Genomic DNA, 65,000 nt, shown 5'->3' with positions numbered 1-65,000 from the left:
ACACATAACCTGTCCACGTATTTTTTTGTTCGTATATCGTGATGTGAATGTATTTAGCTCAGTGTATATTACTTCACCACACATACGTAAACATATACCCACACAACTAACATATATGATTCAACTCTTCCTCTCCCCTTTTTAATTTTCATCTCTTTGCTTACATTCTCGTTCTTTATTCTCTCTCCTTTTCATGTTTCCTATCCTCCCGCTTCCCTCCATTTTTCCTCTTTTCTCCACGTCTGTTGTTTTCCGTTTGTTTCGTCAAAAGAGAGACAAGAAAAATCCTCCATAGCTTTGTTTTTCATTCTCAGTAAAAGGTTGACGCTATTTCTTGCTGACAAAGAGAGAGAGAGAGAGAGAGAGAGAGAGAGAACAGATGTACAGGTAAGAAAAAAAAAAGAATCGATTGCGTTTTCATTATCTTTTCAGAAATCTTCGCTGCAGGTGTTTGAGCATTCCCTCTGTCAAGGTGTGTGTGTGTGTGTGTGTGTGTGTGTGTGTGTGTGTGTGTGTGTGTGTGTGTGTACGTGGAGGTGAAGTTTAACACATGCAAGAGTGTTTTACGTATTAGTTGTGTATGTTCTCCCCCCCCCCCCCTTCTGTGTGTGTGTGTGTGTGTGTGTGTGTGTGTGTGTGTGGAGGGAATGAAGGCCACTCTCCTTCAGTTTGACATTTTGCTCCCCTTTTCTCCCTCTTTTTTCCCCTCCTCCTCCTCCTCTTCCTCCCCTCTCTCTCTTGTCCTTTCTTCCTATACCTTCGTCTCCCATTCCCTCTTCCTTGCCTTCTCTCCTCCATTTCTTCTTCCATTTTGATTATTTACCTTCCTACCCCTTCCTCCCTCTTCCCTCTCCCATCCTCTCTTTCCTCTTTCCTCCAACTCCCCTTCCATTTCGATTTTCCATCCTCTTCCCCTCTTCCCTCCCCTTTCTTTCCCCTGGACTCTATTGTCTCCTCCATTATCTCTTCCCTTCCTTTCTACTTTCTCTTCTACGTTTTCTCTCTCCTTTCTGTTCTTTCCTCCACCCTTCTCCTCTCTTTATATCTTGCTACTCCACTTCTCCACATTTTTCTCTCCCTCTTTCCTTTAATTTTCCTCCCTCCACCTTTCTCTCTTTCCCCACCTCCACTCCCTTCTCTCTCTCCACTCCCTTCTCTTTTTCCCCTTCTCCACCCTCTTCTCCCCCTTTCTCTCCCTTCACTCCCTGTCTTTCTCTCCGCTTCCCCTTCCTTTACCCTCTCCCCCTTCCCCCATCACCCTATCCCCTTCGGTACGAGCTTGAAGGGGGGAGGGGAGAGAGGGGAAAGGGGGGAGTGGGGAGGGGGGAGGGAGAGGTGCTCGTCATAGGTGGAGGGAAACCGATCGATTTCAGCATTATCCTCTCACACACACACACACATACACACACACACACACACACACACACACACACACACACACACACACACACACACACACACACACACACACACACACACACACACACATCGCCATTCAGTGCATTATGGATTTGCCACGTAGCACACACCAGTTGTTTAATAGTAGTAGTAGTAGTAGTAGTAGTAGTAGTAGTAGTAGTAGTAGTAGGTATTATTGTATTAGTAGTCTCATTTATTGTCGAAGTAATAGTAATAATGATAATAATAACGATACTAATAATTAATATAAGGAGTAATAGTAGTAGTCTCTCTCTCTCTCTCTCTCTATCTCTCTCTAACTCCCCCTCCCCGGCGTGCGTGTGTGCGTGTGTACCGTTCTTTTATCGCCCCCTTCATAATCCTCGTGACCGACGCCGATGTGACGAGACGCCGCGACGCCACGCCGAGAGATGCCCGCGTGTGTGTGTGTGTGTGTGTGTGTGTGTGTGTGTGTGATTATGATGCCACTTACCGTTTTTCCTTGTGTGTGTGTTTGAGTGTTTTTTTTTTTTATTTCTGTTTGTGTTGTTTTGTTTTGTGTCATGCTGAATATTTGTTGACCTTTTTGTGTTTTTATGTTTTATTGTTTACTGGTTTGTGATGCTTTGCTGTTGTTGTTTTTTACAGAAAAGGAGACGCACAAGGGCACAAAAAAAGGAAACAACAATATAAAAAAGGCCCGCTACTCGCTGCTCCTGTTGTGTTGAGCGTTTCTGCGTTGCGTTATGCTGGATATTGAGCGGTTTTATGCTGTCATGCCTTGTATTCAGCTTTGGTGTTGTCATGCAGTCCTCTCTAGTTCTTCCCTACCCTTCATTCTCCTTCTTTTCCTTTTCTTTTAATTTTTCCTCCTCATCTCATTCCGCTATCCTTCTTTCCCTTCCTTCCATTGCCATTCCTTTCCTTAATTTTCCGTCTCTTATCAATACGTTCTTCTCTTTTGTACCTTTATTTCTACCTCCCTTTCCCTTTCCTTCATCGCTTATCGCTTCCTCTTGTAATTTCTCTCCTTTTTTTCCCCTCCTCACACTTCTCATGATTCCTTTCCCCTTTCCATCTCCTGTACCTTTCCTTCTGCCTCACTTTCCCTTTCCTTCTTCATTTATCGCTTCCTTTTACAATTTCTCTCCTTTTTCTCCTCTTCACACTTCTCATGATTCCTCTTCTACCATCTCTTGACTTTCTTATCCATTATTTTCCTTCACTTCCTCCTCCTCTTCCTCCTCCTCATCATCTAACCTCTCCTCTTCCACGCCATCCCATCTATCGCAATTTCCTTCCACCCTATCATAGTTTCCCCTTCTCACTCCCGACCCTCTTTCTCACACCGTAAAATCATCATTAGTTTCGCTCTTATGGATGTTGTTCTTCTCTCCCACGTCCAGTCTGGGTGTTGCTTCCCTTCGTTTACCGCTTTGGCTTACTTATATATGGTTGAAATTCTTAGACGTATCCACCTTCATGTCAACTACTTCCAGAGGCCGAAAAGAATGATCAGTCGGGTTCTAATAAGTGTTTTTGTAGGTTCATGGCACAGAGAAAGGGTCAAACCACCACCAGGGTCATTAAACTATCCCTGGAAATGTTCAAAACTCTTACCAACGAAAACCTTGTCAAATATGTGTGCTTGTGCGCCGATATGTTTGATAATACGGCTCTGTTTACTCTTTACCTTGTCTGAACTTGTCTAAACATGTCTTAACGTGTTAGACTTATACTCTTGATTTGCTTCCATTTTCTGAGCCTACTTGTATCTTTTTTTCCGATTTGATTAAAGGGAAAAATATATGTTTGGCTCCTTTACGAAATAGTTAAGAGTATGGCGTTGCTTACTTTATGATCTCAACGATTAGTATGTTTAGGGGTTTTAACACACACACACACACACACACACACACAAGGCATACGTACACACTTTTTTCTGTTGTTGCACATGTTATTTATCACATTGCGGCATATCTCTCTCTCTCTCTCTCTCTCTCTCTCTCTCTCTCTCTCTCTCTCTCTCTCTCTCTCTCTCTCTCTCTCTCTCTCAATACATCACCAAACCCACTTAATTGATTTCCATACTCTTCCTTATCTCACGTCTTCCTTCACTCCACCCAAGCCAATAACAGAGCATAAACATCTTTCTAGTATCCTGTATTATCACTTTCATCCCTTTACTAAACCCACCTGGCACGTATTACCTTCCTTCCTTGCTTCCTTCCTTGCTTCACCCTAACCTCATTAACGCCAGGTAGCAATCAAGGTGCGGACAGGTGAGTGAGCAGTAATAAAGGTGGCGGAATTAAGCAGTCAGTCGGTAAGTCGAGGGAAGAGAGAGATGATTAAGTGAATGGGAAGGAGAGAAAATACCTTAAGAGAGAGAGACAGAGAGAGAGAGAGAGGAACACGTGAGGGACAGATGGTGGTGGTGGTGATGCTGGTGGTGCTGGTGGTGGTGGTGGTGGTGGTTGAATAAGGGCTGCGTGCGGGCCCCTTCATGGAATCCGCTGTAATTGATTCGCATAAAGGGAATTAAATGCAACAAAGAGAGGGATCGGAACCCATTTGGAGTCATAATTTTGTGTTACACTTTTTTTTCTCGTAGTGAGTGAGTAAGTAGAGAGAGTGAGCGAGTGAGAGTGAGAGTGTGTCTGTGTGTTGCCTTTATGATGAGTCTTGTCGCCGAGGAGGAGGAGGAGGAGGGGAAAGAGGGAGAGGAATGGGTGGCATGTGGAGTGCGTGTGTGTGTGCGAGAGAGAGAGAGGGAGAGAGAGAGAGAGAGAGAGAGAGAGAGAGAGAGAGAGAGAGAGAGAGAGAGAGAGAGAGAGAGAGAGAGAGAGAGAGAGAGAGAGAGAGAGAGAGAGAGAGAGAGAGAGAGAGAGAGAGAGAGAGAGAGAGAGAGAGAGAGAGAGAGCACAAAGGTTACAGGATGCAGATGGGTGAGTGAGAGAGAGAGAGAGAGAGAGAGAGAGAGAGAGAGAGAGAGAGAGAGAGAGAGAGAGAGAGAGAGAGAGAGAGAGAGAATATATATATATGAAAGCCACTCCTTCCAAAATAAGTGAGATATTTGTCACGCGTGGAGCGAGGATGAAGGATGAAGAGGCTGCGAGATCAAGGAGGCGAGATGAAGAGACTGAAGATAAGTGGCGTTAAGAGATACAGAGAGAGATATAGACAAGGAGGAGGAGGAGGAGGAGGAGGAGGAGGAGGAGGCAAGAAGAGTAAGAGATGAGAGGCAAGCAGGAGAGAAGTGGAAAGGGACGGAGGCAATAAGAGGCGAGAGAGGGTTAGTGAAGAGGTGTTAGTGTAGACAAAACAAGGGAGGAGGAAGCTTAGTAGTGTTCAGGGCGAGGGAGAAAAAAACCTTATTGATGGAGAGAAGAATAGGCTGGAGGAAGGAAAAAGGGTGGATAAGGGAGAGAAACAGGGAGGGAAGGGACAAGCAGGGAGGGAGAAGGGAGAAAAAAGCTTACTGATAGAGGGAAGAATATGCTAGAGGAAGGAGAAAGGGTGGATAAGGGAGGGAAACAAGAGGAGGAAGAGGGAGGGGACAGGTAGGAAACGGGAGAGAGAAAAAAGCTTACTGATGGATGATAAGATAGTTGGATAAAGAAGAAGGGCTGGATGAGGAAGGAGGGATAAGTGAGGGAGAAGAAGGAAGGGATGAATGAGGGAGGGAAACAGACGAAGGGAACAGGAGGGAGGGAACAGGTAATGAAGGGGAGGGGGGAAAGGACATGTAGGTAGGTAGGTATAAGGGGGAGGGGTAAAGGTGAGCGCCCTCAGGTGAGTTGGCAACGTTTCCCGCGGTAGCCCTGCCAGGTAACCCTCCCTCAGACCCTTAACTTCCGGCTTCTGGGAGAGGGGAGAGGCGAGGCACCGGAAGAGAGGCGGCGCGGGCTGGCTGGAGAGAGGGAGAGAGAAGGAGGGTGAGGGATGGTATGGGAGGGGAGGTGGATGGTGTAAGGAAGTGGAAGGGGCAGGGTAAAGCGTATAGCGGCGCCCTTAGACAGCTGTGGTGGTGGTGGTGATAGTGGTGGTGATAGTGGTGGTGGTGTTGGTGGTGGTGCCGCCCGTATTATTGGTGCTGGAAGGTCATATCGATTAGATTACGCAAGAGTGTTTCGTGATGAGGTATTTTTAGCGGTGCTCATAACGCCGCCGAAGTGTATATATAGTGTATGTGTGTGTGTTTGTGTGTGAGAGGGAGTGGATAGGTAATGGGTGTGGGAGTGGGTGTGGGTGGGTGTGGATGCCTGTAAAGGGGAAGGGGTGTGTGGGGGTACGTGGGGAGGGATGGGAGGAATGTCTGTGTGTGTGGGGTGTATAGAGGGGGACTGGTGTGGGTGGGTGTGGATGCCTGTAAGGGGAATGGGTATGTGGGGGTATGTGGGGAGGGATGGGAGGAATGTCTGTGTGTGTGTGGGGTGTATAGAAGGGGACTGGTGTGGTTGGGTGTTGATGCCTGTAAGGGGAATGGGTATGTGGGGGTATGTGGGGAGGGATGGGAGGAATGTCTGTGTGTGTGTGGGGTGTATAGAGGGGGACTGGTTAGGTGGGTGGGTGACTATGGTTGCAGTTTTTTTTTTTTATTAATCTACACTTACCGACCATTAGAATTAATCCGACAATGTCATCAGTATTTCAATATTTTTATCTTAATTGCCAACAAACAAACAAGCAAACAAACAAATCCACATTCCACTAAACATAAGCCATTTTTACCGCGGATATTTTACCACACCACAACAGATTCTTTCACTTAGACATTTATCTCGCTTCTATTTATTTATTCGTTTAATTTTCTCGCGCAGATAAAACACCAAACAAAATACCATCGGAGAATCTCATTATAATATTTTCGCCGACTCGGAAAACTCTCGCTCACTCTTTTACGCCAATGTTTCTTTCGCTAATGATCGCAAAATGTTCCCTAACGATTTGAACGCCGCTGTAATTACTCAGGGGGGAGGAGGCAGGGGGGAGGGGGAAAGGGGAGAGCGGAGCAAGGTAAAGGCCTCGGTGTGTGTGTGTGTGTGTGTGTGTGTGTGTGTGTGTGTGTGTGTAGTGGTCCGGAGTGTGTGTGTGTGTGTGTGTGTGTGTGTGTGTGTGTGTGTGTGTGTGTGTGTGTGTGTGTACATATGGGAAGGGGGGAATCGAAGTGGCGTGTAGGGTAAAGAAGGGAGAGAAGAGATATGATAAATGAGAGAAGATAGGGAGAAGGGAGGCAGGGGGGAGACAAAAAAAGAGAGAGAAGAGGAACAGAGAGCCAGGCAGGGAGGGAGGGAGACAAAGGGAGCAAGAAGGAGGGTGGGTGAGGGAGGGAGGGAGGGAGGTGGGAGGAGGAAGGGAGAGAGAGGAGGGTACAACCTACTACTATACTCTCTCAGACAAAGGAAATCAATATTGTGATGTACATTCCCTATGAGGAGAGCAAGAGGGGAAAAATATCGACACTCAGGAACGGAAAGTAAACTGGGGGAGGATGACCCGGGGCCCGAGGGAGAGCTAAATGGCCAAAGGAACTATATATTGAAAGGACATTGGGGGGGGAGGGGGAGGAGGTTAGAAGGGAGAGAGGACATGGAGAGAAGATTATTAAGAGAGGAAATGTGTGGAAATTGACAACCTTGATATAGAGGGCAAGATTGACATAGACAGAGGAACTATATATTGAAAGGTCACTGAGGGGGGAGGGGGAGGAGGTTAGAAGGGAGAGTGGACATGGAGAGAAGATTATTAACAGAGGAAATGTGTGACAGTTGACAAGATTGATATAGAGGGCAAGATTGGCATAGGCAGAGGAACTATATATTGAAAGGTCACTGAGGGGGAGGGGGAGGAGGTTAAAAGGGAAAGCGGACATGGAGAGATTATTAAGAGAGGAAATGTGTGGAAATTAACAACCTTGATATGGAGGGCAAGATTGACATAGACAGAGGAACTATATATTGAAAGGTCATTGGGGGGGGAGGGGGAGGAGGTTAGAAGGGAGAGTGGACATGGAGTGAAGATTATTAAGAGAGGAAATGTGTGGCAATTGACAACCTTGATATGGAGGGCAAGATTGACATAGGCAGAGGAACTATATATTGAAAGGTCACTGAGGGGGGAGGGGGAGGAGGTTAAAAGGGGAAGAGGACATGGAGAGATTATTAAGAGAGGAAATGTGTGGAAATTGACAAGCTTGATATAGAGGGCAAGATTGACATAGACAGAGGAACTATATATTGAAGGGTCATTGGGGGGGGAGGGGGAGGAGGTTAGAAGGGAGAGTGGACATGGAGTGAAAATTATTAAGAGAGGAAATGTGTGGCAATTGACAAGCTTCATATAGAGGACAAGATTGACATAGGCAGAGGAACTATATATTGAAAGGTCACTGAGGGGGGAGGGGGAGGAGGTTAGAAGGGAGAGTGAACATGGAGTGAAGATTATTAAGAGAGGAAATGTGTGGAAATTGACAACCTTGATATGGAGGGCAAGATTGACATAGACAGAGGAACTATATATTGAAAGGTCACTGAGGGGGGAGGGGGAGGAGGTTAAAAGGGAGAATGGACATGGAGAGAAGATTATTAAGAGAGGAAATGTGTGGAAATTGACAACCTTGATATGGAGGGCAAGATTGACATAGACAGAGGAACTATATATTGAAAAGGCACTGAACTGGAGGTAGAGGGGAGAGTGGACATGTAGAGAAGGTTATTAAGAAAGGAAATAAATGGCAATAGACTTGAGCAATATACTGAAGGGCATAAAAAGTGTATACTGAAAACACACACACACACACACACACACACACACACACACACATACGGGTAATCGATAAAGGAACACCTGGGGAAACCTGGGAAAAGGTGAGCTGGCGATAACCTTTTTTTTCTGCCACTCACGCTCGGTCGGCGCCGCGTCCCGAAGAGAGAGAGAGAGAGAGAGAGAGAGAGAGAGAGAGAGAGAGAGAGAGAGAGAGAGAGAGAGAGAGAGAGAGAGAGAGAGAGAGAGAGAGAGAGAGAGAGAGAGAGAGAGAGAGAGAGAGAGAGAGAGAGAGAGAGAGGAAAAAATGTTCATCAGTGTTCTTCGGATTGTTCTTGCTTCGGCTCAGTTTATGAAGAGATCAGTTTCATGGGAGGGTAGAACTTTAATCTCATAGTTACACCAAGGCTTTTTAAGAGTGGGGAATGGCATGGCTGTATTTTTTTGTCCGTATATGTGGTGGTTTATGTAAAAGAATCCACCCTTCCTTTCCCTCTTTTTCCTTGCCCTCCCCACTGTATGGTTCTTCCTCCTCTTCCTGCTCCTGCTATTAATTCTTCTTCCTCCTCTTCCTGCTCCTGCTATTAATTCTTCTTCCTCCTTCGGTTATTCAAAAGACTTCCTCGACTTCCTTACCCTCCCGCAAGCACCGATCATCATACAGGTTATTCTCCCCAACACACCTTTCCCTCTCCCCGCCTCGGTTCTCCCCCTCTTCCTGCTCCTACTTCTCTTCTTCCTCCTCCTTTTCCTTCAGTTGTACGTAAGACTTCCTCACCCTCCCGCAAGCACCCTTCATTACACAGGTTATCCCCCACACCTTTCCCTCCCCTCGCCTCATTCTTTCTCTTCCTGCTCCCACTCCTTCTTTAATTGTACATAAGACCTCCTCACCCTCCCGCATGCACACTGCCGACCCCTCCCACCTTCCCCTCCCGCCTGCCCGGTTCCCACAGGTTCACCCCGTGGCACAGGTTGGTCCCTCATTAAGTGGGTCATTGTGTTGTGGCGGTGCGTGGCGTCACACCTCATGGGGCCGGCGCGCTCGTGGGAGTCTGTTGGCTCTTCCTATATACTGGTCTTGTTCCTTCCTCTTCCGGCTGTCTCTTCCTATATTGCGTGCTTCCGCTTCCTAGTCTTATTGCGGTTGATCTTCTTCCTCCTCTTCCTCTTCTTCCTCCTCCTCTTGGCTTCTGTGTTTTGGTAGGTATACATGGGTCTTCTTTCTTTCTTCCCAATTGTTTTTATATTTGTTTGTTTTTTGTTTTACTTTTGTGGTTACTGTTGTGTTTTTATCATCTTGTTTTTCTTTTTCATCTTGTCCTTGTTCCTATTCTTTTTTTTGGTTCTTACTCTTCTTTTACTTTTGTTCTTCATGTTCTAGTTCTTGTTCTTAGTCATTTCTTCTTGTTTTTCTTCTTGCTCTTGTTGTTGGTCTTCTTTATCATTATCATCTTTTTTCTCCTATCTCCCTGTGTATTATATCAGTCTTAACATCCCACTATCCTCTCCTCCTCCACCTCCTGGGCCGCCTCATCGTGCCTCCGCGGGCTGGGTGGGTCTCGTTTTTACGGGGTCGCGTGCCGGACTTCCGTGAGAACCTGGGAGGGTAAACACCGCGAGCCGGATACACGCCGCCGGAAGCCTATGGACCCCCCTGCCCCCCCTCTGCCCCTCCCCCTCTACCATCACCATAACCACCACCATCACTACCAGCATCACGGGACTGTAAGCATCTGAGAGAGAGAGAGAGAGAGAGAGAGAGAGAGAGAGAGAGAGAGAGAGAGAGAGAGCTGGATGCTGCTGCTGCTGCTGATGATGATGATTATGATGGTGATGATGGCGATGGTGCCGTGCTAATGGTTGGGGTGATCTTATATATATAGACACCATCACCACCACCAACAACTCCATCATCATCATCATCCATCCATCAAAATCACCACCATTACCACCACCACCACCATCATCAGCACCAGCAGCACAACCACCACCACCACCATCACCACCACGAGCAGCTGATCAAACTATACCCACTGAACCTTATCGCTTGTGTCTACGCCCCCTCCCCCTCCAACTTCCCCTGTCAGCCAAGGTAGTTAGTCATGCGTGTAAAGAACAGATACTCTTAATTAATGGTTCCCAGGTCATCCATTACATCCTCCCTTAGCCTCCCTTATTTCGCTCTCCCTTTATGCTCCCTTTAGCTTCCCTTTACTTGTAGTCTCCCTTTATTCTCTTTTTTTCATTCTCCCTTCGTCTTCCCTTCACTCTCCCTTCAGTTTCACTTCATCCTCCCTTTATGCTCCCTTCAACTTCCCTTTAGTCTCCCTTCACCCTCCGTTAACTCTCCTTTCACCCTTACGTTACCTCCCTTTACTGTGTCTTCATCCTCTCTTCATCCTCCCTTTTTTATATTTTTTCCTCTCACCCTCCCTTAAATCTACCTTCCCTTTTCCTTTTTTTCCCTTTAGTTTCCCTTCATTCTCCTCTTATCCTCCCTTCATCTTCCCTTCACCTTCCCTAAACTTTTCCCTTACCTCCCTTCACTGTGTCTTCAACCTCCCTTCCTACTCCCTTCATCTCTTTTTCCTCTCACCTTCTCTTAAGTTTCCCTTCCCTTTTCCTTTCAGACTCCCTTCATCTTCCTATAATCTCCTTTTCCTCTCACCCTCCCTTAAATTCACCTTCCCTTTTCCTTTCAGACTCTCTTCATCTTCCTATAATCTCTTTTTCCTCTCACCCTCCCTTAAATTCACCTTCCCTTTTCCTTTCAGACTCTCTTCATCTTCCTATAATCTCTTTTTCCTCTCACCCTCCCTTAAATTCACCTTCCCTTTTCCTTTCAGACTCTCTTCATCTTCCTATAATCTCTTTTTCCTCTCACCCTCCCTTAAATTCACCTTCCCTTATCCTTTTTTCCTTTGGTGGCTTTTAAATGAGTCGTGAGGGTATGCTGTCTTAAAATCCAACAGGGAATCGGTAAGGAGAATCGAAGAGCATTTAATTATTTGATCGTCCCTTTAGATAAATCCCTTGCATGTGTTTAGTCCCAGTAGCCCCTTGCGAGGCCTCACCCATACCTGTCCCTTCCCACAGAACCCAACCAGGTGTGGCGCGTGTGTGGGGGGGAGAGGCGTTAGGGGACAGGAGGGTAGTTGGTTGACTGGTTGTGGCTGACTGGTTGATGGCTGGCCGCGTCCCACCACCACCACACAAATTACCTGATCATCTCACTCCCTCATCTCCCTCTCCCACGCTCATCCTCGTTTCTCATTACTCTATTCACTCACTCCACTCACTCCTCCTCCTCCTCCTCCTTCCCTGATCATTCCCTTTCTTCTCATAACTTCTCCCCTCACTCTGAACACCCATAAACTAAGCCTTCAACTTCCCCACTCCCTGACTCTCCCGCCCACTCCCCCACTCCCCCACTCCTACGCCCTCCCCCTCCCTCTCTCTCATTACCCTTCACTCACTCACTCATTCACCTCTCACTCTTCCTTCCCTTACACCGACCACCCGTAGACTGACCCCCTTACTCACTCACTCTCATTCTCCCTCTCTCACGCCACTCCCTCTCTCTCTCTCTCATCACATTTCACTCACTCACTCACTCACTCTCACTCCCTCTTCCCTTACGCCAGCCATCCATAGACTAACCGTCCCATTTCCCCTCTCTCACTCTCTAACTCTCACTTACTCCCCCTCTCATCACTACTCACTCACTCACTCACTCACTCACCTCTCACGCCTTCCCTTGACTCGGCTACCCGCATGGACTCACTCTCCCATGCACTCACTCACTCTCCCATGACCTTGCTCCTCTCCCCAGTTACCTGCCCACTCATCCCTCTCCCCCTCACTCTCCCAGTCTCCCACGCCTACGTATACCCACCCCCCCTGTCCTCCTCTCCCCCTGTCCCCCTCCTCCCATGTTCGTCCCCCCTTGTTTTAGATAACGCATGAAACTTAAGGTCCCGCCACGACCCTCCCGAACACTCCCGGACCCTCCCGCCAGTCCTCTCGGGTTACCTGGAGACATCTGTGATTAATCGGAAGGGAGGAAGGGAGGGAGAATGGGAGAGAGTGAGGGTTTGTGATTGGGGGAGGAAATGGGGGATGGTATGGGAAAAGATGGGAGACAGGGAGAAGGGGAGAGGATTAAGGAAGATATGTGTTTTGGGGGAGGTGAGGAAGAAGGGAAGAAGGGAAGGAGACGAGAGCTGTATGGGAGAGGAGAAAGGGAGGCTAGAGAAGGGAGAAAGGGAGGAAATCAAGGTCTGTGTTTTAAGGGAGGAGATATAGGAGAGAAGAGAACATAAGAACATAAGAACATAAGAACGCAGGAGTCTGCAAGAGGCCGGTAGGCCTGTACGAGGCAGCTCCTTTGACCCTAAGCTCCCGTGTATCTAACCCCACCTAATATCGCTGTCCATGAATTTATCTAGTCTATTTTTGAATGTAACAATTGTATTGGCACTCACCACATGACTGCTAAGCCTATTCCACTCATCCACCACCCTGTTAGTAAACCAATTTTTGCCTATGTCCCTGTTGAATCTGAATTTAATTTAAGAGGGAAGAGATAAGAGTGCTGGGGAGGTAGAGATGGGGAGGAAAGACAGAGACAAGGGGAGGATGGAAGAGTTTATGGATGGGAGAGGATGGAAGATGAGGAGGGGAGAAGGAGAGTGGAGAGGAGAGGAAAGAGGAAACGGAGACGAAATAAGGAGAAGGAGAGAAATGTCGATAGGAAGGGAAGAAAACTATAAAGGAGGAAATATATAAGAAGTCAAGGGAGAGAGAGAAGAGGAAAGACTGGAGTGCAAACGAAGAGATAGGGAGAGAGAATGGAGGGGAGTGCAAGGGAGAGGAAGTGAAGAAGAAGAAAGGAGAAGAAGACAAGGAAAACGGAAGGGGAAGGGAGAGGGGAGATGAAACTGCCGGGGGGAAGGGGGGGAACCGAAGGGAGATAAGTAACATAGGGAGAAAGGGAGATAAAAGGAGACATGGGGAGGAGAAAAAAAGGGGAGAGAAAGAAAGAAAGGAAAGAAAGCTGTATAGAGAGGAGAAATGGGAGAAAAATTAAGAGAAAGGAGGGGAGAAGGAGGGAATGAGAAGAAAGGGAAGAGAAAGGAGACATGGGTAAAAGAAATCGAGGAGACAAAAAGGAGAGAGAGAAAGGAAGAAAAGTTGTAAAAGGAGCAATGTGAAAAAAAAGGGAGAGAGAGGAGGGGAGAAGGAAGGAATGAGGGGAGAGGGGAGAAGAGAAAGTGTGGGATTACGAAGGGGAGGAAAACGGGGAGGGGAAAAAATGTTCCTTTGGAGGAAATTAATGAGGAGAGGTTTACCTTGTCTTACCTGAGAGAGAGAGAGAGAGAGAGAGAGAGAGAGAGAGAGCGAGAGCGAGAGAGAGAGAGAGCGCGCAAGGTTATAATTATGTAGTGAAAGATAAAGAGCTTCACCGCTTAAGGGGAAACATTGATGAGGATTCTAAGGTGGGAAGCAATTACTGAAGAGAATAAGTAAGAGATGCCGACGAAGAAGGAGGAGGAGGAGGAGGAGGAGGAGGAGGAGGAGGAGGAGGAGGAAGAGGAGGAGGAGGAAGAAGAAAAAAAAAGCTAAAGAAGAAAGAGAAAAAGAAGAAAGAAAAAACGAAAAAGAAAAAGAAACAAAAGGAAAGGAAGAAGAACAAGAACAAGAAATACAAGAACAAAACGAAAAAGCAACAAGAAGGAAAATAAGTAAACGGCAGAATAAGTAAACAAACAAATTCAAGAGGACAACTTTTAGGAAGGAAATAAAATAAAATGGGACTCCAGAATATATAATTAAACACGCCATTGAGTAGAAAGAAACCAGCCAAGAAGGAGAAAGAGGAGGAAAAGAATTAAGAAGAAAGGGGAGGAGAAGGAGAAGAAGAAGGAGGAGAAGGAGGAGGAGGAAACGGCAAAGAGCGACAGGAGAGATCTAACTACCACTCAACCCAAATGCCTCCCTTTCTGTCTCCTATCTTTGCTATATACCTCTCTTCCCCTTCTTCTTTTCCACTTCTAATCACTCACATCTTTTTCCTTACCCTCCTTTTCGTCACCTCCCAAATCTCCCCTCCCCCCCAGTTCCTTCATCATTCCTTTCTCTCTCTCTCTCTCTTATTTCCCTTCATTCCTTCATCCCTTGCTATTTTACTCCCTTTTCCTCTCTCAAGTCTTTTTCCTTCAATTTCTTCATCATTCCATCTCCTCCGTCTCTGTTATTTCCCTTCATTCCTTCATTCTTTGCTAACTTCTCTTCCTTTCTTTTCCTCTCTCAATTCCTCTTCTCCCATTCCCTCATCCTTCCCTCCCTCCCTGGCATTGTTATTTCTCTCCTTTCATTCTTTCATCCCTTGCTATACCTTCTCTTCCGTTCTCTTCCCTTCTCTTCCTTTCTCAACTCTGCTTCCCCCATTCCTTCTTGTCGCTGTTATTTTCCTCCCTTCATTCCTTCATCCCTTGCTATATACCTTCTCTTCACTTTTCTTCCCTTCTCTTCCTCTCTCAAGTGAATAAGTTGTTGAGAGCTCAGAGCCTCCACAACAACACCCTCTAGCGGTAAAAGGAGGAGTGAATATACGTGTCAGAGATGGGACGTAATTACCGTAGACAGTTTTATTTTCGCCGCTTTAAGTCAAGGAATTACCTGTTGTCTTCTCTGGGTCTTAGTCGCTTCTTTAAACCGGCCGTGCAAACATATTTTCTTGGGGGTACTGTAATATATGTTCTAAGCCTCACTTCTTACTAAGCTTGTTGTTATTACTCTAAGCGGCAAAGGGAGATGGGTGTTTTTTAATTTTTTTTTTGTGTGTGTGTGTCTTTGATTGAGTCTTAGGCCTGTGTGTTTGTGTGTTTGTTGGTTACCTGTTTTGTCCGTGTCTTGTTTGTTTCTTGGATTTTCTGTTCTGTTTCTTACTTTTTTTTCTTGTGTTATGTGTTTGTTTGTTACCTGCTCCGTGGTCTACCTGTTCCGTGGTCTATCTGTTCCGTGGTCTACCTGTTCCGTGGTCTACCTGTTCCGTGTCTTTCCTTTTCCGTGTGAATTACTTGTTTCTTGTCTTATTGTTTCGTTGTTACTTTTTCCTTGTTTTACCTGTTCCTTGTCTTACTTTTTTCTTATCGTACGTGTTCTGTGTGCTACTTGTCTTCCTTGTCTTCCCTGTTTCTTATCTTCTTCAAATATTCCGTATACACTACAGATAAAATTTGGCGCGCTTTGGCCCACTCAAATTGACTTCACAGCTGAGTGGGACTATACTAGATACTTGAAATACATACCATCTACTACTTCGATTCCTTAAAGATGGCGGCGAGCGTGCGAAGTGAGTCTGGGACGAGCGTAAGAAGCGTCGGGGCGGCCATCACCGTCTTCAAGGAGCCGTCGTGTGGAGGAATGCGGCCCCGAGTATTGGCTGGGCCGCGCGCCGCTCACCCCGCCGATTGGTCCGCCGCCGCATTCCTCCACACTCCTTCCGCCAATACGCGTGCGGGGGCGGGTCTCGGCGTAAGGAGGGACCCGAGAATCATTAAGACAGTTTTACAAGACGCCCTCCTCCTCCTCGTCCTCCTCCCTCCAAACCTAACCTGCCCTCCTTCCTTCGTTCCTCCATTTTCCTCTGAGACTGTGTGTGGATTAGCGTCTGTGTTTCTTTCGTTATGTTCAGAGCTCGAGTGTTGCGTTGGTGTTTCCGTGAAGTGAGAATTTCGTGGTTCCTTTCGTTTGTATTGGTTTTCTCTCCTCGCTGTTGATTGTAGTAAGTTTAAGCTGAAGACATGATATTTAGGAGACGGAGAAGAATGTAACAGAACGGTGATCTGACTATGAAAAAAAAATATATGTAATTTCAATGTGTGTGTGTGTGTGTGTGTGTTCCTCTAAATCTGGCGCTCACAAACAAAAAATCATCTTCTCTTTCTCCTCTCCTACTTCCTCCCCTCCTCCTTAAGCTTCTCCATCATCATCATCATAATCATAATCATCTTCATATTCTTACACCACCATGCTCCCTCTTCTTCCTCCTCCTCTACCCTTTCCTCTTCACCACCTCCCCTTCGTCACCTCCTCGATCATCCTCTACCCCCTCCTTTTCACCTCCTCCCCTTCGTCACCTCCTCGATCATCCTCTACCCCCTCCTCTTCACCACCTCCCCTTCGTCACCTCCTCGATCATCCTCTACCCCCTCCTCTTCACCTCCTTCCCTTCCTTCACCTCCTCGTTCAATCTCATCACAATCATCTTCATTTTCTTACACCACCACCTTCCTCCTCCTCAATACCCTCTCCTCATCCTCATCCTCATCACTGTTACATCTGCCACCCCGCTAATCGTCCCTGTTGCTGCGGCAGTGACCGGCGTGCTCCCCTCGATAAGCCGTTTGTAGAGAGGGATGCAGTGACATGTTTGTGCTCTCTTCCCTCAAGTGTTGTCGCCGCGCCGAAGCCTATAACGATCTAACAATAATAGTAATAGTAATAATAGTAATGCTAGACCTGTACACACACACACACACACACACACACACACACACACACACACACACACACACACACATTATACGACAAACCCTTTTACTGTCACTGCACCAAAGTCTCAATTATTACTCTTTTTATCATTATTGTTGTTGCCGCTGCTACTACTACTACTACTACTACTACTACTACTACTACTACCACCACCACCACTGAAGGGCCGCAGGAGGGAGAGGTTGTAGAGGCGCCATTACTTCCAGACAGAGAAGGGAAAACCACTATGAATATATATCAGGCATAGACTCTGGGGAGCGTCTCGTGAGTGTGTGGGCAGCGAGGGAGGGAAGGAGGCGGCGGAGGAATGGAGGGAGGGAGTAACAGGGAGAGGGAGGGAAGGACGGGACAGAGAAAGGGATAAGGAGAGGACAGAGGAGCGGTAGGAAAGGATAGAGGATAGAGGGAGAGAAGAAATCGTCAGAGAGAAGCAGAGGATAGAGGAAGAGGAATAAAGGGAGGAAGGAAGAGAAGGAGGGAAGAAAGGTACAGGGGAGAATAAGAAAGGATAGAGGGAGATAAGGAGGGGAGAGAGAGAAAAAAGGAAAGGATAGACGTAGGGAAGGAAGCGGCGGAGGAATGGAATAGAGGAAGAAACAGAGAGAGTGGAGTAGAGGAGAGAGGGAGAGAGGGAAAGTATAGAAGGAGGCGACAGAGGAAAGAAAGGAGGAAGGATCAGGGAGAGAGGGAGGAAAGAAGGGGAAAGAGGAATGGAGGGAGGAAGAAACAGGGTGATGGTGGAGAGGATGAAGAGGGGAAAGGAGGAAAGGACAGAAGGAGAGGAGACAAAGACAAAGTGAGGAAAAGAGGAGGAGGAAAGAAAAGGACAGAGAAATGAAGGAAGTGAATGGAGGGACGAAGAGAGGAAAGGAGGAAGGGATATCGGAAGGAAAGGGTTGCGGACATACTATATAAGGGAGGAAGGAGTGAGAGCAACATAGAGAAAGAATTAAGAAAAGAGCAGTAGAAGAAGATGGAGAAAGGGAGAGAAAGGATGGAGCGAGGTAATGATGAAAGAAAAGGGAAGGAAGAGGTGAATGCAGACGAGAGGAAAGGAGAAAGGGAAGGGACTGAGAGAGCGAAAGGAACGGAGAGAAGAGGGTGGAGAAGTAAGAGGCGAAAGAGGAAAATAAAGAGAAGTAAGAAAATGGACGAATGAAAAAAAGGCGAATGGGTGGAAGAGGAGAGGGATAGAAGGAGGAGGAAGGAAGATAGAGAACATAGGGAGGAATAAAGGGAAGAAGGATGGATAGAAAGGAGAGGAATAGGAAGAGGAAGTAGGGTAGAGAACACAGGGAGGAAGGAATAAAGGGAATAGGGAAGAACGAAGGGAGGGATAGGAGGAAGAAAGCAGAGAAGGAATGTAAAATTAGATGAAGGGAGAAAAGATGGGAGGGAGGGAGGGAATGGGAGAGGCACACTGGGAGAAGAAATAAAGAAAATAAAGGGAAGGAGGAAAGTCGAAAAGGAGGAGGGATGGAGGGAAGAACGAAGGGAGGGATAGAAGGAAGAAAGTAGAGAAGGAATGTATATATAGGACTGGAAGAAGGGAGAGAAGATGGAATGGAGGAAATGGGAGAGGCAGAAGTAAAGAAGGGGAAGGGAAGGAATAGAGTCGAACTGATAGAGCCTGGTGGACAGTTCTTTCTAAATTGACGTGTGGAATTGGCTCTGGATTGGCTGATCGAGTGACGCAATAATCTCCATCATCTAACAAACTGTATTTTCTCACCACTGTGTAGCCGGGATGAGGTCCGTTGGGCGGTGATGATGATGGTGATGATGGTAGGGGTGATGATGATGATGATGGTGGTAGTCGGTGAGTGAAAATAATTGGGTTACGGAAAGGGCAAGTTTCTGTACGGATATGAAGTCGGTCATTAAGGCTCCATAAAAGGAAGTGTTCGGCTTAAGGTAAAGCGTCTCGTCTCGTTTACGTACATAAAAAAAAAATGTAATAAGTAAAAAAAAATATAGAGTATAGGATGTTTTCGAAGCCATTATTAACTTTTTAGCATTCCCTTAAGAAGCATTTAGATAGATAGATAAACAGATAAATACATTGATAGATAATTAGTTATGTAAGCGTGTGTAATAGTGATGAGGTTGATGATGACAAAAATTCTTATAGTTTTTGTGAGCATGGAGGCGGTGGCTGTGTGGTTACCGTGAGAGAGAGAGAGAGAGAGAGAGAGAAGGGAAAAGAAAAGACACTGCTGAAGGAAAAGGAGAAGAGAAGAAGTTGTAGGGGAGAGGAGGGGAAGGGAAGGAGAGGAAGGGAGAGGAGGGAAGGGGATGGGAAAATGTAGAGAGAAGGGAAGAGAAGGGGAAGTGTGGAGGATTAAGAGGAGCGGAGAGGGAGGGGAGAGGAGGCGCGGGGCGGAGGGGGAGGCAGTGCTTGAGGGGGGCGAGGGGAGCGGCGCCCCCGAGGCAGCAGCAGGTGACGCAGCCGCCTTGAACCCTTCCGAGGGGGGCAAAACTCTGGCAACCACGCACCGCCCCCCCTCCCCTGCCCCCTTCTTTCCTCCCTCCCTCCCTTCCGTCTTACCTTTCTTCTCACTTGTCTTCCCTCCTCCTCTCTCTCTCTCTCTCTCTCTCTCTCTCTCTCTCTCTCTCTCTCTCTCTCTCTCTCTACCTCCACGTCTCCTTAGCGATCTTTTTTTTTCATTTTCATCCTCCTCCGCTCCTCCTACCACTCTTTCCCTCCATGCTTCTCCCTCTCCCTCCCTCCTTCCCTCCCTTCTTCCTCCATCAAAGCCGTCTCTTACTTAGCCTCCTCCTCCTCTTTCTCTCCTTCCTCATTTTTCTTGCACCTCCTTTTCCTTTTCTCTCCTGCCTCTCCCCTCTTCACCCTCTCTCTCCCACCACCTTGATATCTGTCTGTCTGTGTCCGTCTGTCTGTTAGTCTGTCTGTCTGTCTCAGTGTTTCCTCTTCAACGGTATCTTTATCTTTTTTTCCCTTACTTCCCCTCATTCCTCTCTCCTCCTCCCTCTTCCTCTTTATTATTTCCTTAATTAATTCGTTCGTTCGTTCGGTCGGTTGGTTTCTCTGTCCTTCCTTTCTTCCTTCCTTCCTTCCTTCTCATCTTTTTTCTTCCTTCTTTCCTCCCTCCCTTCCTTCATTCCTTCCATCACTTCAATAAATCATGGAAATAAATCCGTCAGTAGGAATTAGTAATACAACAATTAAAGAGGAAGTAAGCACCGAATTCTCCGGGGTAATTATCGATAATAGGCTTACGTGGAATATCCATAATGATAAAAATGTAAGTAGTGAAATTAATATAATGTGCGGCATTCTACAACTTGGTCGGTCGCTCACTGTAACGTGTTTCAGAAGGTGGATGGAAGGTCTGTCACGCTCTCATTAATCTGTTCCAGCATCCTTCCTTCCTTCCTTCCTTCCTTCCTTCCTTATTTCCTTCACTTTTTATTATTTCCTTCTCTTCCTCCATTATACTCTTCCATTTTTTTCTTCATTTCTTCATTTTTTCTTATTTTCTTCATTTTTTATTATTTCCTTCTCTTCCTTATTCCTTTCTTCCTCCTTTCCTTTCCTTTACTCCATTATACTCTTCCATTTCTTTCCTCTTTTCCTTCCTTCATTTTTTCTTCCTTTCTTCTTTCCTTTTCACTCATTTCTCATTATTTCTTTCCTTTTTCTTATTTCTTTCCTTCCTTTTCTTCTTCCTTACTCCTTTCCTTCCTTTCTTCTTTTCTTTTTCTTTCTTTCTTCTTCCCTTCCTTATTTCCATTATTCTTATTTATTTATTTTCTTACTTCCTCCATTCCTTCTTTCTCTCCTTCCTTACATTGCCTTTCTTACTCCAAAGAGATAACGTACAAATAGATATAGAAAGAAAGTAAGAAAGAATAAGAATAAAGAACAGAATAAAAGGAGAACGAACGTCGGAGGAGGAGGGAGGAAAAATGAAGGATATGTAAAGAAAAAGGGAAACGGAGATTAATGGAGGAAGGGAGAGGGAAGAAAGGAGGGAAGAATCTTGGTGTGTAAGAAGGGGAGGAACGTTTAGAAAGGAATGTGGAGGTAATGAAGGTATGCAGGAGGGAAGGAGGGAGGGAAGACAGAGGAAAGAGAATATAGGAGGAGGAGGAGGAGGAGGAGGAGGAAGATGCGAAGGATAGAGGGAGGGAGGGAGGAGGGAAGGAAGGAGGACCAAACGAAGGGAAGAGAGAGAGAGAGAGAGAGAGAGAGAGAGAGAGAGAGAGAGAGAGAGAGAGCGAAGCAACGTATTGAACTGACGCCATGAAGACATCTTGCGAGTGGCTGCTCTCTCTCTCTCGCTCTCTCTCTCACCTGCTTTCACCTTCAACGTACCTGTATTTTCTTCACATTTTTCTGTCTAACTTCTTCTTCTTCTTCTTCTTCTTCTTCTTTTTCTTCTTCTTCTTCGCGTCTATCGTTACCAAAGAATTCCCTCATGGCTTCGCTCACAGGACGGTGTTTCGCTTCCTTGTGTTAAGTTCCGTTTCTTAGGGCCGCTTTCACAGTCGTCTGGTACGCACCCTAACCAAAGGCCGTACCATCCTGGTAACAGCCGTTACCATCGCCTCGATCCGCTTTCACAGTCGCTGTTTTCGTGGTATCGGCGACTACTAGCGTGGTGACGGTCATGACAAGACGAAGACACGTGATTCGGCAGTGTTGGTATGCCGGAGCGGCGGGAAATGTCAACATTATATCAGGTGAGCGGAGGATTATGAAGGATAAATGTGAAAAATAAACGTACAAAAAGTAAACGTGAAGAATTAATATATAAAATAACTGTGAAGAATAGATATAACGAAAAAATGTGGAGTGTCTTGCTATAATGCAGCGCTCAAATCTGCTGGTAACCTAATATTTCCTATATAGGGATAATAGGTGAAAGTTCATATCATAATGGTGGCAAGTATTAAAATTGTATTATTTAGCAGATGTCAGCAAGACAGACCCTTCACCTATATATATTCATTACATTTGTTCAGTATTCACACTTATTTAGCAGACTTCACATTTTTACATAACAGGGCTGATTTCGTTATATGTATGCCCTCTGCATATACATATGAGGCTATCTAGAATAATACGAAAGTTTGACCAAGAAGGCATAACAGGTGATAATGGTGACAAATATTAAAGTTCTCCCTTCTTTATTGTGTGCTTTGCAACAATAAACAGTCAGTCAATCAAATTGAAATTCTCAACAGGACGTTTACTGGTCAGCAGGTGAAGTGAGTTCATGTCATTCAAAGTCTTTTAATTTTTTTCTCATATTACCATTGAAGCCCTGCAACGTCTTGCTGTATTGTGTAATATTTTTTTACATCTATTTAAATAAATAATATAACCACATGAAAGCTAGAATTTGTACTATTTACTAATTAATGTCATTGGTAAGCTCCACTGGGGAGCCCCCGCGGCTACCAGAGCTCTGTTACCAGAGGTTCCAATCTCTGGTACTGATGCAAACAAACAGCGCCGCGAAAGACGACTGTGAAAATGGATTTCTTGTTGGTGGCGGCGATCGCCGCTCATTGGTAACGATCAACACAAACAAAAGTGACTGAAAGTGGCCCTTACTCCTTTCCTTCTTTCCTTCCTTCTTTCTTTTCTTTCATTCTCCTTTCCTTCATTGATCCTTTCCTTATTCTTTCCTCCCTTCTATATATACTTTCCTTTACTCCGTTTACCTTCCTTATTACTCTTTTCCTTACTTACTTTTTTCTTCCGTTTCTCTTCGGACATCTGATATGCAAATCTTTTCCTCACCTATTTTTTTGTCTAATTTGAATTGTTTGTATTTTTTTAATGTTCTTTTTAATGTATGCATATTGTTTTTCTTTTTATGTTCTGTTTGTCTGTTAATGTCTTCTTTGTCTCTCTCTCTCTCTCTCTCTCTCTCTCTCTCTCTCTCTCGCACCGTCCCCTTCACGCTGACCCTTCCCTCACTCACACTCTTTTGCCACACTTTCCCTCACTTCAATTCCCCTCTTTTTTCCCCTCTGGTCTCCCTCATCACTTTCATTGCCCATCTTCCTCGCGCATTCCCCGTTCATTCCTGCGTGGCTTATCCCCTCATTCACCTCTCCTCGCCTCGTCGTCCCCTCTCTATCATTCCCCTCGCTGTGTCTCTCTTCATCTCTTTCCTTTCCCCTCTTCTCTTCTCTTCTCCCAGCTCGCACTACTACCCTCACGCCACTTCTTCCCATTCTCCCTCCCTATCTTTCTCTCCTTTTCTCCTCTTTCCACTTTCTACCTTCTCCCCCTTCCTCTATTCCTCCTCCCTTTCTCCTTTCCTTCCCCTCCTTCCTTTCCTTTTCCTCACTTAACCTTGGTCTTTCTCCTATTACCTCCTTTTTCCTTTCCTTTTCCTTCCTTCCTTCCTTTCTACCTTCTTTCTCCTTTTCCTTTTCTTCCCCTCCTTCGTTTCTTCTTTTTCCTTTCCTTTCCCTCTTTTTCTTACTTAACCTTGATCTTTCTCCTTCGACTTCCTCTCTCCTTTCCCTTCCTCTCTTCTCACTCCCTTTCTTCCTTTCACATTCCTTTCCCTCTCCTTCTCCTCACTCTTTTCCCTCTCTTATTCTCCTTATTGTCTTTCCCTTCCTTCCCCTCCACCCAGTAGCTACTCTTTACACTCCATTCTTCCCCTCCTTCCCCTCCCTCCTGCTAAACCGCCCAATCCTTACTCCCCTCTCCCTCCCCTCCCTCTCCCTCCCTCCCTCCCTCTCCCCTCTCTCTCTCCCCTTTGGATCTGTACAGCAACAAGTGGCACCAACTGACTGGCACTCTCTTTCACTCACTCACTCACTCACTCTCTCACTCTCCCCTCCTCTCCCCTCTCTCTCTCTCTCTCTCCCCTTACCGCACACACACCTTGCTTTCATTTGCCGATTTTGTACCTAGCACCCCATATTCTCTCTCTCTCTCTCTCTCTCTCTCTCTCTCTCTCTCTCTCTCTCTCTTTTTTGAGAGAGAGAGAGAGAGAGAGAGAGAGAGAGAGAGAGAGAGAGAGAGAGAGAGAGAGAGAGAGAGAGAGAGAGAGAGAGAGAGAGAGAGAGAGAGAGAGAGAGAGAGACTTTAGCCATTACTCGGAAGGGAAATAAGACAGGTGATGAGAGGTAAAGCTTAATTAAATAATCTACCTGTGTCGTGGAAGGCGGAGGATCTTGTTATTAGCTTACCTGCGAGTTGAGTGACCTGAACACCTGCTTGTCTTTGCTGAGGATGAAAAGCGTAGTCAGGTATTTCATCATCATCATCATCACCATCATTATCCGTCATTATTATCATTATTTTTTGTTATTTCCTCTCCTGGTCTTTTTTGTCACCTTGATATCACCTCCTTGTCACCTTGAGAGATAGAGAAAAAAAAAGGAAAGTAGGAAGGCTAAGAAGGACGAAGAAAAAAAGGGAGAGATTGAGTTACAGATTAAGAAAAGAAGGGAGAAGGGAGGAAGGGAGGGACGAAGAAGGGAGTGAGAGAAAGTCAGGGATTGAGGAAAGAAGGAAGAAGGCAAGGAGGGACGGAAAATGGAGCAAATTAATCTTCGTATATGTATATCCTTTTTTATAGTCACGATTATATAGAGAATTTCTGCCGTGGGAAAATATGAATATCAGTGGCTTTAAATGTATGTTCCTGTAGTAGTAGTAGTAGTAGTAGTAGTCGTAGTAGTAGTCAGCAGCACCCGTAATAATAGCCTAGTAATAACCTTTTCCCTCTCACAGTCACACGTTAGACATTCCCTTACACTAAAGAATAAAAAAACACAACCAGTTAACATTCTCACGCATATGGTCGGTGTCTTTCCCTGGCGTTCCAAGAGACAACAGCGACAACAAGAGAAGAAGCAACAGCGGCAGCCTCCGTTAATGCGTGCGTGCGGGGCGGCGGCAGCGTCATGAGGCACGTCAATACCTGGGCGGTGGACACGACCTCTGGCGGCCCGAGGAGGCGTTAGCTGATAAGGCGATAAGAAAAGCAGGAGGTGGAGGGATGATAGGAGGGTAGTGGTGGTGTGATAGACGGAGATACGGAGTGTTGGGAAAAGGAAGAAGGGATGAAGAAAGGAGAAAGAGATAGGAAGCAAAGTAAAAGGCAAGCAGGGAATGAGACAGACAGACGAAGAAGGGAGTTAGAAATTGAGGAAGAAAGGAAGAAAAGGAGGAAGAATAAAGAATGAAGGAGGGACGATAAGAAAGTGATAGGGAGTTAGGAATTGAAGAGAGAAGGAAGAAGGAAGGGAATGACAAAGAGAGGAGCGAGAGATAGAGAGGAAAATAAGTAAGTATAGGAAATTATAGAATGACGAAGTAGAACGTGCGAGAGGGAGTTAGCGATTAAAAACAGAAGGGAGAAGGGACGAAGAAGTAAGTGAGAGAAAGTCAGGAATTGAGGAAAGAAGGAAGAAGGCAAGGAGGGACGGAGAGAGAGAGAGAGAGAGAGAGAGAGAGAGAGAGAGAGAGAGAGAGAGAGAGAGAGAGAGAGAGAGAGAGAGAGAGAGAGAGAGAGAGAGAGAGAGAGAGAGAGAGAGAGAGAGAGAGAGAGAGAGAGAGAGAGAGAGAGAGATTAAAGTAAAAGACTGGTGGGGAGGGAAGCGGAAAAAAGGATGCCCAAAGGAAGAGCATTGAGGGAGGAAGGTGAGGGAAGGAGGAGGTGGTGGAGATGGCGGTGGTGGTGGTGGTGGATTTGACGGAAAAAGAGGAAGACATTTTCAGAGGGGGAGTATCAAGATCCTTCTGGTATTAAATTAGAACATCCTTTTTTTTTTTCAGTATTTCCCCTTTTTTGGTTGTATAAGAGAAGCTTGATGCGATTTCATTCTTTTAATCTCTCGTGTTTAACTCTAACTTTGTCTTCCCCACCGTAATGAGTTAATAAATGAATACTTACCTTATAGAGGATGCTTTCAGTGGTAGGATACAAACTGAATATGCAAGAATTTACTGAGAAAGACCCTTGCATCAGAAAAAAAAGTCAGGGAAACGTTCTTTTATTCATATTTACTTTATTTTTTTTTTGTGTGTGTATTTGTATGTTTTGCGTGTGTAATTACCACCCTTAGCGTTGTTGTTCTTGTTGTCGTTGTCTTTGTTGTTGTTATTTACTTTGTTCCTTACCAGTCGCAGAATTCCTCGTGTCAGCTTCAGGATCTCCACCGCCATCAGTTGTTGTTGTCGTTGTTGTTGTTGTTGTTGTTTTAATAGTTCCTTACCAGCCATTAGTGTTATTTGTAATCATCATCATCATCATCATCATCATCATCATCAATTCCACTCCCAGAATTCATTGTCAACGGTATTTTCAGAATTAATATCATGGTCAGTATTATTATCTTTATTATTATTATTATTATTATTATTATTATTATTATTATTATTATTATTATTATTATTATTATTATTATTATTATTATTATTATTATTATTATTTATTATTATTATTATTATCATGACTTATTACTATTATTTCTTTTCTTTCATTTATTTTTCTCTTCTTATGTTTTTGTTAGATTTATTAGTGGGGTTTGATTTATATCATTATTATTTTTCATTATTAATATCTTTGATATTATTATTGTTATCATCATCATCATCATCATCATCATCAGTAGTAGCAGTAGTAGTAATTGTGGTAGTAGTAGTAGTAAATATTGCCCTTATTGTTGTAGTGGAAGCAGTATTATCATCATCATCATCATCATCATCATCATTATCACAAGATTATATTGTCAAAATAATGCTATGTCAGAAGCATTTATATAATCTTTTTTACTACAAATGCAGAATCCATATATTTATTCACATTTAACCACTATATAGTAACTCGGGGAAGCGTCAAATAACAAACACCAATTCACACAAATAATTTATTACAATTTGGAAAAAAAACAGGACCTAAACACTGTCACGGCAAAGTCTGACAATACAGGGAAGCTTACACACTAACAGACCAGATTTACAATACGGATGATATGGTACAAGAACAGCCAGCTATGTACAGCGTCTCGGCAGCCCCGCACCGGCATCAAGGGCGCGGCCACCCCTCGGAAATTATGTGCGGAGTGGTGAAGGTCCCGCCCCTCGACCAGGCGCGGGGCACAGCACGCGGCTCCTCGGTACAAGGTCTTATATAGTTCGGCCAGACATTCGAGGCGCTAAGGGTGTTGAGTCTGTATAGTCACTGTCACCTTGCAAGTTACACTGAAACCGGACTTATTCTACTTGTTTAACATAGCAAAAAGGTTTCATCCAGAAGACCTATATGCTTACAGTTTAGGATAGAAAGTTTGACGTAGAAAACTGCTTAATCAAGATTGTTACCTATCCTAAGAGTTTAACTTAATAAAATAGAAAGCTCGATCAAGAGGACGTATACACATTGTTTGATATGGAAAAGGCTTAATCAAGAGGACCTAAAGTTTAACATGGAAAAAATATGATGATCAAGAATACAAACTTAAGTGTTTAACGTAGCAAAAAAACACTCCTTGAGGACAGACTAGCAGTGGTGAAGCAGGTTAAGACTACACTCACGATAACGCTACTCAAGACTAACAGTAAGGAAGGTCGCTATACAAAACATTACAAAAGAAGGATTCAGAGCTACAGACCAAACACAGGAAACTAACTCATTAAGGATCCTTGACCGTTCCTGGAGCTTTCGGGGTCGTGTTCTGCAATATGGGGCCTTGAAGACACACCACAACAGCTCCGGGAAGGGTCGTCAGTTTTACAGTTGGACCAAGAAGGGAAGAAAAGTGACCATCGAGATCCCAAAGAAGGAAATACAAGCGTCAGATCCCTTTCCAGCTCTCGTCAGGCTTACAACAGAACGAGAATCAGAAAAAAGAATCTACCATAGAGTTCCCAAAGAAAGGATTACAAGTCTCAGATCTTTCTTCGACTCTCGCTTAGCTTGTAACTGGACGAGAATCAGAACAGAAGTTGCCATCATTGTCCCGAAGAAAGGATTACAAGTCTCAGATCCTATACCAAGTTACAAGAGGACGAGAATCAGAATAGAAGCTGACTTAGAGATCCTTTTTCATCCCTCATCAAGCTTTTAACAGGACGAGGAAAGCAAGAGAAGCTGCCAGAGAAGTCCCAGAGAAAGGATTACAAGTTTCAGATCTGTCTCCAGCTCTTGTGAGGAGTTGGATTGTACAACCTTAAGTAATCGTATACCAAATGTACACCAGAAAATAATGACAATAATAATGAAAATAAAGTTAGCATAGTTACGCATGCAAGTGCTCGAAAGAAAACGCCACTAAATGTGCTTCTAGACCAAAGAACAAAAGAACAAAACACACTTAAAAATAGTAACTTAAGCCTAAACACAACGATACATGGGAGTCGTTTCAAGGATAAGACGTAACACTAATACTGGCATAATGGAACAGTCCCTTGTAGAACTTAATAATAATACGAGTCAGTCCTCTTAACACCCACCGATCTGAACCTACTCCTGCGTCTCCTTCAGCGTCTCCTTCAGGTCCTTAGAGACGCCGTGGACACTCGAGGAACATAAAACTAGGGGCACTTCTTCCTTCCGCTATTTACTCCATCCAAAATTGACCTCTCTCTTGGCCACTCATCTCTACTTGTCATACAGGAGCAGTGATTAGGGCTTCATTCTTCACTTACTTATTTTGCCCCGTTATCTTTGCCCTTGCTTTCTCTACTGTAAATTAAATGTACAAATTCAAAGGCCGTACAGTTTTCTTGAGTGTGCACAGGATGAGAATGAATAAAAAAGGTGGATCGGACTTTGAGAATTTGATTGCCAACGAAAGGGATGGAGCGGGAGGAGAGGCGGAGCAGGTGGGTCGGTAGGTAAGGTCTAGGGAAGGAGGGAAGGTCACAGAGAGGGAAGGAAGGTCAGGGAGGGAAGAGTGGACCTTAATATGAAGCTGCCAAGGAAGAGCCCTCTCCCTCCTCCTCCTCCTGAAGCCTTGGCGTGATTAGGAGGAGGAGGGGTGGGTACACACACACACACACACACGCACACAACACACGCAAACGCACACGCGCACACGCACACGCACACACTTAAGAAGTACACTATAGCTTAACCTCATTCTCGCAACTTAACGTAATGTCCATAATCGTAATTCCTAATAATACACAGCCGTTTTTAGAAAGAAGATTGTGTGATTGTCCCGTTTAACTTAATTCAAAGAGAGCAAATCGTTAGCAGCGTGTGGTGGTGGAGTATTCTTAGAAACACTTGCCCCAATAACACACACACACATACACACACACACACAGACACACACACACACACATACACACACACACACACACACACACACACACACACAGACACACACACACACACACACACACTTATATTATGCTAACTTACACATCTTAGTTATTAAAGTGTTGCACGCAGCCCTTATAAGAACATACCTACATACGAACACACACACACACACACACACACACACACACACACACACACACACACACACACACACACACACACACACACACACACACACGCAGTTACTTAGAAAACCTATGAGACCAACACGATTATTTCAGGAGCTAAGTTAATATTCCTAAATCGAAAAAAATGGAGGTATAATTTATTGATACGAGTTACTGATATCGCTTTACGCTGACCATCGGAATGACTGGAATGTGTTTTTTTTTTCTTTTTGGAGGGAGGGAGGAGGAAGGAGGGAGGGAGGGAGGGAGGGAAGGAGGAGTAGTTATATCATGTTTTAATATCTAGTGACCAGAAGATTCATGTAATTGACATGATGAGTGGATAATTTAGAGCGACTAGATTATGAGAAATTAAACCTAATGAAGGATAGTAATTTTTAGTGACTAGCGATGAATGACTAGATAAATGATTGACTAAAACTGGCTGACTAAAGATTATTAATGACTACAAATAAATTAGTCAGTTACTAAGTCCTCCGTTGACTAGAAAAAGGTGACTAAATCCTCCTCCCGTGACTAGAAATGATTGACTAGATAATACATGACTAGCTTATCCTAAAAACTTGACTAGAAATGAGTTGAAATATATCAGTCAATTCTTAGTTCCTCTGACTAGAAAAAGGTGACTAAATCCTCCTCCCCGTGACTAGAAATGATTGACTAGATGATACATGACTAGCTTATCCTAAAACCTTGACTAGAAATGAGTGGAAATATATCAGTCAATTCTTAGTTCCTCTGACTAGAAAAAGGTGACTAAATCCTCCTCCCCGTGACTAGCAATGATTGACTAGATGATACATGACTAGCTTATCCTCCTACCTTGACTAGAAATGAGTGGAAATAAATCAGTCAATTCTTAGTTTTCCGGTGACTAGAAAAAGGTGACTAGCTCCTCTCCACGTGACTAGAGATGAGTGAATGACTAAATTAATCCTACAGTGACTAGAAAAAGAATGACTGACTCTTCTTTCCACGACTAGAACTGGAATGCTTGACTGACTTACACTCCCTTGACTAGAAATTGATGACTAAATCCTCCTCCCTTGCCTAGAAATAACTGGCTTGACTAGAAACACATGAATATAGTATCCTTGACTAGAACGTAATGGCTAAATCCTCCTCCTTTGACTAGAAATGACTGACTGACTTGAAACATTTGACTGTATTATCCTTGAGAGAACTTAATGGCTAAATCCTCCTCCTTTGACTAGAAATGACTGATTGACTTGAAACATTTGACTGTATTATCCTTGAGAGAACTTAATGGCTAAATCCTCCTTCTTAGACTAGAAATGACTGATTGACTAGAAACATATGACTATAATATCCTTGACTAGAAATTAATGACTAAATCCTCGACTCTTGACTAGACATGACTGATTGATTAGAAACACATGACTATATTATCCTTGACTAGAACTTAATGACTGACTTATCTTCCACGACTAGAAAATAATGACTAAAATTAAATGACTAGACTATTCTTCCCTTGACTAGAAATCCATGGCTGAATCCTCCTTCCCTTGACTAGGAATAAACGATTCAATCCTCCTCCAGAACTAGTAAAAAAGGATTCGATTCCCTTCCGACTAGAAATAGAGGACTAGATTTTCATGACTAAAGGATAACTGACTAGAGATAATGACTAAAGGTATGACCAGAAATGACGAATAAAGGATTGACTAAATATTATGACTGAAGAATTGACTAGAAATGCTAATTTAAAGAATGACTAGAGACCAATCCCTTGACTAAAATAATGACTGAAGGAATGACTAGATCTTCCTTCCTTGACTAAATATAAAGACTAAAAGATTGACTAGATCCCACTCTGACTAGACCCTCAAAAAGGACTAGATTCTCTCTCTCTCTGTGACTAGAAAGAATTGACTTACAACAACTTAGAATAAACTTAAAAACGAGGAAATGACTTGAACTTAAACTGACTTGAACTTAAAATGAACTTAAGACGAGGGAATGATTTGAACTTGCGCATGATTTAAGTTCAGTCCGTAAAAGTATATGGCTTGCTTCATCCTTAACCAACTAGAATACGTAAATTTTAATGACTAGATGTTCTTCCTTACAAACAAAACCTTAACTATATATATGACTGACTAGATGCATACACTTCCTTAAGAATCTATCATGACTAGAGTTGGCTTTCACTAAACTCTAAATTCGTCTTTAAACAGAGTAACACACAGTGACACAACGTAACGATATGACTAAAGTAACGTTACGAGTGTTTTTCTCCTTCTTTCTGTGAGTTATTTTGTCTAGACACACTTCGGTATAACGCTAAAATAATTCCTTAACTTGTAAATTGATTGTTCTCAGCAACGAAAGACATAAAAACGGACTAAAAGATATGGTGAACCTGGCTTTCCTTTTGACTAGAAGATAAGCAGGGAACTAAATCGCTAGGAAACAGAGGGCCATAGCGTCACCTTCGTAAACAAACCGCCTAAGTCATTATTTTCTACTATTCAGGAAAACAGAAAAGAACTGTCATTATCTCATTTGTCTTAAGATTTAGGCAGAAATGAAAAGGCCAATTCTAGAACGCTCAAACCCTGAATGACGAGGGCAACTACACAAAAAATGGGCGTTACATGTTGAAAAATTGATGTGGACAAAAACCCGGAAATCGCTGAAAAATGACAGGCGATTATTTTATGAAGATGACGATATTTTTAAACGCATCGGGCACCCATTACGATTATTATCCAAGGCCACAGAGAAGATTAACCGGGTTTTCATGGGTGACTTTTCTATTCAAGGTGCAGGAGTCGTGTACACCTATTCACCAGGATCCCAAAACAGTCCATGAAAACCACAGCAACTACTATAAAAGGCTTTTCAAACAGGCGAACTTAGGTGCCGATACTTTTATGAATATGTGTTAGAATCTCCCACTGACTCCCTTTGACTCCCTTTAACTAATATACTCAATGGTGGACCTGGCTTTCCTTTGACTAGAAAATACTCAGGGAACCGAATCACTAGGAAACAGAACCTCCCCTTGACTAACATACGCAATCCCTGACTAGATCGACACTCCCTAATGACTAGAAGGTAGGTAGGTAGGGTTATATATACAAGGCACTCAGGGTATAGTCTTACGTACGCGGCTTCCCCCGATGGTTGGGGTGTGCGTGACTGGCGGTGTGGAATCACGGAACCCAAGAAAGGTGGAGAAGGAAGGAAGATGAGGAAGAAAGAAGAGGCATTATTGGAGAAGGGAGAAGAGGAGATGAAGAAAAAGTAGGACGAAGGAAACAGGAGGAGGAGAGGAAGAAAGAGAAAAAGAAGTAAGAAAAGCTGAAGAAGTACAGACTCGTTTCGGGGTACTGCTATACTTAAGTTTTACGATACATCTATTTTGATTGTTAACACGCAACGCAAACTAACTATCTCTCTTGACCCACTTATACGAGATGACGGAGTATGTAGGCGCCCACAAGCGGAAGAAACCTTAAACTTAATCGAATTATGCGTTACACTAACTCAACTTAAGCTCGGTTATACGTGGGAGAGAGTGTGTTTTTAGTAGATATAATATATGGGAAGGGAGGGGATGGGAAGGAAAGGGATTGGATTGGATTGGAAGGGAAGAGAAGGGAATGGAATGGAATGGAAGGGAAGGGAAGGGAAGGGAAGGGAAGGAAAAGGATGGGAAAGGAAAGGAAAGGAAAGGAGAGGGAAGAAGACAGAAGCAAATTCACCGGGATATTTCAAAGTGTAGATCGATCGTGTCTTAACCTCAAACTTAATCCGATAATGTCTTACGCTAACTTAACCTCGACGCTCGGTGACAAGAAGTGAAGGTCGGTGAGACGAAGCAAAGTAGGTGGAAAGAAGCTCACCGGTAATATTCTAATTGTACAGGTAGACCGTGACTTGACCGGCCCACTGACCCTAACTTAAGCCAATCAAATACTACGTAAATGTAAACCTAAAAATCGATTATACGAAAATAGAAAGATGAGAGAGAGAGAGAGAGAGAGAGAGAGAGAGAGAGAGAGATGGAAATGACTCACCGGGGAGACTATGATAATATGTACTGATCGATCGTGACTTTGAATGGCCTACTGACCTGCTCCTCTATTTTTTATCTACGTTTTTTTAATTTTTTTTTTGGTAGAGGAGACAGACCAAAGATGATTAAGAAGAAAGCACAAATACTTTCAAAAACTCCGCTCCTGCAAAATGAAAGGACATAGGAAGATGCTAGCTAAGAAGAGAAGATAAAATTTTCTTCCGGAGATCTCTAAAGAGTGTTAAAGTCGTAGGAAGGAGGATATACAGTAGAAGGAAAGCTCATTACTTATTCATACCAACAAGATGGAACATAGGAAGGTCTAGTAAGGAAGGGAAGATCAAATATTGTACCGAAGATCTCTAGAAAATGTTCAAGTCGTAGGAAGGAAGGAAGAAACACAGAAGGAAACAACTCATTACTTATCCCTAACTTACAAACCATAATGACTAGCGCAGTAACTCTCTCCCTACGTCTACCTTAAGGACTAGTGACTAGGCGTGGGCGTGCTCCTGGCTGAGAGAGGGACTGGAGGGCGAGTAGCGAGACAAGCACCGAACTCAAGAGCCAAGAAGCAGCGAGACTAAGAGCGAATGTGTTCAGTATGAGGGGGTTCAGGGGGGTTCATAGCCTCGGACCGGAGAGAATGAAGCCAAAGATGATGACTGGATGACCGGAAAAAAAATGACCCTACTCTGTTAGTCACGATGAATAAACAAATCGGGTATAGTTTTTTTGACTTTTAACTTATTTTTGTACGATGTAACCTCATTCTGCTTCGTTCTTGGCTATTTTGCTAAACCTAAAATTGACTAGAAATCATAAGGCCACGAAAGTTACTAAAATAATGCTAAATCGAGGAGACAGAAATGAAAGGTTGGAAAGGGGAAAAAAAGGAAGAAATTGATTGTCGAGTTGATTGTAGGAAATTTGGAAATGGGAAAAGAAAGGGAAAAATTAGTCTTTGGTAGGAAAATTTACTTATCGTTTTGTATCATTAAAGTGTTCATGGGGAATCGAACGCAAATACAAACGAAGTAAAGAGAGATAATAAAATAGTGCAATAAGGAAGAAAAGGAAGTTAGAATTAGATCCCAAACAATGAACCTGTACTTTGAGTTAGTTATATGGGCACTAAACAAACTATGATTATTGAATTGGTCCGCACGAAAGACAAAACGAAACAGCGACAAAGAAAATCCGCACCAGACAGACACAGAAAGAGATAAAGAGAAGAAAAGAAGAATTACAACACTAATATCGAACTTTAGACGTGGAACTTGGGTGCTGGATCAACGTATTATGTAGAAGTGACGACACTTCAACAATAGCCAACCACAGCAACTTCCTTAACCCAAACTTAACCCTAGCGACTTAACCAGGACGACACGCAGCGACCCTTCCGTCCGAACGCTAATAAGGAAGGGTCGTCGTGGTCGTCCCTCCGCTAACCTTACACGACTAGACGACTGATTGACTGACTACGCGGCAGACTTGAGATCATGTGAGGCAGCCGGAGAGGGGGGCACCGAGGCTTGGCGAGACGAGGCGGTACACGGCGCGGCATATTACAACCTGCGTTTTCTTTGACCAATGGCATAAAAAGGTGACTTATGAAATTTAGAATGGAAAAGGAGGAAGTTACTTTACTATCCTGATTCACTGGATTGATTTTATTTTTGTTTATTGGTTTATTTGACTTTTTGATTGATAATTATTTTCTCTTGGGTCAATTTTGGTCAGTTTAGGTATTTTTAAGATGTCGACGCCGCCTTCGCTGAGTCATGCCATTGCCAGACGGACACGGAGAGCAGACTAACAAGACTCGTATCATCAAACGTTTCGGGCTTTTGTTACGACCGTTTCTCAAGGCCACAGAAGAGATGCATCGGGTTCTCATGAGTGTTTTCCCGTTCATGGCGCAGAGAAGCCTTCCAAAACTACCACCAGGGCCAGGAAAACACCCATGGAAACCCCTCGCTACAACAACTTCTACGAGAGCCTTTTAAGAGAGATGTAATAAGGTTTCGAAGGGTTTGATAATATGGGTCTAACGCTCTTCCTTCCACCCAATCTCGGCCCCGGTAAAACACTTGACGTCCCCCGCACTAGATTGTGTGACTAGATTGTTCCTCATCCTTGGTTTCCGGCCGTGATGCGAGGGACGGTGTGTGTACGGTCTGTTCGGGCACACACACACACACACACACGCACACACGCACACGCACATGAACAGACATACGCACACCGCCACCCCGTACACAGCTCAAGAAAAATATAAGATTGTACTTAACGAATAATTATGGAAAAAATACGTATATATGGCACAGTATTTACACACACACACACACACACACACACACACACACACACACACACACACACACACACACACACACACACACACACACACACACACACACACACACACACACACACACACAAACACACACACACACACACACACACACACACACACACACACACACACACACACACACACACACACACACACACTTGTACGCTCTCTAAATTATGTAGAAGTTAAAATTTAATATAAAACTTAAGTTTAATGACTAGTATTTGCATGTAAACTTAATGATTCATGGATATAAGATAACCTAAAACTACACACACACACACACACACACACACACACACACACACACACACACACACACACACACACACACACACACACACACACACACATTGATGAAGGGAGCGAACGGTTAACACCCTTTTCTCCCCCCTCCCCCCAGTCTCTCTCTCTCTCTCTCTCTCTCTCTCTCTTCTTTCTACGGGATGTGAAAGACGAGCGGCTTACCAACATTACCGAAGTAGCAGCAGAAGGGAAAGGAAGGGGAGGGAGGGAAGGGAATGGAAGAGAAGGAAGGGGAGAAAAGTTATATAAAGTGACGGAATGGAAGGGAGGGGTAAATAAAAGAGGGAGAATGGTAACAGAAACAAAGGGAAGAGATGGAAAGGGAAGGGAGTTGAAAGTAAATTAAGAAGCGGGAAAGAAAGAAAGGGAGAGAAGAGAAGGAATGAAGAAAAGAGGGATATAGAGGGTCGGGTTGGAAGGGAACTGAAGGCAAAGTAAGAATAGTTAACGTACTGAAGGAGAGGGAAGGGAAAGGAGAAGAAGGAAAGGAAAGGGAAGAGAACGGAGAAGGAAAGGAAAGGGATGGGAACGGAGAAGAAGGGAAGGAGAGGGAAGGGAAAGAAGAAGAAGGAAAGGAAAGGAAAGGGAAGGGAAAAGAAGGAAAGAAAAGGGAAGGGAATGGAGAAGAAGGAAAGGAAAAGGAAGGGAAAGGAGAAGGAAAGGAAAGGGAAGGGAACGAAGAAGAAGGGAAGGAGAGGGAAGGGGAAGGAGAAGAAGGAAAGGAAAGGGAAGGGAAAGGAGAAGAAGGAAAGGAAAGGGAAGGGAAAGGAGGAAAAGGAAAGGAAAGGAAAGGGAAGGGAAAAGAAGGAAAGGAAAGGGAAGGGAATGGAGAAGAATGAAAGGAAAAGGAAGGGAACGGAGAAGAAGGGGAGGAAAGGGAAGGGAAGGGAGAAGAAGGGAAAGAAAGAGAAGGGTTTTATTCTCTATGTAGCGTCCCTTTGCTATAACGGAGAGACGGAGGAGGAGGAAGAGAAGGAGAAGCAGAAGGAGAAAGAGGAGGCAGAGAAGGAGAAGAGGAAGAGGAAGAGAAAATAGACGTCCCAAAGAGAACAACACCATTCCTTTTTTTTTGCTTGTTTTTTTTGTTTGTTTGTTTTCTTCATAATTTATAGACGAGAATCAACTTTTTTTACCATTTTCTCTTTTTTTCGTTATTTTTCTTCACTTGATTCTTGTGTATAAATTATTCGCACGCTCATTTACGATTTTTTTCTTCAGATTTTTTCCTCTTCACTTCTTTTTTTTTGCCCTATCCATTTTTTTCTTATCTTGCCAATAATTAATTTCTAGATACCTAATTGATTGTTCTGCTTACTAAAGAGAGACCTATTCCGATAACTTAGCAATAACCAATCTACGTATTCCTGTATTATCACACACACACACACACACACGCACACACACACACGAAGAAGAAAAAGAAGAGGGGTTAGTGGGGGGTAGTGGTGGGGGAATAGTGGTGGTAGTAGTAGTGGGGGGGGGTAGTGGTAGTGGTAGTTGTGGTGGTGGTGGTCATGGTGGTGGTAGAGCCTTCAATAAGTAAAGTTCAGTGGCGGTTCCTCCTCCTAAGAGTCTCCTAAGAACGCAGGACTCAAAATAAACAATTGACGTGAGATCGTACGTGAAGTAAAGCATTAAGCAAGACAATATAAGCAATACAAAGGTCCTTCGAAGCCTCAGGACCTTATACACAAACACACACACACACACACACCACTCACCTACTCAAGGGCTGGAGATGACCTTGTACTTGTATATCCGATCTGCCTTTATACTTTTGTCAGAGATATACAAGTGCCCCTTAAGTGATGTATACGGCCACCTGAATGTCTCCATCTCCTGGTGTTTGACTAGATTTATTTAACAAACTGTTGGGACATATTTGTTCTTTCTCCCTTTTTTGAATGCAAGGAATAAATGACAAAAGTGTAGGCAGTATTTCTGTTCTCTTTAAAACAACTGATGATTATTTTTAAATGTTTGATTTTTATCATTAATGACCAGAATGAAAAGAATGTCTAGTAACCAGGCAATTGAAATGGAGTTTAATATCATATCTAAACATAAGAAAAGTTTTGGAAATTGACTTTTTTTCCTTAATGGCAATAAAAAAATAGAGAGTAAAGAGTAAAGCTTAAAATAAACCACCAGTTCAGTTTTAGTATAGCGGCGGAACATAAAACTCCAGATTAATACCGAGGCACCGGGGAGGGGGGGAGACACACAGGTGGCCGGGGGAGCGGGGAGGCGGCGGTGTGCGTGAGGTGCGTGTATTAGCTTCGTCAACACGCCGCGTGGTGACGTAGAAGCGGCGCCGATGACGTGAGGGCGCCGAGCCGATGACCTCCGCAAGTGAGTGACATGAGGTGACCCCAAAACAACACGCCCGCGTCACCCGAGTGGGGGAAACCCAATCACGATACTTCATTCACGCTACCTCTGATGACAAGCCCCGCCCACATGCTCTGCCAATCCTACCCTCCGCCAATCCTCAAGCCTCGATAGCTCTGGATTGGTAGACGGTAGGAAAGATGAATTCTGATTGGTGGTTATGGTGCATAGTGTGGTCAGGACTTACGACTCGTATTAGCAAAAGCTTCGGACTTCTGTTACGACTATTTTTAAAGGCCGCAGAGAAAGTACATCGGGTTGCCATGTGTGTTTCTCCCGTTCATGGCGCAGAAGCCTTGCAAAACTACCGCTAGGGTCATGCAACCACTCATGGAAACCCCTATACAACTTCTGCGAGAGCCTTTTTGAAATAGCTGTACTTAGGTCTCGAAGAGTTTGATGATATGGAGCTTAGTGTCGGTGTTAGCATGAATGGAGTGTGTGATCACGTCGTCTTCAGCCCCAGTCACCGCCGCCGCTTTTGTCTAAACCTAAGGATATGTACACTCTTCTTATGGCACTTTATGTACACGGTAGGCGTTGATCGCTCCTAGATACGAGTCATTAAACGTACACACAGCCCAGAGATCCACTATTTGAGCAGCACACGGAACACGGACCAATGCCTGAGAACACACACACACACACACACACACACACACACACACACACACACACGCACACGCACACGCCTAAAGCACGCCGGTAGCACACAACAGCACCGCAAGTTGTTTTTATATTTCATTAACTTAACTAAAATTAAATTCCTTAAACAAAAAAACACCTGCATGCGGTTCCTTTAGTTTCAACCATAGTTCCGCAATTTTGTTTTTCATTGTAATCTTAAAAATAATTCCTTTACACCTGCGGTCGATCTTTTGCTTCGATCACTACGTAAACACACAGATTTGGACTACGAACTTAAACTTAACCCTCCTATCCCTTCCCTCCCTTCCCATTCTCCCTTCTCCTTATTGCACGGCCTGATTGCACGGTGTTCCTTGCTCTTGTTGCACGCGTTCCCAGCACGAATCTAAGCCAATTGGTTGTGACGAACTTAATATAACGAAGATATGGATGTGGCGCGGGCTGCTGTTTGCGTTACCGGCGGCGCGCGGTGAAGAGAAAGAGTGAGGGAGTGAGAGAGTCAGGCGGTGAAACGTATATAAAAAAAAAATAAAAAAAAAACTACACCATTGCTTTTGAGGGGAAGTTTAGAGACACGCACCGCTATTCTTTTTTTTCTTTTTTTTTTTTTGCAAACGAGAGGACAAAACTAGAGTGATGTAGTTTGGCGGTGAACCTTTTATGTGTGTGTGTGTGTGTGTGTGTGTGTGTGTGTGTGTGTGTATGTGTGACCAGCGACGACAGCTCGGAGCAAACTCTATAGAGGGCGTAAAACAAACAAGAAAACAAACTGTGGGGATCAGAATGAAAAAGTAATTAATCCGACGTAGCGAGTGAGTGTTCCCGTTTCGATTATCCAGTTATCCGGCGGGCGAGGGGCGGCGGCGGCGGCGGTGGAGGCGGCGAGAGTAGTGGTGGTGGTGGTGGTGGGGAGGAGAGTGCGACGGGTCTGACATGTGTCCTCTCCAACACCTCACCACACCACGCCACACCACACCACGCCACATCACGCCACGCCGCACACCCTTCACGCAGAAAAGTACTGATTAACCACACGTCGAACACGGTAATAGGGGCTCAGGGACGCTGTTTAAGTGTAATAATGTAAAAAATACTACACGTACTGAATAGAAAACTCTGATTCTTAAGCTTTATGTTCGAATGTATATATGACAATGCAAATTTGTGAGAACTCTTGAATAATTGCTTTTTAAATGAGGAATTGTAGATTTTTAAGAGCTTTCGATGCCTTGTGCTGTGTATATAAATAGTTACGTGGATTTACTAGAACAATTAACTCTTTTTGCTATTTAGTTTGAGATTTATGTGGCGTTTATGAGAGAATTTGGTAAGTTTTCGAATTGATACAAGAAAATCTGCTACTCGCAACTTCTCACCATTAGTTTTGTTCACTGTTGGAATGGGCGACTATATATGGAAGCTCCAGAATGACGCGCAAATATTGACTTATTGACGCAAAAGAGATCAATAACGTATGACGCAATTTATGGCGCTTTAGAAACACAAAAATAATACAATTAACACGTCCCTTTTACCCTATAGTTGTGTGCGCGTTGGGGGTGGGTGATAACTTGACAAACTCGAAAGTGACCTGCAAATATTAACTTTTTAAAACATGAAATTTCAATGACGCTTTTCGGAACCCAGAAAAAATAAATCGGCATTCGTTTCCTTCCCCAAGTTTTGTGCTCCGTTGAAAAGGTGGACTATGAGAACCTAATATCGACCTGCAAATATATATCCTGTGAGCCGTGCGTGTCTCCATCAATCAACGTTAACGAACTAAATATTACAACGTTCGCATTTCATTTCCGAATTGATACCAACTGACTCACTCTTTCTGTCTCTCTCTCTCTCTTTTTCTGGTTCGCTCGTGAGGCGCTGCGTGTGCGTGCGTGCTTGCGTCCGTGATTCCGGTGCTGCTTTCATGATGATCGCTAACCTTAGAGAGACTTATAGAAACTTATCCACTAAAGGGCCAAAAAGAACACGAGGAACACCTTCACGGGCGGCCAGGTGTGACGGCGTGAGCGTGGACACCTGGCCGCGAGTATAACAGGCTAACCTCACCTTGATGTTCATGGTAATCAAGCCATATTATTATCATTTTTTTATTATTATTATTACCTGAACTTACTATATTTATCTCATCCTTATTATGCTTTCAAAAACTAAGTACATGATTACCATTTTTTCTATATTTTTTTTCTTTTTTCTTCATCAGTGAGATTAACCTGTTTTTTTTGTACATCATTATTTTCTACACTACAAACACAAGAGAATCGATTAAGTTCCTGTCTTGTTCTGAAGTGCTATCCTGTGTCTCTTTCTGGCGTGTTCAGGTACTTGGGTTGACTGATTAGAGGCTAGGCAATGACTACATGCTAACTGAGACAACTGGGCTTCACTTTCTCTACTGAGGGTCAACTTAGGGCTTGGTTCACCTCTGCTTGGGGGCCGAAACTCTCCTAACACCACTCCTCGGCGCCTCGGTGAAGTCTACGGCGCCAGATATGCAGGTTTCAAGTGCTTCTGAGGCTCATTAGGATAAACTTAACTTGGATAACAGAGAATGCGTGTGGCTTGAGTATAATCATAACATTCAGTAGGTTTAACTAAGAATTGGTGTTTTTTAAGTGTAATGAGCTTGTGATCAGTAATATAAAAATGTGAATATACAATTGAGATCATGATTAATATTGAATTATTTTTTTCAAACGACAAATTCAAGAACATGGCAATAATTAAGTCCCTTTATGAGAGCAGCCTTGGACTCTTTCGTTAACCTTTAATTTGAGATCAGTGTTGGATATCCTCTTGTTTGGTTTGAAGGCCATAAACTGAGATCAATCGATACTTGACTTTATGACACACTTTGAGACTGAAACCCACTCATTCACTCGCTCTTCCGCCTCGTGAGCGTAATAATGAACATCAGAACTCTCACAACACTCATCCACGCCACGTCCTGTCACATACACGCAGGAGTCGTGGCTGCACACAAAGACCAACAGGAGGATGAATTTTATCAATGAATCTGAGCGCCATTCACCCCGTCCGTGCGTCGGTCGTAGTACACACGCACACACACACACACACACACACACGGTGAGCAGACCTACTGACCTTCACCTGTTAATAAGCTACGCCCTCAAGTTGTCTCAGACTTAATCTATGGATACATGATATACAGAGCAATGTGGGGACAGTGACCAGTGACATGACTTGGCCCGCCGCTGAGGGGGCGGACGGGCAAGACTAGAGTAGTATAGGGAAGGCCCGAGGGCCGGTACCTGTTGAGCCGCGGGGGCTGGCGGGGGACGTAGGGGAGGAAGGCCTCTGCTGCAGGAACCGCAACCGAAGACCTGCCTGACGGGGAGCCGCGCCCACACCGGAGGGAGCTGCCGAAGACGCCCTTTGGTAACATCTCAGATGTCCGATGACTTCAGACGTCGGTTTGACATCGACGGGACATCTGCGGCGCCGAGTGGTGGTGGTGGTGGTGGTGGTGATGGGGGAGGAGGAGAGGGAGGGAAAGGGAAGGGGGGGATACCATTAAGTTACGTTGGTGCAGAGATCTGGTGGGGTCGGTGAAGGAGGTGGGGTGGTGGGGGCGGGGGATGTTGAGTAGGCATGTGTCCTCTTGGGGAGAACTGAGGGCGGGGCACATGTAGCTGGGTGGGGGATGTGGCCTCAAGGCTGTGGAGGTGGGCGGTCTCGAGGTGCAGCTCGAGGGCGGCCGCCGTGTAGAAGGCCGCGGCACACAGGTGGCATGGCAGCACCTCGGCGGGGAAGTGGGGCGACAGGAGGGGCGTGAGAGGAGGAGGATGGGGCGCGTGGGACGGCCCCGCCCCGTCACTGTCGCCGCCTTCCCCGCGGTGGGTGGCCTGGTGCTTCCTCAAGTACGACTGTCTCTTGAACTTCTTGAAGCACAGGTCGCACTCGTACTGTTCCTCGGAGGCCGCCTCCTCCCGCGCCATCGCCATGAACTGCGGGAGCGGCACCAGGGCGGGAGGACCCTTTAGTAGGTTGTTGTTGGTTGTACTGCTCGTGTTGTTGTTGTTCTCGGTGTAACTCTTGCCTGGCGGCCCCTCGGCCTCGATGCTGGTGCTGGTCGAGGCTGTGCTGGTGCCGGGGGCGGCACTGCCAGCAGCGGAGGTCTTGGGTTTGTGCCAGCGTCTGTGCGAGGCGAGGTTGGCCGGGCAGTTGAACACTTTGTCGCACTCTGGACACCGGTACTCCACGTGGATGATGCGGGAGCACCGGTGTTGGGCCAGACCAAAGGCGTCATCGTACATCTCCTTGCAGAGTCGACACACGTAGTCGCCGATCTTGTTGTCGATCTTAGCCAGCTCGGCTTTGGCTTCCTCTGTGATCTCAACGACGTTATAAGCCGGGTCGATGTCACCCTTCCTGACGACGAGGGGCTCCTCCCCCTCCGCCAGCTCCCGGATGATGGTGCCGGACACGGGCGACGTCTTGTCCTCGTCAAAGTTGAGTCGCCGCGCCGCCTTGGTTTTCTTGGAGGTCTTGAGTTTCTTGTCGGACAAGGTGGACGTGGTGGGGGACTTACGTTTTTGTGGCGTGACGACGGTGGCGGCGACGGGGGACTTTGGCGGCACCTTGATGGGTGTGACGAGACGTGGGGAGCCCGGGGGACGGGTGGAGAGGTTGAGTCCTTCCTGAGGACTCTGGAGGGACACGGTGTTGTGACTGAGGTCGTAGGGGGACCGGCCGAGAGGAGACGTGAAGGGAATGGGAGACCGGAGGGGTGAGGAGCCGTGCGGCCAGTAGAGCGTGGGCGACAACAGGTGGTAGGGGCTGGTCTGGGGCGGCATCAGGTACCGCGGGTCGTCCACGCGCGGGATGGTCAGGTGGAAGGGTTGGAAGTGACCAGCTTCTGGCGCCTCGTGGAGGGTGGAGACATGCAGGCTCTGCTCCAGGCCGTCCTCGGAGCCCTTCCGCTTGATGAGTGCCAGCGGGCCCGCCTGCTCCACCTCGCCGGGGGGGACGTGCACCTCAGGGTGGATCTTGGGCGGGAGGCGCACCGAGGGCGTGTGGCACACTGATCTTCGGTAAAAGTCCCCATCAGAGGGGCTGCTGAAGCCAGAGTCCGGGGTCCGCACCAGCAGACGGCAGCCCTTGTCAGCCCTCGCCCTGCACCACGTCCTTCACTCCCTCCACCTCTCCACGTACCTGCTGCAGCTCATCCCGGGGCCTCGTGTCGGACCCCTCGCTGTCACGCCGACTCCGGAGGCTGAAGTCAACAGGTTCGTCTTGCTCCGCCGGCAGGGTGACGTCCCGCCACGGTCTGTATGGTATCAAATCCAGTGCACTCATTTCTTCTCTCCTCTTCACCAGGAAGCCTTTCGGCATTATCACAGTTGAGATCACAGATGAACACAGCGAGCCGACTCGTGTAGTTATTGGAGGCGTCTGGCCCAGCGCCTCACATCTTGTCAGGAGTGTGAGCGGGAAGGGTGAGAGGAGCACAGGAGAGTGCGTCCACCCCGCTCCCCGCCCGGCGACCAACTAACTGTGGCGTATGGTGGGGCGTCCCACGGGTGTCTGTGGCACCTGGCCGCTGTACAGCCGGGCGGGCCGACGCTGGTTGGCCGCACGTTCGCGTACCGTCCGCTGATTGGGCGTGCGTTCCGACGGTCCCGCCCCCCGGCAGGTGTGCGGCGGGTGTCGGAGGGTTGAGGGAAGGCACGTGCGACAACCTCCGACACCCAAATCGATGACGGAATATCATACATTTGGCTCTGTGTCGGCAGTCCTCCAGACCTCCCTTATTAGTCCCCCAGTAAATTCCCGACGATAGCCCGAGGGTGGCAGAACAATGCCCGCGTGCAGGCATTCATGGCAGGGGCGGCGGCGGCGGCGGCGGCGAGGGGGCAGGCGGCCGGCCGTCTTGTGCCACATTGTATGATTATGCTTTGGAAGAAAACACTTCCCCTGACACAGCCGACACACCCAACACTTTCCGGCCCTGCGTCCGCCACTTCCCTCTGTAATAAACTGGTCTCGAAAACTTTTGACTTTATGGTCATGGATGCCATGAATTAGGACACTACACACGACCAGCTGGTTACTGAGATATATTAAATAACATAAGATGCAAACGTAATGGAAAGGAAATAATTTTCAAATCTAAATTAACACTTAGAGTAAGAATCAAAGTCGGTTATATATTTTTTTAGGTAGCATATATATATTAAAGTAATTAAATATTGAACCTCAACTTGATCGTCCAAGATTTTTTTAGTTTTGAAATATTGGATAATTATCTAGACGTAATTACCTTCACCATTTGGACGAACGCTGATGTTTCCCTCCTCCCCTTCCTGCCTCCACCAGGTGTGGCGCGATTTCAAGTGTTCGCGGGGCGGAGGGTCCCGGCGGGCGGCGGTGGAGGGGAGGCGCGGGAGGTGGAGGCGTTGGGAGGGGGAGAGGAGGGGGGGAATCATGCTGCGTCCTGCCCCGTCCTCCTCCTATACGTGACTGTACAACATCTCTAAGGTAAGTGAAAGCAAATTAGTGTGTCTGCAGGATTTTATTACCTCGTTGTGTTGCAGGTCTTTCTTCAGTATGTGTTGCACTTAAACTGTCTCCTTTACCGTTATAATACACAAGCTTCGATTTTCCTTCTCTTTTCATTTGATATTTGAATCGATCTTTGTAAGAACGTAACACTGAAAACCAATAATCGATAACGCTTCTCCTTGTTGCCTCTCTGATTCACACACACACACACACACACACACGGAAAAGATTGCGCGCAGATAAACACACACACACACACACACACACACACACACACACACACACACACCATGACCCCTCCCATACACACACCTATACCGCTCCTCCGCCTCCTGCTTACCATCGCCTGTGTAAATATAACGACGCGTTGCTCCCCTCTCTGTGTCATCGGCATGCGAGGGGGAAACAGAAGATTAAAATGCGCTCTGGCTTTGCTTTGCCGCCGAACGCATTGCAAGTCCGTGTCTGACCGCCTTATTCTCACACATAGCGGCGCCTCTGTAGCTATACGCCTGTTTGAAAAGCCTCTCGTAGAAGTTGTTGGGGTTTCCATGGACTGTTTTAGGGTGCTTGGGATAGTTTTACACGGCATCTGCACTTTAGACGGGAAAACATCTCCTCTGCATGTACGCCTGGTTAAAAAGCCTCTCGTAGAAGTTCTTGCTGTTTCCATGGGCCGTTTAGGGATGCTGGTGATAGTTTTACCCGGCATCAGCATCTTAAACGGGGAAAAAAGATCCATAAAAAAAGGTTAATCATCTCTGTGGCTTTGGGAGACATTCGTAATGGGAACCCGATACGTTTAACAATAAGGACTTGAGGCTAAACTTGCTTATACTGCCTATGCCTCGCCGCCCTACACGCCTCCCCTATTCCCCCTCGACCCTCCTTACTCCCTCCCTTCGACCTAGTTCCTCTCAGACGTAAAACAAACATCCTTGACACAGAGCGGCCTATATATGGATCCTTGTATAGCTTAGAATAGGGATAATCATGTGTCCGCCTCATGTATCATCCACGTTTGATGCAGCCAATTAAGAGTATGTGGAAAGAAGCCTGGAGAGAGGCCGTGTGTGGGTGTTGCAGGTTACAAACAAGGATGATCGTGTGTCTGTGTGTCTGTCTTTCCAGTGATCTACATTTAATTAATATAACAAGTGAAGGTAAGCGTGTGTGAGTGTGTGTGGAGGGGGGGGGGGGAGGGGAAGGTGTAATAAGGACAATAAACCAGTAAATTAAAAAGAATGCAAAAAAAAAGTGGGATGAGGAGTGTTTGGACTAAGATATCTGTGGGATGTTGGGGTTAATGGAGGGGTATGGAGTGAAGGGGAAGTGGATTGCAGTGTTGTGGCGCCGAGGCAGAGCAGCTTCGTCAAGTTGTCTGCAGATATTAACGCTTAGGTGGTCAAAATCCAGGTCAATCGCTGGGTCAAGTGATAACTGATAGTGGGGTGCAAGTGGAGCGGTATCAGGAGGTCACTCAGGTTACATGCTTAGTAGTGATATGCTAAGTCCCGAATCGGCGAGACAAGAGGAAGAAGGGAAGGTCTCTGCCACTTTGCTGGGAGGTGGTTGTTTGGGGACATCTGCACAGGCTTGGTGGGTGGCGTGCATCGTGCTAAGTGACGAAGCTCCAACACCACAGTCACTTGAACGGACCTATGCCAGCATCAGGGGGGGCAGGCTGGCTTACATGGATAGCACCTTTGCCAACCTCACCTAACCTAATTCAACCTAACCAAACCTAACCTGGAGGACCTCGTTTACCTTTGCCAACCTAACTTAACCTAACGTAACGTATCTTGGAGGACCTCGGTTACCTTTGCCAACCTAACCTAACCTAACCAAAACCAAACCTAACCTACAGGACCTCGGTTACCTTTGCCAACCTAACCTAACCTAACCAAAACCAAACCTAATCTGGAGAACCTCGGTTACCTTTGCCAACCTAACCTAACCTAACCTAACCAAACCTAACCTGGGAAACTTCGGTTACCTTTGCCAACTCAACCTAACCTAACCTAATTCAACCTAACCAAACCTAACCTGGAGGACCTCGTTTACCTTTGCCAACCTAACCTAACCTAACCTAACCTAACCTGGGGGACCTCGACGTGTCAGAGGGGGTGGAGAGATTGACAGGCACATGCACTCACCCATCACTACCCTCCTCAGCACCACTAGTCCACTTCATTCTCACGGCCAGTCACTATATTTTCACTGCATTACACAATATGTTCTTTGGAATGATGGGTGCACTGAAGAAATGGGACGGAGGAGAGAGGGGAAAGGAGGGGAGGCTGAAGGTTAAGAAGTCTTGATCTTGGGAAGTGTGTGTGTGTGTGGTGTGTGTGTGTGTGTATTAGGTAACAAGAGTGAGTAGAGTAAGTCAGTGTGGATGAGAGAGAGAGAGAGAGAGAGAGAGAGAGAGAGAGAGAGAGAGAGAGAGAGAACAAGAGAGAAAGAGAAAGAGAGGTCGCGCGGTGTAGAGCAGAGCCAAGAGATCCAGGCGGGAAGCGAAGCATCAAGACCCGCCCACCGCCCCGCTATTGGCCGCTCCCGTCCCCGCGCCCGCCAATCCGCGCCTCTCCCGCCACCGCCGCCGCGCACCAATCACAGGCTTTCCCACCACACGAGGCTGTCAAGAAAAATGTCTTCCAATCAGGCTTCCCGTCGTTATTGGCGCCAAATCACAGCTTACAGCCGCGCGCCAATTTGCCGATAGGGCACGATTTTATTCGCCGTTGAATTACGACCGGCCTCGCAGCCTCCCGCCAGCCTCCTCAGCGACCCTCGGGCTTTGTCGGTCTGAGATGCTGAGGCGCCTTGGGTTCCTCCTTCTTCAGCCTCCTTTTTTTTATTTCTTCGATCTTATTTGTCGTTCTTATGGAGGGTTTTTCTTGTCCTTTGTTTTCTTTTGTTTTGCTGGTGCTTCTTTTTTTGGTTGTTGTATTGGTGGGATGCGATTGTCTTGAGTGTCTTCGTGTTGGTGACGAAGGAAGGGAGACGATGATGGATCTCTATTGTTGGTGGTCTGTTGTTGATGTCCTCTTGGTCCTCTTGTCTTGTGTGTGTGTGTGTGTGTGTGTGTGTGTGTGGCCTGGTTTGGAAGCGCTGACACCCAACCCACTCCAGCTGTCCTCCACTCACCCCCCTTCCGGCCTGGCCCAGCACCGGAACACACACACACACACACACACACACACACACACACACACACACACACACACACACACACACACACACACACACACACACACGGACGGCCCTGGGTGATGCTGTGACCTTGATTCGTAGGACCTTGAGATGAACACATACTCATCGGTAAGGTATAGCGATGATGACTCCTGCAGATTAAGACCTTATTGGCAAAAAAATGACCCCGAAACTCGACTCTTAGGATTATGAGGTGAAATCTTCCTAATGACAGCGGTTGAACATTTCTTGGGTATACATGGTGATCTTCTTTGCCTACCCTATCCCGTCCTATATCCCATCGTATCCTCAATAAACTTAATCATGCCTAACCTATGCCACCTCTTAACCCATCATAACCTAACGAAACTTAACCAGCTTTAACTTTACCCAGCCTCTGCGCAATCATATTTAACCAAACTTCACCAATCTTAACCTTTCTCACCCCCTAACCTTACCTAACCAGCCCAGTATAACCTAACCTAACCTAACCTAACCTAACCAAACCTTACTTTCCTCACCCCCATCATAACCTAACCTAACCTAACCTAACCTAACCTAACCAAACCTTACCTTCCTCACCCCCATCATAACCTAACCAAACCTAAACCTTACCTTACCCATCCCTTACCCCATCACAACCTCACCTCACCTAACCACCCAATCATAACCTTAACCCATCCTAACCTGACCTTCACATTTTGTTTTTCGAGGTACGCGTCACGACCCAGTAGCCTATATCGAAAGACTCTGCTCACCGGGTCGCGTCCTTCAACAGCCTCATGAATAAATACTAGGTGAGGGAGCCGGCCACTATTTGTATGCAGTGTTATATAGAGAAGTTTGTTATTGGGTCTTGGGGACAATGTACAAACTCGAAGTGGGTCAGATAAAGAAGAGTTTCAGTCTATTGCTCTAACCTATCTCTGCTCTAAGGTTTTCGCGGTTTTAGCTTTTAAAATATCAATGGTTCATGTTTTTAACTATACCCCACGGCCGGTGTTGATGTTCTCATTGGATGGTGCTGTTTACTTTCTCTTGGTTGTTACCGTTGTTGATGTTGGGTAATATTTTATCTAGCTAGTTGTTCTCGTGTTGCCTTCGTTTCAGTTACTGTTGGGTGATGATCTTTACTTCCCCATCATTTCAATTTTAGTGTTCTCTCTTCCACCCTTTGTCACGTTGATGGATTGTTGTTACACGAGTGGCTAAACGTGACTCCATAGACTTTTTCATTCCTATTCGCACGATAAAGAAAGAAAACTATCTAAACACTCATGATAACGGTTACTGTTGTCCTTCTAAGCGGGATTATTTCTTGAGAGCCATGGTTTACTCATGATATAAAGGTTCATGTCATGCTCTCTTGATATGATTGATAGTCGGGATAAAGAAACTGTGTCAGGCAAAGTACGTTGACTTGTGGAGGTGGTAACATTACATAAACCTGGACGAAAGAAAGCGATCCACAGTTGCGTATGGAGCGTGGAATCGACGTAATACCCACCGCTGAGACATACGGTTTGGAGGTAGTATATCGATATCTGCATCAGTCACGACTTTTCACCAAACAAACTAGAATGAGGTAAAGCAGATTATAGGAATCATCGAGTCACTATGAGATTTTCAGAAGTCAAACGCCGAGAATGTAAGTTGGTGGAGGCGATAGGCTGGTAGGTTTCCGAATACTGGCGCCGAACATGTTAGTTGTAGATATAACAAATTGTCTCTGGATATCCATGCACGTGTTTTATAAGTCATGCGTGCAGGAAATACGTTTATCTGTATGTGTGTTTGATATACCACTGAGTAGGCTGCTGGGATTTTTAAGACACCTAACATGCTGAGGATGGATGAAATAGTTAGTAAGTCTCTGAGCGTCCAAGCTTTTCCTAAGTCAGGCGTGCAAAGTCTAGGTTGTTGTGCCCTATACTGCACTGGGCATCAGGATAGGTCTGGGACGCCTTGTGGATCGTGGCAATTGTAAGAGACATGACAAATCAAACATTCCTCGTGGGCAGTCTTCGAGGTAAAGCCTGTGACGTGTGAGGTACAAGCGAAATAGGTCAATATTGGCTCCTGACTGATTAGGTCATAATGTGTTTACTGTTGAACCATCTATGAAACTAATGATTGCTGGACATGACACAAATTTATGCAATCTTTCAAATCAAATAACTCACTTTTAAGCTTTTGAATTTGAAGTGTTGAATTGAGGTCTGTAAATTCTTATTGTCGACCATTGTAATTGCAGAATCTGTATTATTATTATTAGTGGTAGTAGTGGTATAGTAACAGTAGCAGTTATAGATACTTGACCCCCGAAGCCGCCCTCTGTAAGCATGAACAGGAGTGCAGGTCGTAAGGAAAGAAGACGATGTTTACCAGAGTTCATTCCCTCCTCTAGTCTTTACGACGTCTATGGAGATGTGACCAGGATCGTAGGGCTTTATGCAAGAATCGCCGAAAGATTGGAAGAGAAAAAGCAGCAAGCGAGAAGCAGTGCAAGCCCGTGGTTAAGGTGCAAAATGTCCTTCCTTCCTCTGAGGTCAGCACTTCTATGACAACGAGGAGTCAAATCACCTACTCCCAAAACCACCCACCTTGCGGACCTGAACTTTGAGGCGAGGGTGGTTGACATCCTTATCAACCGCAATCGAATATAAGACTAATTTGATGTTAATGAAACTGATTGTCGGCCACACTCCTTGGCAGGGTTGGGCTCGTAAACTGTTGAGAGGAATTTTGCTTCCCACAACATTGCTACTAACGGGTAGAAGTCGGATTATAAAGTAGTAGTGGTAGTAGTAGTAGTAGGGAAATTAGAAGTAGCAGCAGCTGTATAGTAGCATAAATAGATGTTTTGTTGTTTTCTTTGCCGGCTGATGCGTTTACAAGTTTTGTTCCTGCGTGTTGTTTTTGCGGCAGATATTTATTTTTGATGACACCAAAATATACAGTAGCAAAAAATATGCATAGTAGTTTCATGCAGCTGCGGCGGCATCAGCAGAATAAGCAGTGGCGAGGGGCGTGCGTGACAGCAATATTTCTCCTGCTGATCGGCGTTATCATATGTTTATATATATATATATATATATATATATATATATATATATATATATATATATATATATATATATATATATATATATATTTTTTTTTTTTTTGCGTCGTATGCTTTTTTTACCAGTATGTTTTGGGTTATTATTATCTTTTCTTCGTTTACTTTTTTTTTTCAGTAAGTTTTGGTATTAATGAATTTTCTTCGTTTATTGTTTTTTTTCAGTAAGTTTTGTTTTGTTGTTAATTTTTCTTCGTTTATTATTTTTTTTCAGTAAGTTTTGGTATATTAATGATTTTTCTTCGTTTATTCGTTTTTTTTCAGTAAGTTTTGGTATATTAATGATTTTTCTTCGTTTATTCTTTTTTTTCAGTAAGTTTTGGTTTGTTGTTAATTTTTCTTCGTTTATTCATTTTTTTTTTTCAGTAAGTTTTGGTATATTAATGATTTTTCTTCGTTTATTCTTTTTTTTCAGTAAGTTTTGGTTTGTTGTTAATTTTTCTTCGTTTATTCGTTTTTTTTTCAGTAAGTTTTGGTTTGTTGTTAATTTTTCTTCGTTTATTCGTTTTTTTTTCAGTAAGTTTTGGTTTGTTGTTAATTTTTCTTCGTTTATTCGTTTTTTTTTGCAGTAAGTATTGGTTTGTTAATATTTTTTTCTTCGTTTATTCTTCTTGTTCATTAATATTGGGTTTGTCAATAATTATTCTTCGTTTATTCCTTTTTTGCATTATGTTTTGATTTGTTAATATTTTTTCCTCGTTTATTCTTTTCTTTGCAGTGTGTTTTGGTTTATTAATAATTCCTCTTACTTCTTTTCTTATTACTTTTCCCACTATTTGTTTCCATTATATCATCGCTTCTTTGTCCTCTCTCTCTCTCTCTCTCTCTCTCTCTCTCTCTCTCTCTCTCTCTCTCTCTCTCTCTCTCTCTCTCTCTCTCTCTCTCTCTCTCTCTCTCTCTCTCTCTCATCCTTCATCTCACATCTTCTCTCCTCCCCTTCCTCCCTACCCCTCCCTCCATACCCCTCGCCCTTACCCCTCCTCCTTACCCCTCCCTTCTTCCCCTCCCTCCTTCTCCCTTCCTCCTCCCCCCTCCCTCCTCATTGTCTCTACCCTCGTCTTCAATTACGCTTTTGTCGTCATTAGAGTCTATTTTTTGGCACGTATTCGGAGTAAGTTGACAACCATTAATACGTGCATGCTATCCTGTATACGGCGTCACCTTTATTTATCAGATGGTTATGAGGTTATTTTGATTATTGCTTTTATTATTACTATTGTTGTTGTTATTATTATTATTTTTTATTGTCATCATTATTATCGTTATTATTATTTTCATTGTTTGGTTTATATATTATCGTCAGAATCACTATATATACGATTATACTACTACTACTACTACTACTACTACTACTTCCATCACAACCACTACCACCACCACCGCCACCATCACTACCACCATCATCACCACCACCGCCACCACTGCCACCACCACCATCATCACCACCACCACTACCACCACCACCACCACCACTACTTCCGTCTCTGCACAGCTTCCATCGCATACAGTGTTGAAATTCCGTTCGGACACACAACGAATGCAGTAATTGCGGCGGTGGTAATGGGACACACACACACACACACACACACACACACACACACACACACATCGCTGCGGTATGTAATTTTTTTGTTGTTGTTTCTTTCACCACTTAAATGCGCAATTATTGGACTTTTTTTTTTGCGAATTTCAATGTTGTAAAGGGTAATAATCTTCAAAACACTTTTCTGAACATTTACCACGAGAATAACGACGATAATCTGTCTTTTATTGTTCCGTCAAGACATGTTTTGTGCGTAACGCTGCGATTTTCCTTCCCAAGATTTAAATAACCAGGTTAGAAATTAATGAAGAAGAAGGATATGATAATGGTTGCTTGAGAGAGAGAGAGAGAGAGAGAGAGAGAGAGAGAGAGAGAGAGAGAGAGAGAGAGAGAGAGAGAGAGAGAGAGAGAGAGAGAAGAGAGAGTTAACAGACAATAACAGATAGACATATAGAGAGACAGACAAACCTAGAGAGTCATAGAAGCAGAAACAGCATACAGAATAGACACACATAAAATACAATACACCATACGTAGTCCACAAGAGAGACCTTATAGCTACTCTGAATGCAACCCTATCGAGTTTAACCCACATAAACAAAGGAGCATTTCTGATATAGGCCTCGGAGACAAGGGAGCATTTCTGATAGCTGCCAAGGAGAAAAGGGAGCATTTCTGATATAGGCCTCGGAGACAAGGGAGCATTTCTGATATAGGCCTCGGAGACAAGGGAGCATTTCTGATATAGGCCTCGGAGACAAGGGAGCATTTCTGATATAGGCCTCGGAGACAAGGGAGCATTTCTGATATAGGCCTCGGAGACAAGGGAGCATTTCTGATATAGGCCTCGGAGACAAGGGAGCATTTCTGATATAGGCCTCGGAGACAAGGGAGCATTTCTGATAAGGCCGCGGAGAAAAAGGAGCATTTCTGATAAGGCCGCGGAGAAAAAAGAGCATTTCTGATAGCGGCCTTGGAGAAAAAGGAGCATTTCTGATAGAGGCCTTGGAGAAAAAGGAGCATTTCTGATAAAGGACTGGGAGAAAAAGGAGCATTTCTGATAGCGACCACGGAGAAAAAGGAGCATTTCTGATAGAGGACTGGGAGAAAAAGGAGCATTTCTGATAGTGACCACGGAGAAAAAGGAGCATTTCTGATAGAGGACTGGGAGAAAAAGGAGCATTTCTGATAGTGACCACGGAGAAAAAGGAGCATTTCTGTAGAGGTCACGGAGAAAAAGGAGCATTTCTGGTAGAGGTCACGGAGAAAAAAGAGCATTTCTGGTAGAGGTCATGGAGAAAAAGGAGCATTTCTAACAGAGGCCTCGGAGAAAAAGGAGCATTTCTGGTAGAGGTCACGGAGAAAAAGGAGCATTTCTAACAGAGGCCTCGGAGAAAAAGGAGCATTTCTGGTAGAGGTCATGGAGAAAAAGGAGCATTTCTAACAGAGGCCTCGGAGTAAAAGGAGCATTTGTGACAGAGGCCACGGAGAAAAAGGAGCATTTCTGATAGCGGCGGCTGAGAAAAATGAGCATTTCTGATATAAAGGCGGTAGTTTCTTTAGCGCCTTAAAACCAACGACATCATTTAGCCTTTATTTAAAATCAGGGATCCCTCACACCTGCCTTATTAACATCCTTCGTAAAATAAGTCTGATGCTAAAGATGAAAGTAATTGCTGTATGGGGTAGCTATGATGAGACCTTTTGAGGCATCCTCTTATATGTATGTTTCTCGTAAGGCGCGGCTCTGAAAGGTTATAAAGAAAACGAGTAGTGAAATTTTAGATGGTTTTCATGCTTGTAAAAAGATCAGCTTGTGAGAAAGAATCGAGTATGGAGAGGAGAGAAAATGTATATATATAAAAAAGGAAAGGACGAAAGGAGAGAAAGGAGGCTCGTGCCGGGTGAGAGAGAGAGAGAGAGAGAGAGAGAGAGAGAGAGAGAGAGAGAGAGAGAGAGAGAGAGAGAGAGAGAGAGAGAGAGAGAGAGAGAGAGAGAGAGAGAGAGAATACTAAACTACTACTAACCACTACTACTACTACTACTTCCACCACCACTACAACTACTACTACTATTACTACTACCACCACCACCACTACGACTACTACTACTACTACTACTACTACTACCACTGCAACTACTATTACTACTATAACTACTAATACTAATACTACCACTGATAATAATACATAAATAAATAATGTTAAAATACAGCTGATTAACCTTAACTGACGATGATCTGGCTTGAAATTAACAAAGATCTCTTTTTGGCCACTCCTATGTACTCTATTCGGGAGCAGTAAGTAGTAGTTTTTTTTTTCATTATTGTTTTTTTTTTCACGCCCTTGAACTGTCTCCTTTTCTGTAAAAAAAAAAAAAAAGAGAATGAGAGAAAAAAAATATAACACAAGTAGAGATCCAATTGTTTTTTTTTTTTATGAAGCTCCTTGACACTTAGTTACGTAAAGCCGTGTTGTGCAAGCCACGACTCTCCTCACAAAGTGTCGACTTATCCAGGAAAACGTAGCAAAAAAAAATCATGATGAGATTATGAAGAAGGAAAAAGTACAGGTGTAGATATTATTGTCAGTACAACTATATTCTCCTGCTCTAACAGATACTCGAAGTCGTGTGGATAATTACTCCCCCTAAGCGTTGACTCACTTTGTAGTACGTTCCGAAGAGACAAAATTAAGGAAATAAAAGTTAGTAGCATCATCATCGTCATCACTATAGTTTCTCGAATCCACCAGTTTTGTGTAGTTGCTTGGATTCGGGCGGATAATTACTCCCTTCTAAAGCATGGACTCATTTTGAAAGATATTGCGAAGAGCCAAAAATACGGAAATACAAATGAATATCGTTATCATTATCAGTTTCTCGAGTTCAACAATTCCATGCAACCATTCGGGAGCCGTGATTACCGCCGCAGAAAGATAATCATCGTCATCATCATCCTCATTAAAGTTTCTCGGGTCCTAGTGTCGTGCATCAGCGTTTCGAGAGCCGTGGTTACCGCCGCGCTCAGCCCCGACTCACCGCGGAAGGAGTTGTGCGGGGCGGGCAGGTCCCAGCATCCAGGTGAGTGGCGGCGTGGGGCGGGATCATCATCATCATGTCCTACACCTGCGAGGTCAACGCGAGGTGGCGCCACCTGATCAATATATACACACCTGCGTGCGAGGCGAGGGGGAGGAGTAGGAGGAGAAGGAGGAGGAGGAGGAGGAGGAGGAGGAGGAGGAGGAGGAGGAGGAGGTGGTGGTGGAAGAGGAGGAGGAGGAGGAGGAGGAGGAGGAGTAGGAGGAGGTGGAAGAGGAGGAGGAGGAGGAGGAGGAGGAGGAGGGGACTGGCTGGCACTGTCATTCATAACAACGTGCCATTGCCTCTCCTCTTTGAAGTAATTTGTAATTTAATTTGGCCCATTTGCCGGCGACAGGGGAATGAAATGAAATGCTTGGGAATCCGTCCTGGTGGATATTATCACCTTTGCTTGTCACAGAATCCGATGGCAATAACCGGCAGCGCCACGCCACCTTAAATATCCGCCGCCGCAGCCCGATTTTATGGCTCTTGTGGCGAGGGACACAAGAGCCAGAACGCCCCAGGATACAAAGGGCTTATAAAATGTCCTCTCCCATATTTCTTTTGTGAGTAGAGTTGAATATCAGAGGCCGGGCGCGCCGCGGAAATACGGACCTTGTTTCGGGGGACGCTGAGGCGAAGGCGAGGCCGGCGGCGGCGGGGAAGCGACCTTACTGCCCGTAGTGATTAGTGTTCTTGTCTCGGGCGCGTCAGTTCAAGGTTATTACATTACCTTTGGCCACCTTGATGAGGCCGAGGAGGGTGCCGGGAATCTGGGAATGTTACGAAGATGGGGCCTTCTCCACCGCCATCGCCGCCGCCGCCGCCGCCGCTACCTGCTCGTCTGCCTCGGCTCGCCGGCTGGAGGGATGCTGTTGCTCCCGCCTCGTGATGGCCGCGGCGATGCTGTCTTGCCTTGGCGAAGAAGCTCTGTTTACTTATTTCCGGTCTTTCCTGCTTGATGTTGTCGTGCGCTCAAGCCTTTGTTAGCGTTTTTAGTGAATCCTTAGAATCATCATCGGTATACCGTCTTTCTGTTTACTTCTTTGAACAGTTGTGGTTGTACGCGTACCCTCAAGCCTTTGTTAGTTTTTTTCCTGCTTTATGTGCTGGGTTGTTGCTGTGCTATCAAGGAGGACCACCTAAGAAGCGATATAAAAGAAAAAAAAGTTTATCCTCAGAGTCAGCCCTACCATACTGACTCTTTGTTTTACCTTTTTTTTGCATAGTTGTGGTTACAGTTCTACCTCAGGTCTTTGTTAGATTCTTTTTCTGTGTTTGGCTGTGGCTGTATGCTCAAGACATTTCCCATTCTCTGTTAATCATTAGTTGTACCACTTATAAATCCAGTCTTCGAAGTTCTTGTAAAATTGTAGACTAATTTATCCCTATTGAACATATATACATGAGGTGAGTCAGGGAACACATTCAGAACTCTTGGAGCAGATCAGTATCGATAAACGTACCATCCACGTCCTCATACATAAAGCTTCCCAAACCCCTTTTTTCGTAATGTTGTATACTGGCACTTAACACATGGCTGCAACTTAGGTTATTATTCTGCACGCGTTACCTTATTTATCGACCAGATCGTGTTCGTTTCCTTGATTTTATTGTTTTATTATACCTTTTTACTATACTTTCTTTGACCTATTAGCCAAGACACACTTCTGAAGACGCCTTTCCTTCCTCTACCTTTCCCTTCCTTTTTTTCCTCCGCTTCGTCTCTTTACCTAACCTCTTTCTTCCCTTATACAACGCATGCCAATGACGAGCACATGTACTATACAGACAGACAGCGACGCACTTTCCGCCCTCGATACAAAGACCACCAGCTCATTATGTCACTGTTGTCAGGCTTGTGTGTGTGTGTGTGTGTGTGTGTGTGTCTCGGTACAACACCTGCGTCGCCTCCTCCCGCCTCGGGTGGACCCACCCCCCCCCACCCACCCATACACACACACACACACACACACACACACACACACACACACACACACAGGTATTGCCGCGCGCCACACAAGTTGTTGATGATTTACATTTTCATACAATCGTAAAAATCTCGGCGCGCGATTCGCCACGCACACCTTTTAGCGACGCACAAAGGAAAACACGTTATATTATTATCATTGTTTCTATCTGTGTCTGTCTGTCTCTGTCTGTCTGGCTGGCTATATGTCTATCTGTATGTCTCTCTCTTTCTCCCTTTCCATTAATTTATCAGTCAGTATTGATCTAACCTTTTCACTAATTAACTATAACCCAACTTACTAACGAAACTAATCCACGCAATTGATTAACCCAACTTCCTAATTGACTAGTTAATTAATTAGATAAGCCCAAAAATACCTCATTAACTGACGAACTAACAACAAACTAATCAATATGTTAACTATATATCTAACTAACTATCCAACCGACGAACTATTCCCAACCTCCCCTGACCATAATATAATTTGGTACACATTTTATAATTCTAAATCAATGTCAGGCGAGTCTTTACCCAACGATCTTCTCATCCAGCCTGAGAAACACACGGAAGATACCTTAAAATATAACCTAAACTATACAATATTCTGAAAAAAATGCGAAGCGAGAGACAGCATGAAGGTGATGTTAGACACGGAAGTCACAGAAGCTTGAAAATATAGGGAAAAAATTATTCAAATTCAACTCAAACGAGACCCAAGAATGTAAAACTATAAAGTGGCCGAACAAAGCGAGTGTGATATTTGATGCAGAGGTCACATAATCATAAGCAGCAGCAGCGGCATCAAACACGGCCTTGAAGGTTAATATGATTCTGACCTTTACCAAACGGATAACTCCCGCCGCGAGCAATGGAACAGCAAAGCCATACGCTCACGACATCCGGCTATACCTTATGACCCGTGTAGACTCCTTTACCTATAGGATAATACAAGGGAGAATAGAGAAACAGTATTACGTTATTATGTTTCCAGTGACGAAAAATAATAAGACTGCGACTATAGTTTTGCATGAAAGGTCTGACATCCAGGTACTTAATACTCTATATAGACTTCGCTCACTTACAAGGTTCTACAAAGGAGAATAGAGAAATAGCATGACGTTATAATGTAGATGAAAGATTATTATTCTGACGATAGTTTTGCGTGAAAATTCTCCCGTATTCTTATAACATCCGGCTACGACTTAGCGGTTCCCAAACTTTTCAGGCCACGCACCACCTCCCAGGCTGTGACAGAGTCCACGCACCAACGCTAAGATTCGAGCAGTACGAAGGTCCCGTCGATTTCCTGAAATTTTGTTCATTTTTTACGAATTTTGTGCTCGCAAAATATGAGGCTCTGAGCGATGGGTATCAAAACTAAACGAAAATGTACCTGGGGGTGAATGAATGTACTCAGAGTCTGGATAAGTTTCAAACAAAGAACAGACAACTCCGCTGAAGCGCACAGCATACATTAGTTTTAATACAATTGCAGTTAATGATGTGTTTAAAATTTTAATGAGACAAAATCCGCCATTACATTATTTTTTCTACTTACGCACCCCTGGTGATCAGCTCACGCACCCCCCGGGGTGCGCGCACCTCACTTTGGGAACCGCTGGGCTACGTTATGATCAAGACTTCGTTCACTTTTCTATTCGCGTAACACTTTCAAAGAGATTAGATTAGCAAAAAATGATATATTGTTACATGAATGATAATTATTAATTAGGCTTACTGGTGCACGGCATTGAATAATAGGTTAAGAGAGAGAGAGAGAGAGAGAGAGAGAGAGAGAGAGAGAGAGAGAGAGAGAGAGAGAGAGAGAGAGAGAGAGAGAGAGAGAGAGAGAGAGAGAGAGAGAGAGAGAGAGAGAGAGAGAGAGAGAGAGAGAGAGTTGTTCACATCTCACTTTAAAAAAATGTAAATAATATATGACACTACCCCCCCCTCCCCCCCCCCCTCCTCTGCCCACAAGCCGAAGTATTTGTACTGACATCCCAGACTGCGGCGGCGATGGTGGGGATGATGAAGGTGTCCTAGAGTGACCTGGAGTGACCGCGCCCATGCATATATCAGGTATATCAGGCGAGGAAGGAAAGGAAGGAAGAACTTGAGTAGGATTAGCGAGTGCCGAGCAGGAGTAGGGAAGAAAGGGAAGTTGAGGTGAAAAGGGAGAGTGATGAGGGTCCGAGTTGAGGGAGAAAGGAAGGAGTGGCGAGTGGCGAGAAACGAGAAGGGAAGAAGGGAGAAAGGGACGAGCGTGGAGAAGGGAAAGGAGTGGAGTGAGTGGCGAGTGGCGAGCAAGAGTGACGAAAGTGAGATGATAATCTAGGAAACGAAGGGGGTTGAAAGGAGGGGGTAGAGTGAGTGGCGAGTGTCGAGCAGGAGTGAAGGAAGAGAGGATGAGGTAGAAAACGAAGGGGGGTGAGGGGAGAGGGAAGTGAGAAGTGGGTAGCAGGAGTGAGGGGGGAGACTAAAGTAGAAAATGAGGGGGGTTGAGGTGAGAGGTGAGTGTGGTGAGTGAGGGGGGGTGAGGAGTAGGGAGAGAGGGAGGGAGGAGTGAGTGACGAGAGGGCGAATCTTACTATCTGTCTGTCTGTCCTTATCTATCTATCTGTCTATCTGTCTGTCTGTATCAATGTATGTGTATGTTATTGTATGTGTGCATGTGAGGGTATATATCTCTCTGTCTTTCCATATACTCACACACACAGTACAACAACAACAACAACAACAACAGCATGTGGGCCATCATCATCATCATCATCATCGTTTTTGCGTCGCAGGCTTGTCGGTGTTCTGTGTTGTGATTTCTTGCTCGGGTGAGGTTTGACGGGCCGCGACAGGTCACCCAAAGAACCTCGTGTTTATGAAGATTCGCTCAGTCTTTCTCATTATCTCTTGCAGGTTAAAAGACAGTATACTATGTACCTATCTTGTTTTCTCCTATATCTCACTGTCTTTCTACCTACGGCATTTATTATTCGGCATTTCTCCTTTTACTTCTTTAGTTCATGTAATATTTTTCCGGTCCTGTAAATATATATGTATCTTTCCTTCTTTTTCTTTCTCTTTTTCATCCTCTTTACTGTCATAATCAGTCCTCCTCTTCCTCTTCTTTCTCCTCTTCCTTTTCCTTTTCCTTTTCCTCCTCCCTTCCCTGTCTCCCCCTTTCACTTATCCACACACCTCTTCCTCTTCCTCTTCCTCCTCTTCCTAGCCCTTCCTATATAACCTGCCTGCTTCTTGCCTTTACTCCCCTCACCCTTTATCAATGCACTCCTCCTCCTCCTCCTCCTCCTCCCCTCCGCGCCCTCACCCTTCACCTATGCACACCTCTTCAAACGCGCCATTAAGTACTGATAGCGTGGCGGGGGCTCCGTGATTACCTCGCTAATGCTCTTTTGTAAGGGTGTGATGCGATTTCTCTCTCTCACTCTCTCTCTCTCTCTCTCTCTCTCTCTCTCGTCACGGGTCATAAGGGAGGGGCGGCTGCGGGAAATGAAGACACTGTTGACGAGCAAAGGGAAATGACTCTTGATATTACTACGACACCTCGTCCTCACACCACCGCCACCACCACTACCACCACCACCACCATCACCACCACCACCATCACCATCACCACCACCATCACCATCACCACTACTTTAACCCTCCGTCTCCTGTACCTGTCCCTTCTTCCTTTTCTTTACCTTGATTCGTTTTTACCTGTCGTTCCTCCTTTTCTTTTTCTTTTTTTATTTCTAGATTGGCAGTTCTTTCACCTTACTTTACCTTACCTTACCTAATTACCTTACCTTACCTGTCCGTTCGTCCTTCTTTCCTACCTTGATTCGTTTTTACCTGTTGTTCCTCCTCTTGTTTCTTTTTTTCTTTTTCTTTTTAGATTGGCAGTTCTTTCACCTTCCTTTACCTTACCTTACCTTACTTACCTACTTGTCCTTTCTTCCTTTTTTCCTACCCTGATTCGTCTTTACCTGTTGTTCCTCCTTTTCTTTTTTCCTTTTCTTTTCAGATTGGCAGTTCTTTCACCTTACTTTACCTGTCTGTCTCCTCCGTGTAGGCTCATCTTCCTTACGTTCTTCTCTGTTTTTATTTACATTTTCCCTCCTCCTCCTTCTCCTCCTCTCCTCTTCCACCTCTGTTACATCTTCTTCTCCTCCTTCTTCCCTCGTAATCTTGCCGTCTCTTCTTGCTTCTCCTCTTGCTCCACTTTCTCCACTTCCTCCATCATCTCCTCTAGACTCATTTCTTCCTCCACCTTCAATTCTATCTGCATCTTCACTTCCACCCATGCACTCCACATATCTCATTCTCATTCCTCCTTTATCAGCTTTCCCATCTTCCATCACCTTCTCCTAGCCTGTCGCCGACAATTTTCACTCCTCCTCCTCCTCCTCCTCCTCATTCTCGTCTTCCTCCTCGTCGTCCTCCTCTTCTTTCAATACGCATCCGTTCTCCATTTTCCTCTAATGTCCACCTTCATTATCCACTTTCTGTCTCGTAATTCCTTTTTTTGTTTATTTTTTTTTTCCCCTTCTTCCTTCTTTCGTCTATTGCTCCCTTCTCTCTCCCTTCTATCATCTTTTTTATTCCGTCTCTCGTTCTATGTAGTCTTTCCTCATTACTTATTGTTTTTGCTATTCCTTCCTTCCTTCCTTCCCTTTTTATCTGCTTTTCCTCCTCCTCCTCCTCATTTATCTTTCTTCCTCTATTTGCATTCCCGTTTCTTCCCCTTCTGCGTCGTCCCTTCTTTCCATGTAACTCAGTCCTTCTTCCATTATCATTCGCTCTTTTTTTTATTCTCTTCCTGGTTATCATAAATTCTTCCTCGTCTTTACTTTTCACCCTCCTCCTCCTCACCTTCCTTCATCACCCTACCACAGTCACCCCCTTACCCCTTTTCAGTTTTACCCCCTTATCACTCTGCTTTTCACTCCTTTCCAGTCATTCACCCTACATATCATCCTAGTCAGCTTTTTAGTTACCTCTCTTCACCCCTTTTCACCCCATCGGTTAAATTTTCACCCCTCCAGTCATATTCCCAGTCACTCTTCACCCCCAGTCACCCTAACGATCATCATGACATCTCTTTAGTTATCTTTCCAGTCTCATATCACCCCACCAACCACACCACTGGGATATCTCACCACTTCCATCACCCCAGTTGCATTTCACCCCTCCAATCACACCCCAATCACATAATTATCACCCCGTCAGTCATACCCCAGTTACATTTCACCCTTCCTTCACCCCATCCACCTTCATCACCTCTTCAATCACACCCCAGTTACATTACACCCTTCCAGTCCCACCCCAGTTACCTCCTTCACCCCAGTCACCTCTATCACCCCAGTCACCTCACCCCTCACCCCGTCACCTCCAGTCAGCGTCTGAACCCAAATGTTGCGGCGACGGCTTTTCTCGCTAATTAACACGCGATTAATTAGTGATCACACGGCGCGGAGATCTTGGCTGATTTCATTTTATTTCGCCCTCAAAGGAACTCGTCCAATGAGCAACCATATTGTAGGTTCATATCGAGTAATGTGCGCTGCCGGGGCTAATTTGCTGGAGGAGGAGGAGGAGGAGGAGGAGAGGAAGGCAGGATGGAAGTGCAAGAAAAGCAGAAGTGAGAGGAAATTAAAGCGAATAAAAATAAGTGTTGGTAATAATACTAATAATAAGAGTGATATATCTTTTCGTTAGGCTCTTCAGTGACCTACAAAACGGATATTTACTTCCCTCCCGTCACAACAAAACAACGGTCAAGGCTATTTCCGTTAGTCTGTCGTTTTCGCACTAACAGTTTCTGGCGGAAGTTTGTTGCAGTGGCGGAGAACAAGATCTGAGTAAGAGAAAAAAAAACTCCCGGTGTCTTTCGTATCACCTTGCTTGAACAGGTATATACAACGTTATTTCTAGTTACCTGGCCTGACTGAAGGAGGATAATGAGGATAATGATGATGATGAGGAGGAGGAGGGGAGGAGGAGCAGGAGCATCCGTAGGGTTAATCACTTTTTCCCCTAGACGAATAGTTGGTGGTAAAAGTCAACAGGAGAGGTGATTAAGACAAGGTGGTGATTACGAAGGGGGAGGACGGAGGGGCGGCGTAGAGAGTGGAGGAAAAGAGCGAAGGAGAGAGGGAGAGACGGGACGGAGGGAGGCTGGAACGAGGAGAGAGGAGGAAGAAAGGAGGGCGAGGCGCCACATTACTGAGGTGAGGAAGAAATGGCGGGAAAAAAGGGGAAACTAAAGGTTCTGAAAATAGGAAAGAAATGGCTGAAAGGGATTACGAGAAGATGAAGAAAGAAGACAAAGAGAAATGCCTGTAAAGAATGAGAGAGAGAGAGAGAGAGAGAAGGGGGGGAGGGGGTCATCAGAGGTGATTAAGAAGGGGAAGACACATGGGAGAGGATTTTCTCAGAGGTGTGTGTGTGTGTGTGTGTGTGTGTGTGTGTGTGTGTGTGTGTGTGTGCTTTCATGACATTGTCTCTCTCTCTTCTCTCTCTCTCTCTCTCTCTCTCTCTCTCTCTCTCTCTCTCTCTCTCTCTCGACATACCTTCGTTCCCTTGTTCTATTGTCCTCTTTCCACATT

At 45.0% G+C, this 65,000-nt stretch overlaps 1 pseudogene; it reads right to left on the bottom strand.

The window, feature by feature from the left end:
- Nucleotides 1–35,617: 35,617 nt before the first annotated feature.
- Nucleotides 35,618–45,055, bottom strand: LOC126993049 (uncharacterized; annotated as a pseudogene).
- Nucleotides 45,056–65,000: the final 19,945 nt, after the last annotated feature.

This window comes from Eriocheir sinensis, unplaced genomic scaffold (assembly GCF_024679095.1).
Source record: "Eriocheir sinensis breed Jianghai 21 unplaced genomic scaffold, ASM2467909v1 Scaffold546, whole genome shotgun sequence".
Lineage (NCBI taxonomy): Eukaryota > Metazoa > Arthropoda > Malacostraca > Decapoda > Varunidae > Eriocheir > Eriocheir sinensis.
Note: the sequence above shows the minus strand (reverse complement) of the source record. Positions and strands in the feature narration are given on the sequence as shown.